Here is a 72089-nt window from a genome sequence, read left to right on the forward strand (position 1 = left end):
ACTCTTCAGCTGTAAGAACGATGTCCAAATTTTATTTCCATTCTATGTAATTTTGGCCCTCGAGTTTGTTTTCTTTGAGAATTGCAGAAAGAGGATTGAACGACATTGTGACGATTTGAATTGCACTGCAAAACAGAGTATTTTACTATTTGTCATAAACTTATGTAAGAAATTTGATTAGATTAACCATAAAACTTTTCAAAATCGTACAACTGTAAAATTAAAATTTTGTACCCTCCAGAGGAAGTCAATACGCATTAAAATCTTACAATATTATTGGTCACAACACCGGCGAATAGTCCAGAGACCACAGAGTGGCATGGCCGCCTAATGTTGCCTAAGCAAGACCACCGAATTTAGCATTACAGAATCTCTTTTCTACAACACACTCCCATAACAATGCTTATGTGCTGCTAACAAGATCAAGCTATCTCATAAATCCTGTGTGAACTTCTGAATCTCGTAGTTTCTTAGGATTATTGTCCCCACAGAGCAGGTGGCGATAATATTGGAAACCACATTCTAGTTCATTCCATTTATATTTGAGAAGTCCGCCATATGAACTTGCTATTTCTTAGGATTATTGTCCCCACAGTGCAGGTGACGATAATATTAGAAAAATGCTTCATAAATTGCAGACCAATTGGTGGAGACCATATACAAACGTTGAGTTCGTAATTATAGCTTAGATATTTGGGTTATGATTTTTCTTTAATTATCCTTAGCCTTAGGGCAGAGAAAGGCTTGATTAAATTTTGTTGGTATTTAATTTGCTGGATAATTAAATCTTTTATTAATTGGTATCTTCCTTTAGGAAATTATTGTTCTAGAATATAATTCTTATTCATGTCTACTATAAGATATGTCTAAAATAAATTATTTAATTCTTAATAAGACATGAAAAATTAAATTCAAATTCATTCCATTGTTCAAGATTAGGAAGAGATATTTTATTATTTAATGTATTCATACATATCTATCCTTTTTAGAATCTTAGATATATAAATATTAGGAAACTATAAATTATTCTCATCTATATCATCTAGGAATCAAAATAATATTATTTATTTCCATAGATATAGAAAATAATAAAAAATATTCCTAAAGTCTAGATAAATATTAGGAAACTATTAAATTATTCTCATCTGTATCATCTAGGAATAAAATAATATTATTTATTTCCATAGATATAGAAAATAATAAAAATATTTCTAAAATCTAGACAAATCTTCAAAAGAGATTTTATTTCTATTAAATAATAATATTTTAATGATATCTTTTAATAAAATAATTAAATAATTATTAAAATAATCCTTCATCGTTATCTCATCGTACGAGGTTCGCACGAACGATGAACGACGAAGATCCGACGAGTTCGTCGTCGAATCACGACGCACGCAGCGTCTCGACAACCGGCGCGCAGGTGGCGCGCTAGTGTCTCGGCCAGTGGCTCGTCTCGGCCAGCGGTGAGTCCCAGTCTCGGCCAGTGGCTCGTCTCGGCCAGCGGTGCGTCGGGTGCCGATGCTTCTTGGCCAGGTGTGCACGCTGCGGCGCGCACCTCTCGGCCAGCATCTCGACGTCCGTCTCGGATGTGTCGACCGTCAGGTGCCGACGCGTCTCGTCGGGGGGCTCGAGCTCTCGGCCAGCAGGGCGCACGGTGGCGCGCCTGCTCTCGGCCAGCTCGGACCCCCGTCTCGGCCTTTCCGATTATCTGGGCGGCGCGCGCTCCTGGACAGAAGCTCGCGCGATAGTGCGGCTACTCACGGCCAGCACCGCAATCCCTCTCGACCCTTCCGCCTAGGGTTCTCGGTCTGGCGGCTCGGTGCCTCGGCACGTTCTCATTCGAACTGTCGCGCCATGCCTTCCACCGTTCGTCTGGGTCATGCGGTCTCGGCCTGCGGCGCGCACGAGCCCTAGCTCTCCTGCGCGTCGTCCCGTGATCGCGAGTCCCCGGCTCCCACTGTCTCGACGTCCCTACCTCGATCGCATGTGGTACGTTGGAGTAATTCAAGTTCTTTGATTCGATAGTTCTTGAGTTCAACATGCATAAAAATTAAACAAAACACAAGAACATTCTTCGCAATCAAATTGGACATGCATACATGAATTTCGCAAAATTTAAATCCAAATAATCAGAGCCAAAGACTTGCTTTGATACCAATTGAAGGGGTTGGCAGCGGAAGCGTGCAACATTTAATGATCACATAAATTTGATCTATTTATCAGATTATTTAGACAAATTCTTTTCGTGTAATTATCACATGTATCATGCTCATAACTTGAATTAAAACATGCTTTAGCATATAAAATCCCTAAAACATGCTTACTACGGAATTAGCCAATTTACCTCGTTGATTCAATCAAGAATCGATGATGGCTTGCTCCGTCTCCACGTGAAGATCTTCAATACTCGACCTTGGATCTTCTGACTGGTGTCCCGGACTATACGCTTATATTTGTATGGGCAAATCTCACCAACGTACTAGGACTTGAATAACGAAGACAGAACTCAACTCACGGAGGAGGCAAAATTTCGAGCTCTCTCTTTCTTAGAGGGGGACATAAATTTGATAGAGTAATAATAATGTGTATTTTCTGTCTCATTTATTCTCCTATTTATATTAAGTCACATATTGGGCCCAGTCAGGGATCTAAGGAAGAATTTGGAACAGGCCTCACCCAATCAGCTTTTTACCAATTAAATTGAACCCACAATTTAATATAAGCTTATATTGGAATATTACAAGCAGTCACTACAGAAGTAATATTGCACTGCCTTCCAAATCCAAAATTACAAGTATTCCGGATTTCCTTTAATTGCATTTAATTTATTTCCCGTCCTTAAGATAGAAACATCCATTAATTAATTATTGTCTGCTATGGACTTAATTAATTAACATATTTTAATCTCCAAGAGTGGACTTAGCAAGAAACTCTTATTTATTATTCATGGAGTAATTAAACTCCAACTAGCTAGGTTCCGAATAATAAAACCTTGTTTCGAGCTCCTCTTGTGGATGTTATCAAACGAGACTCCCCTCGCGCACGATTCAACGTGATAGCAATCCTAGCACCGCTAGATAATGATCGCCACTACCCAATATACCTGGATCGTTGGGTGACGAAAAACCAGCACCTTTGGTAAGTCAAAGTAGTAGATACTCAATATCGTATGCTCAATGCTAACGTACATTGATTAAGAAAATAATTATCAAGACCTCGTCTTTCAGTAGATAGCATAAAGACTTGCCTTGCTGTTAGATCCATTCAGTGCTATACCACACCAACGTCATCTTATTTCAATAAGGCTTAGAAATAATCGGACTGACATTGCAACCTTTCATGATAGGTAGTCTAGGCCTATCTAGGTTGTGAAATTCTTATTTTTCTTTGTTTAGAACTGACCGTTTTACCTTAAATTGGACGACGCCCACAACCGGTCTACTAAAACAAAGACTTAGACTTTGTTACGTTTGCTTATACATTTAAATATGCAATAAACAACCATTAAATGTAAAACATAACAACATTATGACAAAAAATAATCTGTTGCATTTATTGGAAAATAACAATTAGAGTTTTCCAGTATCCAATCACTCGAAAGGTGATTTCTAGTATACAAAACCCTAACACGTATAATCACCGGCAGCAGTATTCTTCGTCCTCTTCGACGCAACCGATATCGGCATAATCCCTCCTTGGAACTTCTGCTTGTCCTTCACGATGAGCCAGGAGGAGTAGTGCTTGAACTCGCCGTACATCGGTCAAACTCTCGACACTACCCTACACCCTCAAGCACTTCATATACTCCACCGAGAACAAATTGGTCTGCTTCTTCACCTGATCCCAGTGCTTGCGGAGCTGCTCCCTGTGGATCTTGTACGCGGCCGCCGGCTTGGACTCGTTGTAGCGCTCAGTGATGCGCTCCCAGTACGCGATTTGCTTTTGGGGTATCGTCTGCGTCGCCCGCAATGGGGCAGACGATACCGCGGACGATGCGTGTTCTATGGCTCGTCCGCGGACGATGTACAGGGCGCGGACGATGGAGGAGTCATCGTCCGCCTTGCTATAGTGGCGGACGATAGCCCACCTGATGCATCGGGCAGACTATCGCCTGGCTTACTGTGGATGCTCTAACACCCATTAGAGCATTAGCAATGGTGACTTATCTCCAGAGCCTATCTTCATTTTTTCCGTGCCACGTCAGCAGGCCCATCTCAGAGCCTATCTCTCTGCAATGAGAGCTCATCCCAAAGCCTATCTCATAGCCCATTTTATTTCCAAATCATCACTATTTTTATATATTTCACTTTTAATTGTTGGCGTAAATTAAAAACAACGTAATATACACAAAAAACAAATTTTATTAAAAACAAAATAAAACATCCTACATTAAAAAAAGATAAAGATAGATAAAATGTGAATTGATGTAAAACTGCTGAAGTTCATATCACCGTGGAGAGTAGTAGAATTGAAATTGAAATTGAGATTAGAAAGGGACGAGTGTGAATTGATGGGGAATGAGGTATATATAGTGGATTAAAAATGAATTTAAGTAAAAAAAAAAAGAAAAATGAGATATCGACTGGGCCGATTGATCGGGAATGGGGGGGAGGAGTTGGAGAAGGGAGATCGGCCCTCCCTCTGCAGTGGAGGCCGACAGTGCCGATGAGGTGGCCGATCGCTCGGCTGTGACGATCGGCCACCATTGCCAATGCTCTTAGTCATTGTAGTGTGCTGGTAGCAAATACTCCCTCCGTCCCCGATTAATTGTCACTCTTTGAATGGGCACGGATTTTAAGAAATGTAAAAAAAGTTAGTTGAAAAAGTTAGTGGAATGTGTGACCCACTTTTTTATATTGGTTTTATAACAAAATGTGAGTGAAGTGAGTCAGTGGAATGTGAGACCTACTTACCATTTATGGTAAAAATGAAGTGTGACAATTATTGAGGGACGGACCGAAATGGAAAATAGTGACAATTAATCGGGGACGGAGGGAGTAATTGGAATGAATTTGTTAGTAACATGTGAAGTGCCAACTTCAAATATAACTAATCAATACGCAACGTTTTTCATTTACATAATTGTAGGAGTATAAGATAGTGATAATTTGCAAATTTTATTTTCATACAAACTCACAATTATGATTTGGACTATTAAATTTCAATATTTGATGTTAATAGGTGATAAATAACGTCAACAGAAAATGTCAACATAACGTTCGATTGACATTGTGTTGACATTTTCTGTTGACATCAAAGAATTTCAAAATAATATCTTGAAGACTTGACATATTTGAAAATTGTAAATTCTTCCAAGTTAATTCAAGAGGTAAACTACATTACACCCATAAAAAATCATACGTTACCAATTGTTAATATTGAGTTCATCAAAGAACCACAAAAATACTCTCTTCTTTCTTTGTTAAATGATCACTTCATTTTGATACGAAATTTAAGAAATAGATGTCTAGTATGTCAAAATGAATAAAATAGAATAGATTATAAAGAAAAAAATAAAAAAGAATTATTTTTTTATTAAAATAGAAATGAATCAATTTATTTAGTATTTTTTTGAATTAAAAAATTACTTAATTAACAAAAATTGAGGAGTATATTTGTTTAAAATTTTAATAATAATATTCTGAGTGTCATATATAATTAGTGCACTTCACGTTACTTGCATTATGCAGTACTCTACTATGGTGGGCATGGCCATTTGAAAAGTTCATTTATTTTCTTTACTCAATCATATATGGACCCCATCTTTTGACATGTTTATAATTATAATTATTTCTCTTTCCTTTTTCAAAAATTCCTATTCTTTTTTGTATTTTAGCAAGAAAAATTGTGTATTAAATATTATGAATGAAAAAATCGTTTTCTTTTTATTTTTAGAATGAAAATTTGTGTTTTTGAAAATTACGTCAGTCCTTTACCCTTTAAAATAGGAACTAAAAGAGTGTCCACAATAGTGGAACAGTCACACTTTAGCCATAAAAAAACTTGTTCGTCTAGTCATTACAGTTATGCCCCAGCCACATAAAAACTTGTCTAGCCACGTCACAGCCATGTCTCCCAATTCTTTTAATTGTTGGTACTTCCTCCGTTCCAACTAAGTTGATACAAAACTTTTGGACACAAATGTTAAGAAATTGTATTAAAAAGTACTCATTCCGTCCCATAATAGATGACACATTTGAGGAATGACACCGTATTTTAGGAGATGTTGTTTAATGTGTTAGGTGGAAAGAGAAAATAGTGTATTTATATTCATGTGAGAGAGAGCTTTTTCCATAAAAGGAAGTGTGACATCTTTTGTGGGACAACCTAAAAAGAAAAATGTGACATCTATTGTGGGACATAATGAATATGAGAGATGAATAAAGTAGGAAAGATAAAGAGAAAGTAGAGTAGGTGATGGAATAAAGTAAGAGTGATTGGATCTTTTGTTGGTCTATTGTTGTTACTCTAAGTACCGCTAAGTTCTATATCATAGAATAATTTTCTTATATCATTGTTTGCGTGTACTCCTCCGTTCAGTATCAATAAATAATTTTGAAAGTGGCCGACACAAATTTTATTATAAAATATAGTAATGGATCAGAAAAAAAATAATTGAAATATTATTATTCGAAAAAAAATAAAACAAAGTGTAAAAAGTGAGTGGCGAAGCATGTACCATTTGATGTCCAAAACACTGTTTAATAAAAGAACAATTGTGGGTTTTTTTTGTGTCGCCGTTATCGAAAAGCAGTGGTAACATTGGTAGTAGGGTTTATACGAGAGAAATAAGTAATAAGAGAAAATAAATTAGACGATATGCGATAAAAAAAAAATATGAGAGATAGATATAATGGTTGTTGAGTGAAATAACGTTAGTTTCTTTTTTAAAATTATTTTTGATGTAATGTTAGTGTCCATAAAATAAATGTGACAAAAAATATATTTTCTTTAGAATAAAGAACTTAGTAGTAGTAGATTTTAAAATATGTAAAATATTTAAAAAAGTGTGTACGATAAATATTGATGGATGGGTAAAAATGAAACTAGTGACTGATGAAGTATTTTTTTTATAATGACGTCTATTTTTGGAATTTAGATTGTTGACTTAAAGGTACATGCCTCATCAATGACCGTCGGAAAATTATTGGTAGAATAATTCGTTAAATAATTTAAATATATGATCAGAGTTAATGTAATGTTGAAATATTGGATTACTTCATTAAAACTTTAGAGATGGGGGTTTGGCAATTTGGTGAAAACTAACTTGTAACCATTCATACTGAATTGAATTATATCTTCAACAAATAGAAAACTGAGGAAACATTATATTTTAGCATGGCTAGAATTATCGGACCCATGCTAATATTGTCATGCTTAATTGGGAATTGAGTGATATCGTTGAATTTGAAACAAGTGACGAGATTGGAACTCCTCTTCAATTAGATGACAACGAAATGTTCTCTCAGTTTGTTTAAGTTTCATAAATGAACTAAAATACAAATTTGATATTATATGGAGTATGAAGTTGAACAAATTTCTCCCTAACCCTACTACCTATACAGATTTTCAAATCGGGATTTAGGACTAAATCTAATATTCCCCGTTCTATAAAAATCGAGTCTCTTTCCATTTTGATTCGTCCCATAAAAATAGTTCACTTCTAGTTTTATTAACTTATTTTATTAGGTGACTCTCATTCTCCATTAACATTACTGATACGATCCCCACTCAGCCACGTGACAACGTGTCGGCTGGTCCACGAATGGAGGCCGCAAAGGCCAGGAAGGAAGGTCAGGAAGCGTTGGAGCAGGGATCGATCGCAACGACAAAGCCGAAGAGGACAGTGAAGCCGCCGGAGAGGCTCGGCGACTATGTTAAGAAGTAAACGGGATTTAGCAGAGTCTTTATGTTTTTATTTGTTTTATTTCTTTTTATTAGTTCTTTAGAATATTCTTATTATTTTATTGTTTTATTTCCAATTGAGTTGAGCGTAATTATAGGCTCTGTTTCGGGTTTTCTTTGTTGATTCTTTCCCGAGATGCTTAGGAGGTCGAATCAACCCTAGGGTCCTTAGATTATAAATAGGGCTTTTACACTCATATCCGAGGGAGAAAAATTATTGATTTTTCCAACATCTCGTTGCTTTATTCACAAAACCTAGAACTCGCGCTGCCCGACGGGAGATCCCCGCGCACAGCTGATTCTTGACTCCGCTGACCCTGAGTTGGGGCGCCGGAGAGATCATTGATCGTCGAGAGAATTCGCCGATCGCAGTTAAGGGGAAAGGCTCTTAACATCTGGTGCTCTAATCCTGTGTGCTCATGAAACGATTTAACAATAACGGTAAGGCGGTCTGGGGTTCTTCACGCCCCGATTCATTCACGACGGGTGTGTCGCGCCGTCAACAGCCTTTTGATCGTCGCCACTTTGTGAATTCTCATCGGTCGCAGTTGGATGAGGGGGAGTTGGACGTTCATCAATCGGAGGAAGTACATCACGACGATTCGGTGAGTAGTAAGTTGGATCGTGTATTAGATCGACTCGACAAGTTTGACATGTGGAAGGACGAGACTGATCGACGATTCGATTATTTGGAGCTCGTGATTTCACGCGAGGCAGAGCCGCCATCGGGTGTCTACAACGGAGATGATTGGGGGGATGATGGTGTTAGGCGCGCACGATGCGGTGACAGGGGATATAACTCACGAAACCCTAGTGGAGGTTTTCGAGACGGCCTGCGGGCGGGTCGAGAACGTCGCGGAGGCAGGGGCCGACTGGGATCTTGCTGGGAACCACCAGGGAATATGCAGACCCGTACCCGTGGGATAGGGTTTGACCATTCGCAGGATAGGCCAGCGACGTGTTGGGATCCACCACAACGTTTCCAATCCAACATGTCGGGTTATGACCAACCCAGACGGGTTCAGATGGATGCATCGCGCTTTGACGGGTTACTTTAATCACTTGATGATGCCAATCCAACATGTCGGGTTACTTTAATCACTTGATGATGCCAGAGGCTCACCGTTTATACTATGCAGTGATGTTATTCGACCCACCAGCTTCATAAAGGGTCTTCGACTACAGCGCAAACAACGACTTCGTCACTTGGCCGGATTTTCTGGAAGATGTGAGACACTGGTTCGACAGAGAGAGTTTTAAGAATCATTACGGCCTCATCACCAAGTTGACACAGACCGGGACGGTCGCTGAATATCATGACACATTTGAGATATATCTGAATCGCGTTCAGGGGGTTTCGGAATCAGACTTATTCACTTTATTTGTGGCAGGCCTTAAACAAGATATTCAGGAGAGCTTACGCCTACTTCAGCCGTCGTCTTTGGCCGCGGCAATGGCTTTATCGCTGGAATTAGCTAGCACGCAGACGGACTCGGGTATCCAGAGGCACTCAACCTCTACCCAGCCTCGTCGCTAGTGGCAAAACAAGGACGGCCGAGGACAGAGGGGGCCATCCACCAGGTCACCAGCAGGTACAACAGCCTCCGGGGGTGACCGCGAAACATAGCAGCTCGGGACAGCCGCGTGTTGCTCCGGTCCGCGTCTCACAGGAGGAGAAGGCAGAGCATTCGCGCCTTGGTTTATGTTGGCATTGTCCGGAGAAATGGGTGGTGGGACATGTGTGTAAGCAACGACTCTTATGTTACGCAGACGAGGAGGATGTTTTGGAGGAGCTGGAGCCGGAAACTGGTGAGCACCCATATTCATTCCTTGAAGGGGGGCCGCCGTTCCAGACCCTTGCGGGTGGTGGGCCTAATACAAGGGCGGGAGGTTAGCATTCTCATCGACACGGGTAGTGATCGGGATTTGCTTCATCCCCGAGTTGCGGAGAAATTACATCTGCCGTTGTCCCCAATTCGGCCTTTTAAGGTGTTTGTGGGAAATGGCGAAGCTCTTCACTGTACACATGTTGCGAAGCAGACAAAGTTAGCAATCCAAGGTTCGATCTTCTAGGTGGATCTTCATATCCTACCAGTACACGGTCCCGATGTAGTACTAGGTATGGACTGGCTAGAATCTTTGGGAAAGGTCACCGCAGACTTCACAGGCAAAACCTTGGAGTTTCGTCACGAAGGGAAGGCTGTATCGTTGCAGGGAATTTTACCGCCACCACGCCAGATCAATCTCCACTCACTGGCCTCGTGGCTGCCATCGCATGATACATTGGAGTTTTACGAGGTGCTGATACTGCAGCCAAAGCAGGGTCCCTCGACTGCCGCTGCCCCGGATGACTTTCCGACTAACCTGCCGCCGGATATTTCGGGGGTTTTGGAGAGATTCAGGCATGTTTTTAACACACCAGTGGGCATGCCTCCTACGCGGCCGTTTGATCATCATGTGCACTTGCTTCCGGATACGCGTCCGGTGAATGTAAGACCATACCGCTATCCTTATTTTCAGAAAAATGAAATTGAGCGGCAGGTCAGTGACATGCTCGAGCAAGGCATCATTCAACGGAGCAGCAGTCCTTTTTCGTCCCCAGTCCTGCTTATTCGCAAGAAAGACGGGACGTTTCGCTTCTGCATTGATTACCGGGCTCTGAACAATGCAATGATGCCGGACCATTTCCCAATCCCGACTGCGGATAAGCTATTTGACGAGTTGGGAAAGGCGCGATTTTTTACTAAGTTGGATTTGCGCTCGGGTTACCATCAGATTAGAATGCATGAACAGGATGTTTTCAAGACGGCTTTCAGGACCCACGATGGCCATTTCGAATTTCTAGTCATGCCGTTCGGCCTGACGAATGCCCCATCTACGTTCCAGGCCGCAATGAACGCGATTTTTCAGCCTATGCTCAGGAAGTTTGTCATCATATTCTTCGACGATATTTTGGTGTACAGCCCTACCGTCGAGGCCCACGGACGGCATTTATTTGACGTATTGGTGGTATTACAACAACACAGTTTCTTTGTGAAGCTGTCCAAGTGTTCATTTTGTAGCACATCGGTGGAGTATCTGGGTCACTTGATTAGTGAGGGCTTGTTGAAGGCTGGCCCTAATAAAATCGAGGCTATGACAGCTTGGCCCTAACCCAAGAATGTAAAGCAGCTCAGGGGATTTCTGGGACTGACGGGCTACACCGTCGTTTTATTGATGGGTACGCGATGATCGCAGCTCCTTTGACGGAGCTACTTAAGAAGGACTCCTTTGTCTGGACCGCAGAAGCAACATCAAGTTTCCATGATTTAAAGGCGGCCATGATGACTGCCCCGGTTCTTCGACTACCAGATTTCGACGAGTCATTTTGCCTGGAAACGGACGCTTCAGACGTGGGCATTGGGGCGGTTTTGCTTCAGGATAACCACCCGTTAGCTTACTTTAGCAAGAAGCTTGGGCCACGTTGCCACGTCGCCTCCACTTACTACAAAGAATTGTATGCAATAGTCGATGCTGTACAGAAGTGGCGGCAATATTTGCTGGGAAGGGAGTTCACGATTAGAAGCGATCAGAAGAGTTTGAAGGAGTTGTTGCAACAGGTGGTGCAAACTCCGGATCAACAGTTGTATGTGAGGAAGCTCATGGGATATAAGTTTTCCATTGAATACAAAACGGAGAGCTCAAACAAAGCAGCCGATGCTCTTTCTCGTCGCGAAGAGTCGAAACATGTCCAGCTGATCGCCGACGACACAGGGCCGCCAGAGAGTGCCGTGAGCTGCTGTGCCCTCCTGGTGGCAGCCTCTCAACCTGTCCCGCTACTGATGGACCTATTGCGGCGGGAGACGGCATCTTCTCCATAATTGAGGGAGTTAACGGAGGATATACAGCAAGGGCGCGCGACGCCTCATCTCATGTGGGTAGACGGGCTGGTATATCACAAGCGCAGGATTTTTGTAGGTTAACGGTCGTCCGCTCGGACTCCTATTTTGTCTGAATACCATAGCTCGCAGGTGGCAGGCCATCCAGGTTTCGAAAGGACCCTTAGGCGCGTGGCTGCTGATTTTTATTAGCCTAACATGAAGAAGGAGGTCCGGCGGTTCGTTGAGGCTTGTTTGATCTGTCAGACGACCAAGTATTCCACGCAGAAGCCGGCAGGGCTGTTGCAACCTCTGCCGATTCCATCTCGGGTCTGGGAGGACGTGTCAATGGATTTTATCGTGGGTCTCCCACCTTCACGGGGTTACACGGCTATAATGGTCGTGGTGGATAGGTTGTCAAAGTATGCACATTTTGCTCACTTGCCTACACGCTTTGATGCTTTGCGGGTGGCACACTTGTTTGTGAATAATGTGGTTCGTCACCATGGTTTTCCCAAAACCTTGGTGTCTGATCGTGATCCGGTTTTTCTGAATAAAATATGGGAAGAATCATGCACCTCAGCGGGACGAAGTTGAACTTCTCTACTGCGTATCACCCCCAGTCAGACGGTCAGACAAAGGTGCGGAATCAAGGCCTCGAGCAATACTTGAGAGTGTTTACCGCGGATAGGCACTCCAAGTGGGCGAACTTCTTGCCTTGGGCAGAGCTGGCGCTCAATTGCTTCCACCACGCGGGCCTCGAGATGTCGCCGTTCAAGGCACTTTATAAGCGGGAGCCGCCTAGCTTGGTGTTCGCGCCGCTGTCAGCATCAACACCCCCTTCCGCGGTGGAATTGATAACACAGCGTGGGAAGCTGCTGGTAGAGCTGCGTCGTAACTTGGAACGCGCGCAGCAACGGATGCGTGAGTCGGCGAATAAGCACCGTCGCGATGTGGAGTTTATGGTAGGCGACAGGGTGACCTAAAGTTGCAGCCCTACAGACAACACTCAGTCGCCCGGCCGCTATCGACTAAGCTGGCTCGTCGGTATTACGGTCCTTTCGAGATAGTGGAGCGCATTGGGCAAGTGGCTTACAGGTTGCGTTTGCCCGAGGGGAGCAGAATTCATAACGTGTTTCACGTGGGGTTGCTACGACGGTTTGTAGACGGGGGCGAGCCAGTCAGGGAAATGAGGCTGCCTTCGGAGTTCTTGGGGGATAGACCAGTTGTGTACCCGGTTCGAATCTTGGAGAGGCGTACATTATGGCATGAGGAACAGCCGCGGGAACATGTGCTGGTTCGCTGGTCCGATGGGTCAGACTCACCGACATGGGAGCCGTTGGATTTGATTCATCGTCGCTTTCCAAATGTGCTCCTTGAGGACAAGGATGTTGCTATGGACGGGGGAGTTGATACGATCCCCACTCAGCCACGTGACAACGTGCCGGCTGGTCCACGAATGGAGGCCGCAAAGGCTAGGAAGGAAGGTCAGGAAGCGTTGGAGCAGGGATCGATCGCAACGACAAAGCCGAAGAGGACAGTGAAGCCGCCGGAGAGGCTCAGCGACTATGTTAAGAAGTAAACGGGATTTAGCAGAGTCTTTAGGTTTTTATTTGTTTTATTTCTTTTTATTGGTTCTTTAGAATATTCTTATTATTTTATTGTTTTTTTCTAGTTGAGTCGAGTTTAATTATAAGCTCCGTTTCGGGTTTGCTTTGTTGATTCTTTCCCGAGATGCTTAGGAGGTCGAATCAACCCTAGGGTCCTTAGATTATAAATAGGGCTTTTTTCACTCATATCAGAGGGAGAAAAATTATTGATTTGCCCAACATCTCGTTGCTTTATTCACAAAACCTAGAACTCGCGCTGCCCGACGGGAGATCCCCGCGCACAGCCGATTCTTGACTCCGCTGACCCTGAGTTAGGGCGCCGGAGAGATCATTGATCGTCGAGAGAATTCGCCGATCGCAGTTAAGGGGAAAGGCTCTTAACAATTACTCTAGTTACTTGGATAAAATAAGTAAATAATTGTGGCACACTGTGGTACACACTTTCTAAATGTACGTGAAGGTGTATACAATGAGAACGCACATACAATTACTACTATATTCTTCCACAAAAAAATAGATTAATTTTATTATTTTGTATTGTCCATCAAAATTAGATCAATTTTAAATATAGAAAGTTTTAAACAGATACTAACCTTACACATTATTCTAAATGTGGACCTCACATTTCACTAACACTACTTCCGTCACTTTTTCCCTCCCTTCCTCTTACCTTACCATTTATGTATTAAAACCCGGATCGTTTACAACTTTGTCTATTTTATGTGGACAGAGGTAGTATTATCTACATAATTTGTACACATATTTGTATATCATGGTATAGACTCATTACTTATTCTCACAATAAGAGCCATATTTTGCTATTTCAGTCTCTCACACAATAGAAGTCATATTTCACTTTTTACCATAAAGAGTAAGTAAGTCTCACATTCCACCAACTCACTTCACTCACATTTTATTATAAAATCAATATAAAAAAGTGGACCTCATATTCCATTAATTTTTTCAACCCAATATTCTTTACTTTTCTTAAAACTCGTGCCCACAACAAGAGTGACTCTCATTGTGGGACGGATGGAGTATATTAACATACACATATCTTCAGATCAACCTCGCTTATTATTACTCCCTCCGGTCCTAGATGTTTCATATTTAACCGATGCAGGTTTTAATAAATTGTTTTATTTTGTGAGAGAAAATATGTGGAAGAAGTTAATTATTGTGAATCCTACTTTTATATTAATTTTATACTCCATCCGTTGCATAGTAATGGAGGCGTTTCTTTTCAGCACGAAGATTAAGAAAATTTTGTTAGGTGAGTTAAGTAAAGGGAGGATAAAGTGAAAAATGAAAAAGGTAGAGAGATGAAGAGAGAATAAAGTAAGAGAGAGTAATGTAGGTGTCGAGAAATGTGTTGACTTTTATTGAAAATGAAATGACTCTATTACTATGGAACGTACTAAAATGACAAAATGACTTTATTATTTTGGAACGGAAGGAGTAATAATTATGAGTAGTAAAAATAAACTGGCATATATATTGGGTCCGTTCAAATAAGGAAATATAAGAAATTTATTAACAACTAGGGGGACATTAAATCTTTGGCTAATTGGGTGAACAATGAATCACAAAACAAAGATTAAAGCTAAAAATTAAAAGATTCACCAAAACTGTAGTTTCATTTTATTTAAATCAGTCAAGGCTCCAATGAATATCTATAGAAATTAAAATGGAGTACCTATATATATATATATATATACTATACATTAAAATGCAAACTCTAAATTATTATCTGAACCGTTAAAAAATGTCAACAGATGACAAAATAACATCAACAGAAAACGTCAACGCATTTTCAATACAACATCAACCTTTGACACTGTGTTGACATTTTTTGTTGCTATTATTTTATCATCTGTTGACATATTCTAATTATTCATATTATAATTTAGAGTTTGTACAATATTTAGAGTGTATATTTGATTTTATGCATTGCATGTCTTTTTTATGATGGTTGCGTAGATCCATACATATAGAATCCTACAAACAATTAGTTAAGTTAGGTCAACTCTTCAACCAAATTATGGAACCAACTGTTATATTTAATATTAAATTATTAATGGATAGAGCTCATTTAGGTCAATGGTTATATATATAATATTTACCATGTCACTGTCCCATTTTAGATACATCAAAACTAAAGCACTAAGTTTGCAATGTGCATGATATTAGGTAGTTATACATGTCATAAAAAATGATAGGGAAAAAAAGACTCCACTTTCATTCATTGCGAATTTAATATTGCCTGTTCAATTATATTTATTTAATTTAATTTTAAAATTTTTATAAAATCAAAGCTCGATTTTTTTTTATTTTAAATAAATAAATGTAAAATAATAAATTAAACTTTAATTTTAAAAAATATTAAAAATATTTTTGATGTATTAAAATTAAACTAAATACATATAACGTCAGATGATACGAAAGGTGAGTGGTGACCACTTCTTCTTAGATTTGTCGCGGGCTTCAATAATTGGGCCTTGTCCATTTTTATGTTATTAGCCCAAGGCTTCATCATCGGTCATTTTTTTTATTTATTTGTTCAACTGATATAGGGAGAATCATCCCGGAATTAAAAGGTTATTAGACTTCAACGGAGAATTGGTTAACAAAATTGAAAACTTAATCACAAAAATAAAACGATAAATTAATTTACGAGTCGCACGATTTTATGAAACAGTCATCAGAAAAAATTTGACAACATATTTTGGTATGCGAAAATATACTAATAGGGAGTAGGTCACGAGAAATTTGAGAATTAAAAATTATATCAGTTTGATGTTGATATCATAAAATATGTGTTTTATTGATATTAAGTTAGAAACTAATATTCATGAATCAGTAAAATATATGTGTTATTGCTATTGACTCGGAAGCTCATATTTGTGAATCAATAAAGTAAAAATTGATATTAATTTATTTATAAACTGATATAGTTATATGTTCAGACTTTAAGACAAATTCTGTCATGATCCCTCTAGTACGCAAATATTCTATAAATTGTATACAAAAACTGAATTTTATTCTATTTGCATTGACATGATAATCACCTTAATTATTTATTATTCATTTCATTGATTTTCTTAATGTTTATCTTGTCATTGTCTAGATTACAAAGTTCTTCTCCCCGTCCATCATTAAAGGTCTTATTTTTCTTTTCTTTTTGAAATTTGTTATTTTTTAAAATAATATATTTCCATTTTTAGGAAGGTAAATAGATACTATTTCTATATACTTTAGAGCATCTCCAATGGAAGAGTAAATGGAGAAGAGGTAAAGAAAAATAACTATCATATTTATTATTTTTACATACAATTTCATTCTTCAATGGAAAGAATATTTGAAAAGGTATTATACTTTCTTTAATTTTGAGAATGTATTTTTGCTTCTTCTAGGTACAAAAGGTAAAACGTGAAGTAGTTATCTTCGTTTATGTTTTTAACTTACCTTCTTCCCTTGGAGTCTACTTTTTAAGATGGTATAGCTACTTTTAGAGGGTAAATGGGAAATATACATTCTCAATTCATCTTTCCCCTTTTGTTGATGCATTTAGAAAGACTCAAAACCAGAAAAGACGAATAAATGCCCAATGTACAAAAGAGATTAAAAAAAAACACCGTAGCAACCAAGCTACAACATCTCAAGGACGCAGCCAAAGAAAGAAGAAGAGAGAAAAGTTTATCCACTAGCTTCACCAAACAACAGACCTACTACTTTTTAATCTTCATTCCAACCTATGAAGTGAGTGAGAGTGCAAAACTTGGGCACCAACTCTTAATCCATGATTGAAGACGCAAAATCAACATTTTCATTCTCGAAGTCTCAATTTAGTTCAAAACCTTATAATACAATTTTATTTCCAAATAAACCAAATTAAGAAACAACAATGGAACTTTGCATAATCCGGGAAATAAAGATAAAAGAAATGCACATTCTCTTGAAGTGAAAAATGGGCTTGAACAATTAAACTCTTAACACTAATTATATTGATTCACATACTATTCTTAATTTATTCAAGAGGTCTTGATAATTGTTGAAGAGGAGAATAGTGATGAAGATAAATGGTAAAGCTACAAGTGTAATCAGCCTCACACTTGGATTTAACATCAAAACATGTAACACCCGTACCTTAAGTAAGAAATTAATGTTATGTAACGAAATAAGTGATAAAATTATTCCGAGATGCTGTGCTTCTCGATAAATGTGATATGGAAAAAAAATATGGTTTATATGTTAAATGTGAAAAGGAACGTGCTTAATTGTTTAATTGTGAACGTTGGGAGACATGTTGGAGGTCTCGTTGAAAGAATGACGACGAAATTGCTATTTATAGCAAGACGAATGAAATATGTGGAAAGGAATATATTTTCTATCTATGGATAACGATGCACGTAAATCGAGGAATGGTCGAAGGGATATTATATTTGGGACAACACCAAATATAAATGATGCCGTTAAACGTACTTTAATTTTTGGTTGTGAAGAACGAGATAACAAAATTAAATAAGGACCCGTGAATTTTAATTAACGAAGGAAAATACGAAAAATATAAAGTATGAATTTATTTTGGACTTTTTCAAAATAAATTAGAGTCCAATTAACTACAAAATAATTTGGATTCTAATCACTCTTTTAATCCACCAAGTAAGAGTATTATTTCTAACTTGGGCATCCAATTAAATTGAGCCCAAACCAAAATAAATTATTGAAGCCCAAGCATGGATTTAAAGTAGACCAAGCCCAAACCCCATTTTTCTTCTTCTCTTCTCCTCCCCATGACCGACGGCTTTCTCTCTTCAAGGGGGGAGACCCTCCATTTTTCCACCCCTCTATCTTCCACCATTACTTCCACAACCCAAGAGACAACCACTACTTCTTTAATCTCCTCTCTAACACTTCACATTCACAACTTCACAAAAAAAAAGAGAGAGAGAGAGACGTGCGAGAGGAATAGCCGAGAGGAAGGAGGGAGAAGAAGAAATTTGCTTTCCACCATTCTTGTTCAACCACCATCAAGTTCAAGCTCTTGAGGTATACTATCTCTTCCATCCTCAAAGCATGAGTTTTCTATAGCCTTGCATGATGCATAGCCCTTATTCATCCTCCATAACCAATTAAGTAGAAATCAACTTAGAACCTTCCAAACGATCGCCGTACGTAACCGAAACTAAGAAAGAACGTAACTTTATAATCATAACGTGTGTCTCGGGGTCGTTCGGGGTAGTTTCGAACGAGAGGAAGTTACCGCCGGCGAAGGGCAGCGGCGGACATGCCGCGCTCGCCGGTGCTGACGGCGTGCAGAGACGGCACGGCTCGCGGCCTTCCCGGCGACGACCGCGACGCTCCCTCTCCGGCGAGACAGCAGCGGCTCCTTCCCTGCGGTCTGCGACGGCGACGATCAAATGGCAGCGACGACGGCAGCACCCTCGGCGACGGCGGCAGCTCCCGACGACAGCAGTATCTTCCGGCGGGCAGCAGCTCTACCGGCGACGAGCGGCGGCGGCCCTGCGGTGGGAGTGCAGCCGGCCGAGAAGAAGGAACGAGAGAGAGTCGGGGAGAGAGAAAGAAGGGAGAGAGCGAGAGAGGAGATAGAGAGTGGAATAGAATTTGGGCCAAGTGTTTTTTTGTTAGGCCTTATAATATTAATTGGAGGTTTAGGTTGAATTTTGGGCTCTCTTTGAATTGATGGGGCTCACCAATTAATTTGGAGGAATAAGGTGGGCTAAGTAATTTAATCTTTTAAGCCGGCAATTAAAATTTAATCGGAGAAAATTATTTAATTAATTCCCGGAATAATTTTTTGAAGAATGAATAATTTTATCCTACGTATGAAATAATACTTTTTCAACGGTAAATAATTACGAAAATTAAAGTATGCGCTTAAATAATTTTTAGAAATTATTTTCGACGTTATGTAAAATACGAGGAGCCAACGGAGGAAAAAAACGAGCGTAAGCGGCCGACCGGCGTCGCACGCGACGCCTTGGGCGGCCGCCGAATAACCAAAATGCACGGAAACCGAGAAAGAAGATTTAAGGAATTTAATTAGAGTGCATGCATTCTAATTTTCGTCGTTTCCGCGTTTTGATATGAATGTTATGTGTTTTCCGAAAAGGTGGTTCGCACGCACGCTAAAAGTCGGAACGAGGAATTTTACGGAAATCCTAAGCTTTTGAGGTGGGCTTTACTACTTAAATTCTTTTATTTTGAAATGATATGTTTATGGTGAAATTAGGGTGGTTTAAAATAGTATGTCACGCCGTTTTTATGTTTTGAATTGCCCATCTGATTGTCTACTGGGATAATATCCTACTAGACTTTGATAGTTAACGAATTCGGGTCTGACTAGGGAGTGAGTCCCTACTCGGACTAGTGCACTGATAGGGATCGTGAGCCGTCCCCTAGGTCGGCCGGTCCAGTGATCGAGATTGTGGCCACAGTCTCGTTTCACATGATGGTTCAAATATGGTATATGATGGAGGATGATGTTAGTCCGCGCGGACACTATTTTATGGAAATGAATTTTTGTGCTTCTCGGTTCTTTTTAAAGAAAAACCCGGGATTTATGCGATGATGGCTTGACATATCTTAACGATGAATGATTTCGGGCATGAGTTCACTGGGTGCATCAAGTACTCAGCCCCTGCATATGTTTTCCCTATGTGCAGGTTGAGCGAGGTCGGGAGGCGGAGGACGTTGAGTGATGATTTCAAGAATTTGTTCGGTTACTACTATGTCTTCATACGTAGTAGTAGCTACACTCTCAAATTGCTTCCGCTATTCAAGTCCTTAAAACTCTGTTATTTTCTTTATTGTCGAACTCTGTTATCCTTCATTATGCAACTTGGGTTTTGAAATGTTGGTTTAAATAAATGGAATTTCATCTTCGATCGATAAGTTGTATTGCCTTGAATTGTTTTCCCCTTCTTCCCCGCTTCTTAATTCCCCCACTAGTCACGATTTTCCCGGGCTTCCTATCCTTAGGAAGTGCGGTCGTGACAGAATGGTATCAGAGCAATGTTTCCTTCCGCTCTGGACCGAGAGTCATTTATTCAATCTAGTCTAGACTCGTTTCGCTAGACTAAAAGAGTATTCGCTTAACACTCAACACTCCGTCTCACCGCGCTCAACGCGAAAGAAGGCAAAAGTTTGAAACGAAGTATATTAGAAGTGATAGAACGAACGGGGCGCAGAAGGGCGCGATTTCCAAAGAATGATGAGGTGACGAGGCAAGGATAACCTTGTGAAACGCGATTGTGATAGATTGAAGGATAGACGAAGTTGCAAAAGTACCACGTTTATAAAAGACGAAACATCTATCCTTAGATGATAATCGAAAAAAAAGGAAAGAAAAGAATTGTTACGACTTTTCCTTTTGGAAATCGACAGATATGCATGGTAGTACGTATGACGTTCTTTACGTGTTTTATCTTTTCTACCTTGCTTTGTTTCTTGTTCTGCGACTGGTTGCTAAGGGGACTCACTTTTATGTAGATGGCGATCATGATCCACGCACCGTTAAGGGGAAGGTACGTCGAGAATGGATTGCGGGCGGTGGAAATGTATAGCGGGTTCGAGAGGGACGAGAGGGCCCCTTTGTGTCACGACCGCCCTTTAGGGTTAATAAATACGGGCGATCGTGATTAAAAGACCTTAATAAACAGGCGAAGGAAACTAGGGTTTCAATAAAGAGTTTGACCAATAATTAATATTTAATAAAAAGGGCCAAGCGGTTGACATTATCCAAATAGTTAGGTTCAAAGCTAAAAGGTTGATGAGTAAAAACAATGTCTCAACGGAAGCGTTCAAGAGAAAGAGTGACGTCATGTGTGGAGACACAACGATACTCGTAGTTCACAACTAACCAAACCATGCTTCAATTTTAAATTGCTCAACACCACCAACTGCTCGTCGCCGCTCAACCTGTACATAGGGAAAACACATGCAGGGCTGAGTACTTAATATACTCAGTGGGCTTATGCCGAAAACATTTGATGAAAGTTATGTCATCCATACCATAGTGAACTCGAGTTTTACATTTAGAAAAGAAATATCATCGAGTATCACAAAACAATTTCATAGACTGGCCAGTCAAAACAATCTCCCCACTTTCTCATCAATCATTCAATCACATCCTCTTTCCATCATTCAATCAAATCCTCTTTCCATGGTGCGACGAAAGTGTGGCCACACTATTCGCCCACGAGACCGGCCGACTAGCAAGGACGGCTCACGATCTCACCTGTGTACACTAGCCTGATAGGGTTTGCGGCCCTACTCAGACCCGAATTCGTTTAACATAGCCCTATAGCCTAATGGAGCGAACTCACAAACTAGGCATCAGACAACAATCTTAACATAGCCCTATAGCCTAATGGAGCGAACTCACAAACTAGGCATCAGGCAACAATCTCATCATCAAAACAAACATGGCATGACATAACAATTTAAACCACCCTTATTCCACCATAATCATACTTTTGAAAACGTAAAAGAGTTTGGTAAAAGAAAGCCCACCTCGAATGCTTAAAATCTCAAGTTCTCTCTTCCCTTTGGTATCACGATTCACATGCGATGATTCACCTTTAACATTTAGATAATATACATATCAACACACTTTTCAAATACATAATTAAAAATGCGTGCATCCTAAGTAAAGTCTTTTATCTCGTTTCTCAATTTTTGATTATTCGGCGGCCACTTACGCCCCTAATTCCTCCATTGGCTCCTCGTATTTTTTTACACGATGTCAAATAAATTCACAAAGTTATATAAGCGCTTAACTGAATTATCGCAAGTACTTACCCAAAATTACTCCCCATACCCCACGCCTCTCTCTATCTTCTTCTCCCTCTCCCTTCTTCTCTCTCTCGACAAATTGCAGACATTCTCAATCTGTCGTCGTCGTCTCCCATCTTACCAGCCACCGCTGCCTTTGTATAGTCGCCTCGCCGGAGCTGGCTACTGCTCCTTTGATTTCGCCGGAAGAGGACGCTGCTGTCGCGCTGCTGTTCCGTCGCCGCCGGGAAGAGCTTCTGCTGGCTGCGTCGTCTACACAGCCGTCCAGCCGAGCCGCCTTCACCGTCAGACGCCGGGAGATGCTGTTGTCGCCGCCTGGAGATGCCGCTGTAGCCGTTGCTCCGCCCCGGAACATCACCGCCACCGCTGCGGGATCGTTGCCGCCGGAAGAGCTGCTGTCGCGTCGGGAAGACGCGGCTCGCCGATGGTCGTGTAGCCCCGAACATCACCGCAGCCAACCCGAACAGCCCCGCACAACCCCGAAATTCTCGATTTAAATCTTGTAGGTAGGTTCTTACTTGATTTGGTGAAATAAGGTTCAATTCTTTAACACTATCTGTCGATATGGGTTATCTGCTTATGTTGAGTTCTTGATATTGCCCACCTTCTGCAAAATTTGATCTTGAAAGTGATTTATATTTTGCTAGATATATTTGCAACCTAGACATGGTTATGGTTTCTCTTTGGCATTCTGCCGAGATGAGGAAAGAATCAAAACGCCAAAGATAGGAGATAATAACCCCGAGAATTTTGAGATACATTTGCAGCATTGGTTGCCTTGGTTCGGTTTTACTTTATTTACTTCGATTTTGAGTTTCGATTGGTGCAACAAAGTGATATGTTCTAGCAGGTATTTGAGTTCCAAACTATGTGGTATGCTCTAGTATGATGTACACGATAGGAATTGAAATTGGGAGGAAGTATACCTTGAACAGAATTTGAGAAAACACGCGATAGCTCCGTCTTTCAAGTTTGGTTCACGGTTTCTGCTAGAAGAAGATTGAATGAGTTGGTTTGAATCATGAAAACTAGAATGAAATTTGTGAGATTACCTTGAGAAAATGAAGAGAACGATAGGAGAGAATCTGATTTGGAAATAAATTATATAATAGAGAGAAGGTGGCTAATGGTAGTTTAGGTTTGGGGAGAGATTTATGGGAGTGATGGGGAGGGGCGTTTTATTTTAATCGTGGGATTAGGAGTGGGATTTGAATTCCCTTTTTTATTTTATTTTATATGATTTTGGTTTAATTTGGATTTATTTGGTATTTTATTTGCAGATTACGGAGGAGGAAAAACTCATCGCGGAGGAGGAAAATCTCTACATAATATTTAATTAAACTAGTTAATTTACAGTCCATTGTATTTTATTTTAAATTGTGCAGTCCACGATTTATTCATCACGGACTAGATTTCTATATTATTTATCCAATTTATTCGATTCAGCTTGCGAATCGAGTCCAATATATTTATTCCTCATGGAAAGGAAATTATTTTAGATTCGCGCAGTAATTTATTTCACAAATCTCTAGTCCAGAAATTCCACTCAACAATTAATTCACCAACAATTAATTCACGGACTTCGCAATAAATATTTCATTAAACGCAAGTACTTTAGGGTTCAAAAATTAGGTTTAGAAAAACGGGGCGTTACATCCTACCAACCTTAACAGAAATTTCGTCCCGAAATTTGTTACCCTCAAGTAGAGACTTATGAGTACAAATCCATCATTTTATCCTCATTCTCCCACGTGGCTTCTTCATGCCCATGATTTTCCCAATGTACTTTCACACAAGCAATATGTTTATTTCTCACATTCTAGATCTTTCGGTCCAGAATGGATTGGGGTCTCTCCTCGTGGCTCAAATTCTGGATTCAAGGCGACTTCTTCGAAACGGATCACGTGCTTCGGGTCGAACACGTATTTTCGTAATTGTAACACATGAAAAACGTTGTGCACATTTCCAAGGCTTGGTGGTAGCGCCAACCGATATGCGACGAGACCCACTCCTTCAAGAAATTCATAAGGCCCAATAAATCGCGGCTTCAATTTGCCCTTGACGCCAAATCGTGTTATCCCTTTTGACGGAGATACTTTCAGGAAAAACTTTATCGCCAGCTTGGAATTGTAAGTCGGTTCGTCGGACATCCGCGTATGATTTCTATCTGTCTTGAGCTTCTTTTATCCTTTCTCGAATTTGCCGAACGATTCCCACCATTTCTTCAGCTGCATCGGGTCCAAGTATTATTCTCTCGCCAACTTCGTCCCATTAGAGCGGCGATTTACACCTTCTTCCGTATAATGCCTCATACGGCGCCATGTTTATCGTTGCCGAAAAACTGTTGTTGTAGGCGAACTCAGTCAGTGATAGTGCTGCCTCCCAGCCTCCTTCTCGGTCGAGTACCACGACTCTCAACATATCTTTGAGAGTATGGATCGTTCTTTCGGACTGTCCATCGGTTTGCAGGCGAAACGCTGTGCTGAAGTTCATTTTGGTTCCAAGCTCCTTCTGTAGACTTATCCAAAATCTTGAGGTGAATTCTGGGTCACGGTCGGACGTGATAGTCATTGGGACTCCATGCAATCGAACTATCCCCCTCATGTAAATTTGAGCTAGTTTGTTGGACCCATATCTTATGAGAATTGGTTATGAAGTGTGAAGCGTGCAATCTTGGTAAGTCGATCTATAATTATCCAAATAGAGGTGTTCCCTCTCAGAGTCCTCGGCAATCCCGTCACAAAATACATGGCGGTGTGCTCCCATTTCCACTGAGGAATCTCTAGTGGTTGTAATTTTCCATACGGGCGTTGATGTAGAGTCTTTACTTGCTGGCAGACTAAACATCTCTCGAAGAATGACGCTATGTCCCTCTTCATACCATTCCACCAAAAGGACTTCTTCAGATCTTGGTACATTTCCGTACTTCATGCGCTTCACTCATAATCTCTTTTTTTTGTCCCTCGTTATTCGGCATGCAGTCTTCCTTCGAATGTAAGGGCATTGTAACCTTCTTCACTAAAATTCCCAGGTTCGCCAGTTCGCACTTCTACGTGAATTTCCTCTAATTTCGCATACATCTGTCGTGCTTCAATAATTCTCGACCTTAGATCAGGCTCAATAGCTAAAGTGGCGATTCGTGCTCCACTGTTTCCGGTGCCCTCACCACTTCCAAACGCATCTTGCTGAACTCGCGAATCAAGCTTTCTTCTTTGGTGAGGAAAGTAGCCAGTTGTGAATGGTCCTTCCGGCTTAAAGCATCTGCCACTACATTTGCTTTGTCGGGGTGGTAATTGATGCCACAATCGTAGTCCTTCACCAACTCGAGCCATCTTCATTGTCACATGTTCAAATCTTTCTGCTCGAAGAAATACTTCAGGCTTTTGTGATCCATAAAGATCTCACATCGAACTCCGTAGAGGTGATGTCTCTAAATCTTTAAGGCGTGTACTACCGCTGCTAACTCCAAGTCGTGGGTTGGATAGTTCAACTCGTGTGGCCTCAATTGTCGTGATGCATAAGCAATCACTTTGTTGTTCTGTATCAACACACATCCAAGTCCCACCTTCGAAGCGTCAGTGTATACCACGTAGTTCACTCCAGGTTCTGGCATGGCTAGAATCGGTGCACTAGTTAGCTTTTCCTTCAACAGTCGAAAACTTACCTCACACTCTGGGGTCCAGTTGACTTTTATCCCCTTCTTGAGTTGTTGAGTCATTGGCCTTGCTATCTTAGAAAATCCTTCGATGAATCTCCAATAATATCCCGCCAGCCCTAGGAAACTCCGAATTTCATTAGGTGTGGTTGGTGTTTTCCATTTCTGTACAGCTTCCACCTTTGCTGGGTCTACTCGAATTCCATCTGCGCTCGCTATGTACCCAAGGAAATTCACTTCTTTGAGCCAAAACTCACACTTACTGAACTTGGCTTAGAGTTTCTTAGCCATTAACGTCTCCAAGGTAGTCCTCAAATGTTCTTTATGTTCCTCCTTGATCTTTGAGTAGATAAGGACATCGTCTATGAAGACTACGACGAACTTATCCAAGTATGGATAAAACACACGATTCATAAGGTCCATAAATACCACCGGGGCATTTGTCAATCCGAAGGGCATCAATATAACTCATAATGACCATATCTAGTTCGAAAAGCCGTCTTGGATACATCTTGTCAGACTCCAATTGATGGTATTCAGATGTCAATTTCGTTTTCACAAAGGCACCAACTCCTCGAAGTTGATCGAACCAATCATCTATTCCCGTTAATTGATACATGTTCTAAAGTGTCATCTCATTCTGCTCTCGAAAATTTATGCACAATCTCAGCATTCCGTCATTCTTCAACAATATCATTGGTGCACCTCGAGGTGGCACACTGAATTTGATGAAACCTAGGTTTTACAGTTCTTGCAGTTGCATCTTGAGTTCTTCCAACTCCTTAGTCATCATTTTGGATGTTGTCCTAGATATTTAGGGTTGATCATGGCTCCATGTCAATTGTAAACTACGATTGTCTATTTGTCAGGAAAGGTAGTCCAACATGACTTTTCTTAACGATCCTAATATCATGTCTATAATAGAGATAAACTTATTTCGCCATTTTCACTTTCGGTCTACTTCATCAGGATATGAGCATATCACTGAAAACTTCTTCCAACATTCCCATTTTCTTCCTATGTGAAGATTCTTATAATAATGTTCTTAATTCTCTACTTCGGTTGAGGAGGTGGTGGGGATACAACGCGTTCTTTCTTTCAATTCCTTTCCTACTCGACATATCTTGATTCGAACGTTTCTTTCTTTGTTGATGGTGTCACCTTGTTAACATGCTCTTATTTTCTCGGCAATTGTTGTATTGTAGCAGTGATCTTTAAATACTTCATTCCTCGTTGCTCACTTAGTTTTATTTATCATCATCGTATCGATCGATCAACTATTTTCACCTAGATCTCTACATCGTACAAGACGATCGGGCACATGTGCCTAAAATTTTCGTACCATTTTTTTTCTCCAATCGCATTATCTATGTACATAGCACGACATTCAATTTCTTGCTCGTTGCAAGCGGTTCGTAAGTGCGAAATATTCCTCGTCTCGTTCTATCGGTCATGTCCACATTTCTGGTTGGTATATCATTTCAGCGCGTGTCTGTCTATAAAACTTATTTCCCATGTGTATCTTAAAAGATCAAGCTTTTGCCTTTCCCTACCATGTTGCATCAAGAACTCCGAATGTGTATCAAGAACTCAAAATTTAATCAAACAGTCTTAACTTGGATATGGACTGATTTCAAATTATAGCAACACTGCTAAAACGTCTTTATATAGGAAGAGTTTAGAAATCACTCAAGGAAACAAGAATTACAATTTTAGCTCTTTTGCTTTGAATCTCCACACTAACTCACAGCAATTGGTTTGGATTATCCCAACAAAGCTTGAAAGGACATAAGATAGGTCATGAAAATAGGATGAGATTGAGATAGATCTCAATTTCCGTAGTAGGCTACCAAAAAAAAGATAATTCAGTTGTCCGATCAATTTTGAAAGGTCCATACCACAATGGATAATGTCCCAAACAATATCATGGCCAGAAATGATAAGTTGCATGAGGATTCAGAAATGTAGGCTGTTTCCATGAAGCAACACTAATCATGGTTTAACGAAGACCAAAATATGGAATAATGATATCACATCAATGGATTCACAGGTTTGCAACCAACGTGAAGTGAACTTTTAGGAGAATCAGCTAGATCAAACACGTTAAGGAAAAAGAGAACAAGATAGCCTTAACTTGGTGTTGCAGAAAGAAAAAAAAATCATTGAGCATGAAACAATGTATGTAGTGAAACTGAGCTAAAAAGAATTTCACTTCTACAAGAAAGAACTTGCCGCATGCATAGTTACGAAATAAAAAGGTGTATAAAAGTTCCAAGGAGAATATTCCACCCTTTGAAGATACATATATGGGAGATGTGATCATACTGAAGGTCATAACTGCAAACAACTTTAGGAGTGAAGTTCAATGACGGAAGCTCATAAGGTCAAAATATTATCCTTACGAAAGATGAATCAAAGAAGACTACTAATCAAGATGTCCAAAGTTACAAAGGTAAACACTAAAGCATGAGTCAACCAAGATGTTTAAATAGACAAGGGCTCAGGTTATTCAATATATATCGAAAGGAGTTTAGAATCCAAGTAAGTACTGTTAATTTAAAATCATTCATTCTAGCTACGAAGGCCGCACTCCCTAGTCCATTTTTCGTGAGCCTGAACATGGTAACATCGTTCTAAGAAACCTTGGACTCCAAATTGAGATTCATCGTGTCGTTACAACTAATAACAGTAGTCGAAAGCCATATCTTCATAATATTCTTTGCACGTGATAACAGTCATTCTCTTAAAACGTTGTAGTTATACTCGCGCTCTCAACATGTTATAACGGTCATTTTCGTCGCATCGCCACTTTTGACATATAATTGGATTTATCTTATTAGATCGCAGGTATGCTCTCTACCTCCGTTGTACGGTTACCTCATTTTGCATCTCTTCTTGCCTCGAACATTTTCTCGTTTGGAACATCTCTTCAATTTGCACTTCTTCTTTTCTTAAACTCGTTATCATATACTACGTCTTTTCGCATTCTCCTTGTTCTTGTTCAGGGAAAAACAATACTAAATTTGTAATCATTCAATAAAGTTCGAGTTCACACCACATATTTCCGTTTGTCCTATCACTCGGAAAAGTGATATTGCAGTTGTCAACAACTAAATTCGATATCGTTCAATCTAACATATTTCTTAGGCACTCTATGTTCGCATACAAAGTTCATAGCGTCATATTCCGCTCCCACCAACAATTTCATAATATACTTCATACTTCAACACCAATAGACCATAAATTAATACATGTTTCACACATTAAGCTTGCTCCAACAGTTCGCGTCATTCCAAGAAATAGAAAAAAAAATTTCTGGGGTCCACCGACCTCCATCCCCACTCTTGATCTACTTGTCTCTTATCTTGACAAAATAGGGGTTCACCCCAACTTTCAGATTCTCGTTCCTTTTTCATTGCTCAGAAAAGCAATAGGTAAGTTTTCAACTTGTAACTACAGTTCGCACAGTCAACTAGGCCTACATCTTAGGCGCTCTAAGTTCACAACACATTTCATCATTTCGTAGATAAAAACTATCACATTAAAAGTCGTGCATACTCTAGATAAACAAGTATTATAACACACAACATTTTCACATCTCAAAGCAAAACACTTTCACACTTTACATTAACATTCAAAATTTTTTTTTTTGAAATAAAATTTTCTTCAAACTCTCACACTTTCCTCAAACTTTCACGTCTCACTTTCAACTTTAGAGTAAAGGTTTTGATTCAAAACTCAAAATATACTTGAACATGCACTTTCATCTTTCATGTAAAACAAACAATCCATCGTTCCTCTTCACAACTTTCTTTTTTTTCAAACATCAGCAAATACTCTTCTCAACTTGAAATCGATCACTCATGGAAAGATTCTATTTCCTCGTTCTTTCTCAAAATTTTTCTCCTCCCTTTCTCAAAATTTTTCTCATCTTCTTTTCTCCAAAACTTTCTCATAAAAGCTTTCTCACAAAAAATATATTACCTCTTTCTTCGCGGTTGGGCGTGACGAGTTGTGGTGTTGGGTCATCGATGTTTATACCTTAGTCAATTAATACAAGAATAGATTTTGACTCAAAAGACTCTTGGGTCCAGAGCGGAAAGAAACTGAGGCTCTGATACCAAACTGTCACGACCGCCCTTTAGGGTTAATAAATACGGGCGATCGTGATTAAAAGACCTTAATAAACAGGCGAAGGAAACTAGGGTTTCAATAAAGAGTTTGACCAATAATTAATATTTAATAAAAAGGGCCAAGCGGTTGACATTATCCAAATAGTTAGGTTCAAAGCTAAAAGGTTGATGAGTAAAAACAATGTCTCAGCGGAAGCGTTCAAGAGAAAGAGTGACGACATGTGTGGAGACACAACGACACTCGTAGTTCACAACTAACCAAACCATGCTTCAATTTTAAATTGCTCAACACCACCAACTGCTCGTCGTCGCTCAACCTGCACATAGGAAAACACATGCAGGGCTGAGTACTTAATATACTCAGTGGGCTTATGCCGAAAACATTTGATGAAAGTTATGTCATCCATACCATAGTGAACTCGAGTTTTACATTTAGAAAAGAAATATCATCGAGTATCACAAAACAATTTCATAGACTGGCCAGTCAAAACAATCTCCCCACTTTCTCATCAATCATTCAATCACATCCTCTTTCCATCATTCAATCAAATCCTCTTTCCATGGTGCGACGAAAGTGTGGCCACACTATTCGCCCACGAGACCGGCCGACTAGCAAGGACGGCTCACGATCTCACCTGTGTACACTAGCCTGATAGGGTTTGCGGCCCTACTCAGACCCGAATTCGTTTAACATAGCCCTATAGCCTAATGGAGCGAACTCACAAACTAGGCATCAGGCAACAATCTTAACATAGCCCTATAGCCTAATGGAGCGAACTCACAAACTAGGCATCAGACAACAATCTCATCATCAAAACAAACATGGCATGACATAACAATTTAAACCACCCTTATTCCACCATAATCATACTTTTGAAAACGTAAAAGAGTTTGGTAAAAGAAAGCCCACCTCGAATGCTTAAAATCTCAAGTTCTCTCTTCCCTTTGGTATCACGATTCACATGCGATGATTCACCTTTAACATTTAGATAATATACATATCAACACACTTTTCAAATACATAATTAAAAATGCGTGCATCCTAAGTAAAGTCTTTTATCTCGTTTCTCAATTTTTGATTATTCGGCGGCCACTTACGCCCCTAATTCCTCCATTGGCTCCTCGTATTTTTTTACACGATGTCAAATAAATTCACAAAGTTATATAAGCGCTTAACTGAATTATCGCAAGTACTTCCCCTCGTAATTACATTTATTTCAAAACTTGGGGTAAATTAATTGTACATCGAATTATTCCAAGAATTAACTAAATAGTTCCCCACAATTAATTTAATTATTAACTCAAAGATTTATTTTATTATTGGCCCAAACTAAAATATCCCCATCCATCTTATTAATCCAATTCAAAATTTGTGAGGCCAAATTAAAGTTGCCCAACTAATATACTCCCATCCTTACTTCTCCTTAATCAAATAAAAAGGCCCAATTTTTTTTTAAAAACCAAGGCCCAATCTTTTTTTTAAAAAAAAACTAAAAAGGCCCAAAATTACTCCCCATACCCCACGCCTCTCTCTATCTTCTTCTCCCTCTCCCTTCTTCTCTCTCTCGACAAATTGCAGACATTCTCAATCTGTCGTCGTCGTCTCCCATCTTACCAGCCACCGCTGCCTTTGTATAGTCGCCTCGCCGGAGCTGGCTACTGCTCCATTGATTTCGCCGGAAGAGGACGCTGCTGTCGCGCTGCTGTTCCGTCGCCGCCGGGAAGAGCTTCTGCTGGCTGCGTCGTCTACACAGCCGTCCAGCCGAGCCGCCTTCGCCGTCAGACGCCGGGAGATGCTGTTGTCGCCGCCTGGAGATGCCGCTGTAGCCGTTGCTCCGCCCCGGAACATCACCGCCACCGCTGCTGGATCGTTGCCGCCGGAAGAGCTGCTGTCGCGTCGGGAAGACGCGGCTCGCCGATGGTCGTGCAGCCCCGAACATCACCGCAGCCAACCCGAACAGCCCCGCACAACCCCGAAATTCTCGATTTAAATCTTGTAGGTAGGTTCTTACTTGATTTGGTGAAATAAGGTTCAATTCTTTAACACTATCTGTCGATATGGGTTATCTGCTTATGTTGAGTTCTTGATATTGCCCACCTTCTGCAAAATTTGATCTTGAAAGTGATTTATATTTTGCTAGATATATTTGCAACCTAGACATGGTTATGGTTTCTCTTTGGCATTCTGCCGAGATGAGGAAAGAATCAAAACGCCAAAGATAGGAGATAATAACCCCGAGAATTTTGAGATACATTTGCAGCATTGGTTGCCTTGGTTCGGTTTTACTTTATTTACTTCGATTTTGAGTTTCGATTGGTGCAACAAAGTGATATGTTCTAGCAGGTATTTGAGTTCCAAACTAGGTGGTATGCTCTAGTATGATGTACACGATAGGAATTGAAATTGGGAGGAAGTATACCTTGAACAGAATTTGAGAAAACACGCGATAGCTCCGTCTTTCAAGTTTGGTTCACGGTTTCTGCTAGAAGAAGATTGAATGAGTTGGTTTGAATCATGAAAACTAGAATGAAATTTGTGAGATTACCTTGAGAAAATGAAGAGAACGATAGGAGAGAATCTGATTTGGAAATAAAATATATAATAGAGAGAAGGTGGCTAATGGTAGTTTAGGTTTGGGGAGAGATTTGTGGGAGTGATGGGGAGGGGCGTTTATTTTAATCGTGGGATTAGGAGTGGGATTTGAATTCCCTTTTTTATTTTATTTTATATGATTTTGGTTTAATTTGGATTTATTTGGTATTTTATTTGCAGATTACGGAGGAGGAAAAACTCATCGCGGAGGAGGAAAATCTCTACATAATATTTAATTAAACTAGTTAATTTACAGTCCATTGTATTTTATTTTAAATTGTGCAGTCCACGATTTATTCATCACGGACTGGATTTCTATATTATTTATCCAATTTATTCGATTCAGCTTGCGAATCGAGTCCAATATATTTATTCCTCATGGAAAGGAAATTATTTTAGATTCGCGCAGTAATTTATTTCACAAATCTCTAGTCCAGAAATTCCACTCAACAATTAATTCACCAACAATTAATTCACGGACTTCGCAATAAATATTTCATTAAACGCAAGTACTTTAGGGTTCAAAAATTAAGTTTAGAAAAACGGGGCGTTACACTTTGATATCTTATGTCGCCGATTACTTGACACTTTGGCGGGATGCTCATGGCTGTGGAGTGAGGCACTATGACGGAATTAAGAGGTTGATTGATGGACTACCGGCGCCTTGGAATAGGTGGGCCGACGAATCTTCACGGTCATACGTCTAGCATAAGCTTCCCGACTACAACATGCAAGGGGACATGCATGGTTTTGTGAAGCTTCTCTTGGAAGCACTGGTTGATGCTCGTGGTGGACCACCCCCCTATGCTCCTCCTAGGAAGGAGGCTCCCTCATCGAGTCGCAGCCCCTACAGCGGGGGTCGGCACGAGAGTGAGACTCCCAAACCAAACTGCCCTAAGAGGAGAAGGCTTGGGATGCGCACCTCCGCACCTCCCGCGACGGAAGTTCTTATGGTCGATAAGCATATCGACGTCGCTACATATGTGCGGGAGAATGATGAGGAAGAAGAGGAAGATCCTCTCGAGGATGAGGAAGACCCCGAATAAGAGCCCCTTGCGAGAGAGGTTGAGGTTGAAAGCGAGGAATGGGCGAATTACGAGAGAGCTCCCGAGGAGTAGTGTTTCTTTACCGTTTGTTAGCTTTTGAACGTTTTGTTTTGGCGAACTATGTAATAGTTTCTTTTGACGTTTGTTTTCTTTCCTTGTTTCGAAGACCTTGTGGAAACACGCACTTGCTTGGTTTTAAGTTAATAAAGTTTCCCATTGTTTTATCGTGGTGTTCGTTTACCTTGTTATGTTTGGGAAAGTTGGTGTTATCGCTTTTGGAAAAGTTGTGTGGTGTGGTGGGGTGATGGTAAAATTGGACTTTTGTACTAACGCATGTGTTGAACAGAATGCCTCCCCGACGTGCAGCCGTTCACCACGAGAATGAAGCAAGCAACGAGACCCAAAGCAGTGTGGGTCCTGAAGGACAACCACCACCACCACCTCCACCACCGCCACAGCCGGAACGGAACATCGAGAAGGAGTTCCGAAAGGAACGTCCTCCCGTGTTTGACGGAATGGGAGATCCAACCAAGGCCGAGACCTGGATTAGGGCCATAGAACGCATCTTTAAGTTCTTAAGATGTACCGACCAGGAGCGCCTCTCGTGCGTGACTTACCAGCTCACCGGGTCCGCAGAGTTTTGGTGGGAGACTAAGCAGCGGACAATGACACATGAACGGTTAGACACCCTGACGTGGGAAGACTTTAAGGAGGAACTGTATGACAAATACATTCCAAGGAGCTACCGCAAGGCGAAGGAGATCGAGTTCTACAACTTGAAACAGGGGCGGATGACTGTGACAGAATATGACCGTGCCCTATGTGACATGTCTCGGTATGCACCGGAGCAGGTAAACACAGATGAGAAGATGGCAGAAAAGTTTTGTGCCGGTCTGAGGCACGAAATCAGGATGGCTTTGGCATGCCGTGGAAGACTCTCGTATGCCGAGTCATTGTCCCGTGCACTGGATGTGGAGGAAGCGATGCCCCGGGAAAAGACAGCTACACCCACTACTCCGACACCGCCGACCCCACAACAGAATTTCCGGGACAAGAGGAAATGGGACGGGACCCGCACACCCTTTGACAACAAGAGGTTCCAGAGTACCCCAAGCTCTTCCCAGGGAAAAGGAAAGCAAGCGGCTCCATTCCAAAATGGAGATTTCCGCCAGAGAGCACCGCTTTGTGCCAAATGTCAGAGGAACCACATGGGAGAATGCAGAGTCAGGACCAGCGTGTGCTACAAGTGTGGGGGAGTTGGACATTTCGCCAAGGAGTTCCCAAGCAACAATAACACTGGAGGTGGGGGAACACCGAACGGACCTCGAGGGAATCCTACACCACCTCAGCAGCAGCAGCAACGTCGCCAACCATACCCAACTCAAGCTAGAGCCTATGCCTTGGGACGCAAGCAAGCTAAAGCCCCACAGGGGGAGCTAAAACAGGAAAATCTGGCAGGTATGGGAACACTACTTGACATGCCTGTTGCTGTTCTGTTTGATACGGGTGCGTCACACTCCTTTATATCGCACTCTTGCGTGACTGCTTTAAGACTGCCTGTTGTTGAACTTGAACATAAGATGAATGTGAACTCACCGGTAGGAGGTCTTGTAGAAATTTCACAATCTTGCTCGAACATAGAACTCATGGTGGGAGAACTTAGCTTAGTGGCTCACAACTTGCATGTTATGCCGATGGATAACGTCGACATTATTCTGGGGATGGACTGGCTAGCTGAAAGCTATGCCACTATCCGATGCCAAGAGAGACAAATCTAGTTACAAACCCCGGGGAAGGAGCCCTCTACCTTCCACGGAATTTCGATGAATCAGCGAACTTGTGTGATATCGGCACTTCAAGCAACTACGATGATTAGAAAGGGGCGTCCGGCCTATCTTGTGTATCTACAGGGACATGACAAGAAAGAGAGGGAAGTTGAAGATGTGGCAGTGGTACGTGAGTTTCCCGACGTATATCCCGATGCGTTGCCAGGCCCTCCGCCTGATCGACAGTTGGAGTTTACTATCGATCTGGAACCAGGAGCCGCACCAGTGTCGAAAGCACCCTATAGGATGGCGCCGAAGGAGTTGGAAGAACTCAAAATCCAGCTACAAGAATTACTGGACTTGGGTTTTATCCGACCGAGTGTGTCTCCGTGGGGAGCACCGGTGCTGTTTGTGAAGAAGAAAGACAGGACACTGAGGATGTGCATAGACTACCGGGAATTGAACAAGTTAACTCTCAAGAACAAGTATCCTCTGCCGAGAATAGACGACCTATTCGATCAACTCAGGGGAGCAGGAGTATTCTCGAAAATGGATTTAAGGTCGGGATATCAGCAGTTGAGGGTACGAAGGGAGGACATACCCAAGACGGCATTCCGAATGAGGTATGGGCATTATGAGTTTGTAGTAATGCCGTTTGGACTGACAAATGCACCGGCAGTATTTATGGATTTAATGAATCGAGTATTCCATCCATACTTGGACAAGTTCGTCCTGGTGTTCATAGATGATGTACTGGTTTACTCGAAGAATGAAAAAAAACATGAGGAGCACCTAAGGATCAAGTTGGAAACACTCGGAACGGAAAAGTAGTACGCCAAGTTCAGTAAGTGTGAATTCTGGCTAAAGGAAGTGAATTTTCTGGGGCATATTGTGACGGCCGAAGGGATTCGAGTTGACCCTGCAAAGGTGGAGGCCGTACAACAGTGGAAGGCACCGAAGACCCTAAACGAGATCCGGAGTTTCCTTGGACTGGCAGGATACTACCGGAGATTTATTGAAGGATTTTCTAAAATCGCAAGGCCAATGACTCAACAACTGAAGAAGGGGACCAAGGTCAATTGGACACCGGAGTGTGAGGCTAGTTTCCAGTTGCTGAAAGAGAAGTTGACCACCGCACCTATTCTAGCCGTGCCGGAACCGGGAGTAGACTATGTGGTTTACACCGATGCGTCGAAGGTTGGACTGGGATGTGTTTTGATGCAGAATGGTAAGGTGATTGCCTATGCTTCGCGGCAGTTGAGACCACACGAGTTGAACTACCCTACTCATGATTTAGAACTAGCGGCCGTTGTGCACGCATTGAAGATTTGGAGGCACCATCTCTATGGAGTTCGGTGTGAGATTTTTACCGACCACAAGAGTTTGAAATACTTCTTTGAACAGAAAGATTTGAACATGAGGCAACGCAGATGGCTCGAACTAGTCAAGGATTATGACTGTGGCATTAACTATCATCCGGGCAAAGCAAATGTAGTGGCAGATGCTTTGAGCCGAAAAGCCCAACCACAGTTGGCGACCTTTCTCACTCAGGAAGTGGAGTTGATTCGCGATTTTAGCAGGATGCGATTGGAGGTAGTGAGAGCCCCGAAGACTGTGAAGGGAAAGATTGCCACCTTGGTAATTGCACCCGATCTACGGACAACGATAATAGAAGGGCAGCGAAATGATAAAAATCTGGAGAAAGTTCGACTGAAGATGAGGAAGGGCGAACAAGGAAAGTTTAGAGAAGAAACTGATAATGCTCTCACCTACGAGGGGAGACTGTGTGTGCTAAGTGACGAAGGACTCCGAAATGAAATCTTGACCGAGGCACACGAGACTCCATACACCGCTCATCCTGGAAGTACAAAGATGTACCAGGACTTGAAGGGATCATTCTGGTGGGATGGAATGAAGAGTGACATAGCTTTGTTTGTGGAAAGATGTTTGGCATGTCAACAAGTAAAAGCTTTACATCAACGACCCTATGGGAAGTTGCAACCGTTGGAGATTCCGGAGTGGAAGTGGGAACATATCGCCATGGACTTTGTGACGGGATTACCAAAGACCCGACAAGGGAATACAGCCATTTGGGTAATCATAGATCGTCTCACCAAGAGTGCGCATTTTATACCCATTCCTATAACGCATGGATCCGACAAACTAGCTCGGATTTATGTGAAAGAAATCATTCGACTACATGGGGTGCCAGTAACAATCACGTCAGACCGAGATACAAGGTTCACTTCAAGGTTTTGGATGAGTCTGCAACGAGAGCTTTGTACACGACTGAATTTTAGTACTGCTTTCCACCCACAAACCGATGGACAGTCCGAGAGAACGATTCAAACTCTCGAGGACATGTTGAGAGCCGTGGTTCATGACAGAGGAGAAAATTGAGAAGTTGTACTACCGTTGCTCGAGTTCGCCTACAATAACAGTTTCCAGGCGACAATAAATATGGCCCCATATGAAGCGTTGTATGGAAGGAAGTGTAGATCACCCCTCTACTGGGATGAGGTTGGTGAAAAAAGAATACTCGGGCCAGATTCGTTCGAAGAAATGATAGAGATTGTGCGACAAATCCGACAAAGGATAAAAGAAGCTCAAGACCGACAGAAGTCGTATGCTGATGTCCGGCGTACAGATTTACAGTTCAATGCGGGAGATAAGGTGTTCTTGAAAGTATCTCCGTCGAAGGGGATAACGAGGTTCGGTGTAAAGGGGAAGTTAAAGCCACGATACGTAGGGCCTTATGAAATCCTTGAGAAGGTGGGACCCGTAGCGTATAGGTTGGCACTACCACCAAGTTTTGGGACTGTGCATAACGTTTTCCATGTGTCGCAATTACGAAAGTATATGTTCGATCCCAAACACGTGGTGCATCAAGAGGAAATGATTTTGAATCCCGACTTGAGTTATGAGGAAAAGCCCGAAGCTATTATGGACAGGAAAGTGCAGGAGTTGAGGAATAAGTCAATCGTGTCCGTGAAAGTACTCTGGAAACACCATGTCCGTGAAAGTACTTGGGAACTCGAGGATAAAATGAAAGAGAAATACCCGGAGCTTTTCGTTAGGAACGAGTAAATTTCGGGACGAAATTTCTGTTAAGGTGGGTAGAATGTAACACCCGTACCTTAAGTAAGAAATTAATGTTATGTAACGAAATAAGTGATAAAATTAGATGCTGTGCTTCTCGATAAATGTGATATGGAAAAAATTTATGGTTTATGTGTTAAATGTGAAAATGAACGTGCTTAATTGTTTAATTGTGAACGTTGGGAGACATGTTGGAGGTCTCGTTGAAAGAATGACGACGAAATTGCTATTTTTAGCAAGACGAATGAAATACGTGGAAAGGAATATATTTTCTAACTATGGATAATGATACACGTAAATCGAGGAATGGTCGAAGGGATATTATATTTGGGATAACACCAAATATAAATGATGCCGTTAAACGTACTTTAATTTTTGATTGTGAAGAACGAGATAACAAAATTAAATAAGGACCCGTGAATTTTAATTAACGAAGGAAAATACGAAAAATATAAAGTATGAATTTATTTTGGACTTTTTCAAAATAAATTAGAGTCCAATTAACTACAAAATAATTTGGATTCTAATCACTCTTTTAATCCACCAAGTAAGAGTATTATTTCTAACTTGGGCATCCAATTAAATTGAGCCCAAACCAAAATAAATTATTGAAGCCCAAGCATGGATTTAAAGTAGACCAAGCCCAAACCACATTTTTCTTCTTCTCTTCTCCTCCCCATGACCGACGGCTTTCTCTCTTCAAGGGGGGAGACCCTCCATTTTTCCACCCCTCTATCTTCCACCATTACTTCCACAACCCAAGAGACAACCACTACTTCTTTAATCTCCTCTCTAACACTTCACATTCACAACTTCACAAAAAAAAAAAAGAGAGAGAGAGACGTGCGAGAGGAATAGCCGAGAGGAAGGAGGGAGAAGAAGAAATTTGCTTTCCACCATTCTTGTTCAACCACCATCAAGTTCAAGCTCTTGAGGTATACTATCTCTTCCATCCTCAAAGCATGAGTTTTCTATAGCCTTGCATGATGCATAGCCCTTATTCATCCTCCATAACCAATTAAGTAGAAATCAACTTAGAACCTTCCAAACGATCGCCGAACGTAACCGAAACTAAGAAAGAATGTAACTTTATAATCATAACGTGTGTCTCGGGGTCGTTCGGGGTAGTTTCGAACGAGAGGAAGTTACCGCCGGCGAAGGGCAGCGGCGGACATGCCGCGCTCGCCGGTGCTGACGGCGTGCAGAGACGGCACGCCTCGCGGCCTTCCCGGCGACGACCGCGACGATCCCTCCCCGGCGAGACAGCAGCGGCTCCTTCCCTGCGGTCTGCGACGGCGACGATCAAATGGCAGCGACGACGGCAGCACCCTCGGCGACGGCGGCAGCTCCCGACGACAGCAGTATCTTCCGGCGGGCAGCAGCTCTCCCGGCGACGAGCGGCGGCGGCCCTGCGGTGGGAGTGCAGCCGGCCGAGAAGAAGGAACGAGAGAGAGTCGGGGAGAGAGAAAGAAGGGAGAGAGCGAGAGAGGAGATAGAGAGTGGAATAGAATTTGGGCCAAGTGTTTTTTTGTTGGGCCTTATAATATTAATTGGAGGTTTAGGTCGAATTTTGGGCTCTCTTTGAATTGATGGGGCTCACCAATTAATTTGGAGGAATAAGGTGGGCTAAGTAATTTAATCTTTTAAGCCGGCAATTAAAATTTAATCGGAGAAAATTATTTAATTAATTCCCGGAATAATAATCGGTAAATAATTACGAAAATTAAAGTATGCGCTTAAATAATTTTTAGAAATTATTTTCGACGTTATGGAAAATACGAGGAGCCAACGGAGGAAAAAAACGAGCGTAAGCGGCCGACCGGCGTCGCACGCGACGCCTTGGGCGGCCGCCGAATAACCAAAAATGCACGGAAACCGAGAAAGAAGATTTAAGGAATTTAATTAGAGTGCATGCATTCTAATTTTCGTCGTTTCCGCGTTTTGATATGAATGTTATGTGTTTTCCGAAAAAGTGGTTTGCACGCACGCTAAAAGTCGGAACGAGGAATTTTACGGAAATCCTAAGCTTTTGAGGTGGGCTTTACTACTTAAATTCTTTTATTTTGAAATTATATGTTTATGGTGAAATAAGGGTGGTTTAAAATAGTATGTCATGCCGTTTTTATGTTTTGAATTGACCATCTGATTGTCTACTGGGATAATATCCTACTAGACTTTGATAGTTAACGAATTCGGGTCTGACTAGGGAGTGAGTCACTACTCGGACTAGTGCACTAATAGGGATCGTGAGCCGTCCCCTAGGTCGGCCGGTCCAGTGATCGAGATTGTGGCCACAGTCTCGTTTCACATGATGGTTCAGATATGGTATATGATAGAGGATGATGTTAGTCCGCGCGGACACTATTTTATGGAAATGAATTTTTGTGCTTCTCGGTTCTTTTTAAAGAAAAACCCGGGATTTACGCGATGATGGCTTGACATATCTTAACGATGAATGATTTCGGGCATGAGTTCACTGGGTGCATCAAGTACTCAGCCCCTGCATATGTTTTCCCTATGTGCAGGTTGAGCGAGGTCGGGAGGCGGAGGACGTTGAGTGATGATTTCGTGAATTTGTTCGGTTACTACTATGTCTTCATACGTAGTAGTAGCTACACTCTCAAATTGCTTCCGCTATTCAAGTCCTTAGAACTCTGTTATTTTCTTTATTGTCGAACTTTGTTATCCTTCATTATGCAACTTGGGTTTTGAAACGTTGGTTTAAATAAATGGAATTTCATCTTCGATCGATAAGTTGTATTGCCTTGAATTGTTTCCCCCTTCTTCCCCGCTTCTTAATTCCCCCACTAGTCACGATTTTCTCGGGCTTCCTATCCTTAGGAAGTGCGGTTGTGACAAAACATGGCTTACCAAAATGGATCTAGGAAGATGAAATGCAGTTATTGCTGGGGTTTGGTGCCCCTTGTATAGCGGAAGACTTGTACGTAACAAATAAATTAGATAATGATCTATTTGATTGATTATGCGATTAATCAATTCACATGTTAAACAGATAATTTCATGCTAGAACGTAAATAATTCATGCTTAAAGAAAGTGAATCCTAAAATTGAATTCTACGGTTTAGCCATTTTACCTTAATGATTCTCCAAATAATCGAAGATAGCTCGCACCTTCTCCACGTGAAGATCTTGAGTACTAGACCACGCCCCACGGATCTTCTGACTTGTTCCCGAACTGTATTCCGATATCAGGATGGGCTGATCTTATCAAAATACTAGGCCTCGAATAAAGAAGACAGAAAATTCTTCACGGAGGAGGAGCTAAAAATCTCACGGACGAGAGCTGAAAATTTCGACTCCTTCTTTATCAAACCAGACTCACCAAGCGCGCGATTCAACATAATAGCAATCCTAACACCGCTAGATATTAATTACCACTACCCAATATATCAGGATTATTGGGTTGCGAAAAACTCGCACCATTTGACAAATCAAACTAGTGCATAATCAATAACGCATGCTCAATGCTAACATATGTTGATTAAGAAATAGTTGTTTATCAAGACCTAGTCTTCCAGTAGATAGCATGAAGTCTAAGCTAAGCCTATCTGAGTTGTGAAATTCTTCCTTTTATTTTGTAAAGCATTGCATAGAATCGACCGTATTGCCTTAAAGTGGACGACGCCCACAACCGGTCTACTATGCAAAAGACTTAGACTTTGTTTAATTCTTATGCATTTAAATGTTTATAAAACATCTTATAAATGCACAAGCAACCACAATGTAATAATATTAGTGATTCTATTCGTGCGAAACTGCTCGAATAATACTGAATTGGGTTAAAAGTGGATTGTAGAGTTTTTCGTATACAAGCAAGAATCTATTCATGCTCGAAACATGTTTTTCAGTATACCAAACCTAACCGTTATCACATTGATTGAAATTTTAACTAGTTTTTGCACCTTTGCTAATCAGTAACTCTCTAGGATCACAGTTCACCCTCTCAAATTAGTTAATACTACTAGTATGACTTACAAATTTGGATTTTCGTATTCACACCGAAATACACGTTGGATGTCAACTATTGATTCTAAATTTGTCCTATACTGAGTCATGTAAGAAAATCACTATTCTCTCACTCCTGAAAAAATGAAGTTAATCTTGATACTATAATGCAATTTTAGACCGAGAACAAAGCTCAAGTAACAAAATGTGACTTCTCCAAGTGGGATCACATGTTCCGGAAGAAGTAATCTTCAAATTTTTTAATGCACCTCTCTATCTTCTCTTGATAAACTGTCGCGACGTGTATTTTGTCCTAATTGATAGTAAAACATAGACCTACTTAATGCATTATAAAAAGGACATCATATACTACTCCTTCTATCCCATAAAAATAAAAAAATTTAAAATAACACGAAAAATAACACATACTTCATAAAGTAAAGAGAAAAGAGAATGATAGTTAACATAGTTTTAATGAATATTGTTACTCACATTATTGTTATGTTTAATGGTGGACTTTAATAGTATAAGTTGTTACTCTCTCCGTTTCTATGTAGTAGAGACGTAAGATTTAAGAATAGTTGTGTTGAGTGAGTTATGTAATGAATAATAAAGTAGAAACGGAAAAAAGGTAGAGAGGTGAAGAGACAATAAAGTAAGAGAGAGTAAAGAAGAAGAGAAGAAAAGTTGTTGTTTTTTGCTAAAAAAAATAAATGACTCAGCTACAGTGGGACAACCCAAAAATAAATACGATTCAGTTATAAAGGGGCGGAAGGAGTAATATATTGATATATATAGATAATGAGTTGAGGAGGACTTTTAATAAATGGAAATGAGGTATTTTATTAGACATATAGAAAAAGAAAGTATCTATATGGTCGAAGAAAATATAATATTACTAAACTTATACTGCTAATTGTCTTGATTAGTGGAGCTTCCTTAATGCTGGTGGTACTGACAAAGAAGCTTCTTAATCCGTAAAATTAGATCTGAAACGTTGGTCATATTAATAATTTTAAATTAATTGAATGATCCCACCCACCCAGATCATCATACCCTACTGTCATGTCAGCTGCCTCTGTTAATCCTTAGGAGTAGTATTTTAAGCTAACACACCTCCCAATTAATCCATATTCCTTCTACAACGGTCCCTAACCCAAAACCCTCCACCTAATTTAAAAGTGCCCAAGCTTTATGGTTTCAGTGGCACTTACATATCTAAACTGCAACCGTGAGAATTTACACGAATTGAAACTATCGATTTTAGAACCGTGGCTCGGTTGAGGTTCAATAATTTCCGAACAGAAAACTGTTCCAGAGCCGCTAAAACCCTCTAAAAATCGTGAAATCGAGCCAAAACTGCAAAAAACAGCCAAAAACCGATGGTTCAGAACCGTGAAAAACTGCTGGTTCCAAAATCGAAACCATAACCGCGAAACATCCACACGGTTCGATTCCGATTCAGCAATTTTCAAAACCGGAACCGCCGATTCCGAACCGCCTAATAAACTTATAAACATCCATTTATGTTATCCCACTAAATATTTTCAATTAATCCAGAAATCATGAGTGATGTGGGCCCTACAACCCTTCACATGTGGAATTTATATAGAGACGCTCACTTCCTCACTCCAAAAAAGCTCACACTTAAAACTTGTTCTTAAAATGTCAGCAGGAGGCAAGAAGAGGCACACTCTGAGCTCAATCGGAGTGCGGCTCGGGTGCAGCAGCAGCTGCCGCCGCCCCAAGATCTCCGCCGTGTTCCAGCCGAAGCAGCGCCGGCACAGCCACAGGCACTCATGGGACGCCACCACCACCACATTCTCCACATCCTCCGTCGACGCAGAGGAGGCGGACATAAAGAGCCTCCGCGCCGTGCAGGGGTTCGGGCGCATCGGCGGGTCCAGCGTGGCGGTGGAGAAGGACTCCGACGACCCGTACCTGGATTTCCGCCACTCGATGCTGCAGATGATTCTAGAAAAGGAGATATACTCCGAAGACGACCTCAAACACCTCCTCAACTGCTTCCTGCAGCTCAACTCGCCCTACTACCACCGCATCATCGTCCGCGCCTTCACCGAGATCTGGAACGCCGTTTATTCCCACTCTCCTTCCTTCTAGCTCAGCTCTTCTCCTCACACTATTCGGTTTTCACAGCCTTTTTGTCATCACTTTGTCAAAAATTTTGTGAAAATTGTAATCCTTGTGTAATGTACTTTAATAGACTTGCTTTCTTTTATTTCTCTCTTCTTCAATTCATGCTGTATTTTTTAGCAAATTAATTCGTGAATTTGAAGATCACAGGAAGAGGCAAATATCAATTTAGAGATGATGTTTTGACAAGTATTTTCTTTGGTCCCAAAATGCCATATATAGACTATAGTGTAGGAATGAAAGAGATATTTTTTTTGCCAATATTAATCAGGGCAAGGAAAGAGTACTAAAAGATCAATTTAAAAGTACGTAGTTATGTGGAGTTTTCTCTAACTTTGAGGAATTCAGGAAAGTAGTACTGAGCTGGGTCCCATTTTTATTAGGCATTGAGATAAAGAAGTTGACGTAAGGGGGACGTTAGTGACACTATAGTTAAAATGACAACTTGATAACTTTAGAAAGCGATTCGCGATACATAAGCAAGCAATATGCAATACATAGGCAAGCAACTCACCATATGGTTCCAAGCAATCTGTGATACGAAATCAGAGCACTATGATAGCACCATGGTTAAAATGACAATCTAAGCAAACAAGGTGCGATACATAACCAAGCAATCTGCGTTACATAGACAAACAACTGGATATATTGTTCCAAGCAATCTGTGATACGAAATCAAAGATAATCAAGCGATATGTGATTCATATGCAAGCAAACCTGCCACGTGACAGACTAAGGTTGAATCTGATCCTAAATCTAAAAGTCCTCATTGGTAGTAGGTAATTTGGGTTGTCATTTTAGTACAATCCGTTGTGTTAATAAATTAAATGATACTTCCTCCGTCCCAAAATAAGAGTCACATTGTCATTTCGATTCGTCCCATAATAAGAGTCACATTTCTCTTTTACCATAAATGATAAGTAGATCTCACATTCCACTAACTCTCTTCACTCACTATCTATAAAACTAATATTAAAAAGTGGACGTCGGACCCTATATTCCACTAACTTTTTCAACTTCGTATTTTTAACATTTCTTAAAATCTGTGTCACACCAAATATGACTCCTATTATGTTGGGGTTTGGTGCCCCTTGCACAGCGGAAGACCTGTACAAAACAAATAAATCAGATAAGGATCTATTTGACCGATTATGCGATTAATCAATTCACATGTTAAACATATAATTGCATGCTACAACGCAAATAATTCATGCTTAAAGAAAGTAAATCCTAAACATGAATACTACGGTTTAGAGTTACCGATTTGATTCTCCAAAAAATCATCGATTGCTTGCGCCTTCTCCACGATGATGATCTTCAATACTAGACCACAGATCTTCTTACTGGTTCCCGAACTGTATCTCGATATCAGGGTCGGCTGATCTTATCAAAATACTAGGACTTGCATAAAGAACACAGAAAAATTCCTCACAGATGAGGAGCTAGAAAAATTGTCCTAATCTAATTAGAGAGGGGGACGAAAATAATGTAGAGAAATTAATGAATAATTTTGTCTCCTTTATTCTCCTATTTATACTAAGTTACATATTGGGCCTAGTCATAGATCTATGGAAGGTTTTGGATATGACCTCCCCCAATTAGCCTTTTACTAATTAAATTGAACTCACAATTTAATACAAGCTTATATTGGAATATTACGAGCAGCCACTACAGAAGCTATATTGCACTGCTCATCCAAATCTGAAATTATAAGTAATCCGGGCTTCCTCATTTAAATGATTATTTCCCGCGCTTAAGATATAAATGTTCATTAATTAATTGAAGTCTTCTATGGACTTAATTAATTAACATCTTATTAATTCCAAGAGTGGACTTAGCAAGAAATATTTATTTAATATTATTGGAATAATTAAATTCCAACTGGCCAGTTTTCGAATAATAAAACCTTGTTCGAGCTCCTCTTGAGGACATTATCAAACCAGACTCACCAGGCGTGATTCAACATAATAGAAATCCTAGCACCGCTAGATATTAATTACCACTACCCAATATATCAGGATTATTGGGTTGCGAAAAACCCGCACCATTTGATGAGTCAAAGTAATGCTTAATCAATAACGTATGTTCAATGCTAACGTATGTTGATTAAGAAATAGTTGTTTATCAAGACCTAGTCTTCCAGTAGATAGCATGAAGACATGTCTTGTGTTAGATCTATTTAGTGCTATACCACACCAATGTCATCTTATTTCAGTAAGGCTTAGAAATATGCGGACTGACATTGCAACCTTTCACTATAGGTAGTCTAAGCCTATCTGGGTTGTGAAATTCTTATTTTTCTTTGTTCAGAACTGATCGTGTTACATTAAAGTGGATGACGCCCACAACCGGTCTACTAAAACAAAGACTTAGGCTTTGTTTGCTTCTTATACATTTAAAATGTTTGTAAAACATCTTATAAATGCACAAGCAAACACAATGTAATAATATTAGTGATTCTATTCGTGCAAAACTGCTCGAATAATACTGAATCGGGTTAAAAGTGGATTGTAGAGTTTTTCGTATACAAACAGATTCTATTCGTGCTCGAAACTTGTTTTTCAGTATATCAAACCTAACAATAGGATGGATGGAGTATTTTAATAAAATAAATAGGAGGGAGGAAAAAAGTATGAGAGATAAAAGAGAGTAAAGTAGTGGAATTGACACGGGTTTTAATGTGCAATTCGTAAAGAGAGAGAGAGAGAAAGGTAGTGGAATGCATGTTAGTGGATTGTGGGGTCCACATTATAAAGGGTGTATAGGATTATTATTTGTTGAAAAAATTTTCATATTTAGTCTATGCCAAATTTCGGGGGATGACCCAAAATAGTAAAATAGTCTATTTTTTGGGGACATATGGAGTATTACCTTCGTCCTACCATAAGCCAATCACTTTCCATTTTTGGCAGTGGCGGATCCAGACCCCGAAAATGGTGTGGCGGAATTTATATTTAAATATTAAATATTATTTTTAATAATAAAATAAATAATATTATATTAATATTTAAGTGGCACTAGCTTCATTAATAAAATATAAACATGCTTTAGCTAGCAAATATGTATTATTCATTTAAAAATATAAAATTATTGCAAATATTATATATATTCAAAATCATTGCAAATATTATATACAAAAGTATGTTCTTGTTGAGGGTTGAACCCTAGACCTCTTAGTTAAAAACTCAACAACCAAATCATTGGACTACTATATTTTATATGACATTCATTGAAAACAAATACATTTTTACACTCTACGGAGTATTTAATTTTGGCAATGTTCTTAATATACCACCTCTGTCTTAGTCTAAGTGAACCATTTCTTTTTTTGCATATAAATTTATTAGTGGTGTTCAGTGAATTTAAATACAGTAGTAATTAATAAAGTATGACAGATTATAAAGTCCGAAAGAAAAAAAGAGAAAATAAAATACTCCATGTGTCCTATGGCAAGTGGTTGATTTTTCTTTTTTTGTTCCAATTCAAGTGATTGATTTCCATTTTTAGCTAAAAACAAAACATCATTTATCTCTTATTTTATCCTCTTATACTTTACTCTCTATTTATCTTTCATACTTTATTCTTTCTACTTAACTTAATAAATACTCCCTCTGTCACATAAAAATAGAAACCTTTTTCAAATTTCGCCAGTCTAATAAAAATAGCACACTTTCTATTTTTGGTAACTTCTTTCTCTTTAATAAGGTGGACTTCATTCTCCACTAACAATACTTCATATACCTTTCTTTCTACTTCTCATTTTACTATTTTATCAAAATTTTCTATTTTTATAGGATAGATGGAGTATTATTTTTTCTTAAATATTGTATTGAAAAGAATCATATATACGGTAAAGATGAGGCACTACAAAAAATTTACTCTATCCTTTAAGGACACAAAATTGAAACGCAATTACTTGCGTTGGAAAATTTTAAAATAACAAAAATTAAGAACACAAAAGAAAGCGTTCATAAATTAAAGACAACTTAACTGATATCTTTTGATTTTTTTGGACGATTCTATTTACATTATCTAATTTTAGTTTGAAAACTAACTATAAGAACATTTTTTTGAACGTTAATGACTTATTTAGAAAGATAAATCAACGACATTAATATTTTTTTAAAAAAATTAATGATTTTTTGTAAGTGTACAAAGAAAAAGTATTACGAGAGATAATATAATAAAGTAATAGAAAAAAAATATTAATTATCACTAAAAAGAACAAAATCTTATTTAAATTGGGATATCAATACATAATCAGGGAAGAGTAGTCCATACCATATGTATATCGGTACAAATAATTATTTCTTCTTGGGATGGTGCTACAATATATCAATATGAATTATAAATAAATACAATTAGTTTATGTGGTCAAAATCTTTTACCGAGTCTGCAGTAGGGTTGGAAAAGATAGGCCTTGGGATTTGAAAAATAAATTAATGAGAAAATAAAATATGATACAAGTGCAGCAGCTGTTTAATGCAATTCAATGTAGCAATTAATATTTGTGTGGGTACTCCACTCTACACACATATTTACAAATCCCCATCACCTCTTCCTATTGTGTCTGTCATTCATACAATAATTATATTTTGCTTTTCTTTTTGTAGGACACGTGGCCGATTGTGAGTCCTTTGCTCTCATTGATTGTTCTTAAATTTACTCCTGATTTGCAATTTGGGATTTGGATCCCATTTTGTTTTGGTAAAACAATAATAAGGTACTCTCTTCCATTCTTAATAATTCGTCATCATTTGATTCGTTACGAGTTTTAAAAAATATAATAGATAGTAGTTTGAAAAAGTTTGTGACATATATGTCCTATTTTTATATATTAATTTTATAGTAAATGTGAGTATAAATGGGTTAGTGGAATGTATAGTCCACTACCAAAAATGGTAAATGTGAAAGGTGACAAATTTTTAGTGATAGACGAAAAATAGAAATAAATGACAAATTTTCAGGGACGAAGGAAGTAGTTAAAATAAAGAGATTGTAAAGTAAGTGACTGAATAAGTTAGATAAGAGTCTTATCTACATTATTCTCTTGTTTATTTTACTTTTTCTCCACTTTACCAATTTATTACTAATATTATTTTTCTAAAATGAGTTTAAAAAATGTAATGACTAATACGGAACAAAGAAAGAGAGTACTATTTTGGTATATATGATTTCTCACAATCAATTTTGTGTTACACAGCTAAATTTTGAATTGCAATAAATACTAGTCCCATCCGCTACAAAAAAATTAGAAGTAAAGATATCAATTCCACTTCCATTGTTAGAAGTTGAATATTTTTTTATTCTAACTATTTGACATTTTTCATGATTTTTATGGTTATTAACCTAAGGTATACTTGAAGTGGTAGAGAACTATTCATGGTTATTAAAGATGTAAATAATAAGAGCGAATCAAGTAACGTAAATTGAAATGTTTGGCATGTATTTGGTACTAGGATAAATTTTAAAGAAGGTCTAGAAGCCTAGAACAATGGTAGAAAATTTAAATTTGTAACAGAATTCTATACATGTGTCCCAGAAAAAATAATGCTAGCGCATCCACTCCAATTTCCACCGTTCAATTAAGTGTATTTAAGAAAATGAGGTTTCTTAAGTAAAGTGGAGAGTGATAAAGGAGATATAGTGAGTAAAAGTAAGAGAGAAAATATTAAAATAGAAAATGACTCATTTATTTTGAGATGTTTCAAAAATGAATACTTACTTAGCAAGGGACAAAAGGAGAAGTATAAAAAAATAAGTGTGACAAATAATGGGGGACGAATGAAATATTTAGTTTTTTATACCAAATTTTCATAGTGTTATTTTCTGAGTTTAATGGAGAGAGGATAAAAAAATAAAATAGTACTACTATTTTTATTATTTTATAAAATATTTCATTTTTAGTAGAATAATTCAATTAAGAAAATGTTTCATACATACAAACATAAAAAATTGTGAGGTCAATAGTGTATAAAAGTTAAATTAGTTATAGATATATTAGATCAAAACAGTGTAAATCAACCTGTAACAAAATATAATATTATCACTTAAATTGAATGCTTAATTCAGAGATAATTGGGATTATACTGTATATACATTTAAATGCATCGCAATATTTGGTTGGCATTTCAGTAAATTTGATTCTATTAATAGCATGCATTATCGTGATCTCCACGGAGAACATGTTCTTCACTATTCATGGACTTGATCCCATTTTTATTCATAATTTATTTTCTGCTCTTAGTTAAGGCACAATACTCACAATCATACTCTTTTCCAAGAGCATGCCCATTTTTCATAGGTTTCACTATTTTATTATTCAATTTAAAAACTACGATTACTAAAAACATTTCATTAATTATAAAAATTCATTATAAAATATGATATTACAAATTCCTAAAAAATAAAAAATTACATAATTTAAATCTTAAAAATTAAATGGATGCAAAGAAACAAAAGAAGGAGTTCTCTAATGACGATGATGTGCGTCTACCAGAATCGGTAACACTGGCTATTAATAAAACATCAGAGTTAGACGCACATCATCGTCATTAGAGAACTCCTTCTTTAGCTTCTTTGCCTCCATTTTTTATGTTTTGAGTTTTGAGAATTTGAATTTAGAGAGAGCGAGACAGGAAGATAAAGGTGAGCAGCAAATTATACACTTTAGTTGATAGGACTTCATCTTATGTCGATTGTTCATGTCTTCTTTTTCTCAATCACCAACATCACTACTATAATAAATTTGGTTTGATTAAAATTTAAAAATTCATGGGTAGCACTATTCTATTATTCAATTTAAAAACCAGAGTTACTTTCAACATTTCATTAATAATAATACTTCACTAAAAAATCTGAAATATCATTCCAAATTCCTTAAAAATCAATAAGTAAAATTATAAAAATTAAAGAGTACATAATTAAATCCTAAAAATTTAAACTCCCATTAAAATTTATACTACATCTGTCCCATTAGAAATGAAACGTTTTTCTTTTTGGCTTGTCCCACAAAAAATGAAACGTTTCCTTAAATGGAAACAACACTCTCTCTACTTTTCCCTCTATCTTACTTTACTCTCTCTACATTAACTCACAAAATACAACTGCATTAAAATCTCGTGCCGGAAACCAAATGTTTCATATTTATTGGGACGGATGGAGATAATTTAAAATCACCATTAAAAAATTACTCTTTCAGAGACAACAACATGTTCAAACGAAACATGAGGAGTGCAATTGTTTGTTGATGTATCGCTCGTTCTGACAACGACATACGAGAAGTGTCGGCCGCTATAGTCCTTAACAACAATCCCATTAAAAGAGTTGTAGAAGGTTGGGGGGTCGCTTGATTTGGACCGTCTCGTCCCCTTCCTCTATACATACTTGAATTGAAAAAAACGAGTGAGATATAGTTTGGTTTGATGTAAAAAAATGGGTAATGAATCGGGTATTTATAGATAATTTTGATGAATTGAGGATAAAAAATAAAAAAAATGAAAAAAATCGGTCATAAGCTGGGCGCGTGAATCCATCCCAGCGAGCGGCGCTCACCTGCAAAAGCGAGCTTGTGCCAACGGCGAGCCTGTCGCATGCCATGCCAACGGCACGAGCCTAGCTCTTAGGTAAGGCAGCCTTGCTGATGCTCTAACACGCAACTATTCATTTGAATGCAAATCCATTGAAAATTGAGTACAACTCCTTTTTGGTCCAAAACATATTACGAATTTTGTCCGTAACATTCATTTTCAGGTTTTCGGGTCCATAACATACGAAAATCGCTCTCAGTTATGTCCTTTTTGGACGACCCCGTTAAAATACGCCAGTCAACCGTTAATTAGCAAAAAATTGACTAAATTAAACAAAAAACTAGATTATTAGTGACTAAATAATTCGCTAATTATTTTCTTAAAAAATACCAATTATCTTTTTTTTTTCTTAAAAAACACGTATCTGCCTTCAACTCTCATTTTCAAAAGAAGAAGGCAAAGCGTCGTCGTCGTTCTCACTATCAGGGCGATACATTCCAAATCTTAGGCGATCTTCCGGCGATTCGAGGCGATATACTAGTGTTCCAGCCATGAGTTTGGAATCGCCGTCACGAAACCCACCTGAACCTGAGAATGAAGGCGAGAAGGGTCATGGTTCGTCTGTAGCTAACCCTAGTCCCGAAGGTGGGTTGGCCTCGTCGAACCTTAGCCCCGTCGCGGAAGTCGAAGTGGAGCTACATTCCGGTAACGACGGGTCTATGTCAAACCCTAATTCTTCGAAGGCTGACTGACGACCTCCGAATGACGCCGATGACCCCAAAGTAGAGAGGAGGACGAAGATGAGACTCGACCGCTCTGTTTCTCTTAAGCCACCACTTTTTCCGAAGGAGAAGGCTGCTGCTTCTTCTTCGAAATCCAATTTGAGTTCGCAAGTTGAAATCCTCAGAGATAAGCCACCATTTGAAATTCCAGTTCCAAGCCCTCGAAATCCACTTCGAGAAGGTTAGTTTCGAACTGAGCATATGAGTTATTCATTGCATGTAAAAAACTAGGGTTTGCAATAATTAGAATATATTGAATTGTGGTCCCATAGAATATATATGTAAGTGTGGTTCCACCGAATATAGATTGAATTGGTGGTGGGGAAAACAAGTGGATGGTCTGGTTGTAGGGAAACCAGACGACAGGGATGAATTTTTTTGTCTTGATATGTGTTGGACTAATAGGGTTTGTTCTGTATAAATGTTGGACCACTTTATGTTTTTATTGTTTACTTATGGTTGACACCTTTGCTTACAGATGATACATTCACTACAAGGATCCACTACAATGGTGCTATGGAGACATTGGAAGGGGGTGGAAAGCGGTATGTAAATGGTGAGTGTGATTACATTCATAAATGTGATATGGACAAGTGGTCAAAACTAGAGGTTGATGATGCTCTGGAGAAACGGGGGGTAGATGTCAGTGGTTTGGAGTACTTCTACTTGTGGCCAAGGATGACCTTGGAGAATGGATTGGTGCGGCTGTTTGATAACCAGTCCGCAATTGACATGGCAAATTTAGGAGTCAAATATGGAGTCGTGGATGTTTATGCAGTTCAGGTTGGGGGTATGGTGATTGATGCTCCTGAGGGGCCAGAGATGCCTATGAGTCAGCTAACACAAGAGGAAGTGCAAAATGAAATGGAAGAGGAGAGATGGGACTACAACGAGAATTTGAGTCCGGTTAGGGTTACATGAACATGAGCAAGAATGGAAGACGACGAGTTTGATACAGAGGTTGTGGCCACAAAGAAGGGAAAAAGAAAGGTTGATGATGTTGAACAGTCTAAGAGAAGGTCTAAGGGAAAGGAAAAGGAAAAGGAAACGGAAACGGTTGATGATGATGTTCCTACATTTTTCGACAGTAACTATGACTTAAGCGACAAGGGGGAGGACGAAATCATGGCGGCACAAGTTCAGGGATGGAAGAATGTGGTGGCATCAATGCGAGTCATTGAGGATCGGGATGAGGAAGCTTCAAGTGACAACCTACCAACCGATACACCTAGTGAGGGTGAGAGTGAGGATGATTTGGGTGGTAAAGGTGACCCAGATATGCCCCAAGTTGTGAGCCGAAGATTCAAGCCTGCTACAGACTTTAATGATCCAAGATGGGAAATAGGTCTGCGCTTCAACTCAAAGAATGATTTCAAAGAAGTTATCCGGCATGAAGAAGTGAAGGAGGGTAAAAAGTTGAGGCTGTTGAAGAACGATAAAATACGCTGCATTGCCGTTTGTCCTGGGTTGGAAAGGATTAAGAAGCGTAAAGCGGGTTGTCCTTGGAAGATTACCCTAGCCCATAGACCTACTATTGGTTGCTGGCAGATTTCAAGGTTGAAGCTAACACACACGTGTAGAGGTTCTTCTTACAACCACGGCTGCGCTAACGCCCGGTACTTAGTCCAATAATTTATTGATTTATTTCACTTAGTTAATTCTCAGTTCATTAATGTCATTATTTGTATAAATTTCAGGTTCTTATCCAAGTACTTTAAAGAGGATATGCGAATCTTCCCGGGAATGACAGTTCTTCAATTTATTAAAAAAGTCAAATGCGAGTTGAAGATTAACATATCCTTTGGAAAGGCACAACGTGCAATGGCACAAGCGAGGAATGTGATCGAGGGTGATGTAATCAGGCAATACAAGAGGTTGCATGATTACATGGCGGAGATTATTAGGTCTAATCCAGGGAGCACCGTTAAGCTAGCTACGAGGCGGCTGTCAGATGGGACTGAGAAGTTCTCTGGCATTTATGTTTGCTATGAAACGTGCAAAACGTTATTAAAGCAACACTGTAGACGTATTGTGGGTCTGGATGGATGCCACCTGAGGGGCAAGGGAAGGGCATACCGTTGACTGCCATTGGATTAGACCCGAACGATCTGATATTTCCCATTGCATTTGCCGTTGTAGCCGTCGAGAGTACAGAGACGTGGATCTGGTTCCTGGATTTTTTAGTGAGGGATTTGGAAATCAATGACTCAAGCAAGTGGACATTTATATCGGATAGACAAAAGGTATATATACTCTGAAAGTTATCGTAATCACAGTTGCTAATTATGGACTTATGCATAATTTACTATGTTGGCAGGGGTTGATCAATGCGGTATGGAGTTGCTGCCATATGGCCGAGCACCTCTTCTGTGTTTGGCATATGCATAATAACTTTCGGAAGGTGTTCAGCTCGACAACGTTGAAGGACAAGATTTGGGAAGCCGCTCGTGCGACGACTGAATATGCCTTCGACAGGGTCATGGATGAAATCAAGCAACTAAACTCTGGAGCACACACGTGGCTGACCACACATACTTCGAAGGAGCACTGGAGCCGAGCATTCTTCAGTTTTTAGGCCAAATGTGATATACTCGTGAATAATATTTCGGAGTGCTATAACCGGGTTTTACTTTTTGCACGTGATAAGCCATTATATGGTATGCTGGAATGCATCCGTATGTATCTGATGGACAGATTCACAACCCGGCGAAAGATGGCTCAAAGGCTCGAGGACTGTGTCGGCCCCAAGATACGGAAGAAGATCGAGAAGTTGAAGAGCAAAGTTGGAGACTGTTTGGTGAGGGAGGCAGGTGAATGGCTGTATCAAGTGAATACAAAATTCAATGAACAATTCGTGGTCAATCTAAGGGAACGGACGTGCAGCTGTAGGCATTGGATGCTGACGGGGCTGTCATGCCCACATGCATGTGCTGCCATCCAGTCATCATCAGAGACCGTAGAGTCTTTCATACCTACTTGCTACTCAACGGAGACGTTCCGACAGGTCTATGTAGGTGTGATATACCCGCTACATGGACCGGATATGTGGTCGAAGACTCCACACCCAGATATTGTTCCACCGGACCTTATAAGACTACCAGGACGGCCTAAGGGATCAATGATGAAGTCGGTTCAAGAGCAGGCCGAGATACGCAAAGCCAAAGCAAAGACAACACGATTAGCCCGTCGCCTTGTTGAATTCCGAGAGGAGGATGATGGAGGGAAGAAAATGTCTAAGAAGGGCCTGATGACAGATTACAGTTGTCGTCTTTGTGGTGAAAAAGGACACAACAAGAGGAGATGTCCCCAAGCCACTGATGCTGCCGATGCGCCTAATGGTATTTCACTAACATTGACTCTTCTTGAATTCTGAGTTTTTATTTGTTGTGCTATAATCTGTTCACAAAATTATTTGATTCATTGATTATTGTTTTGTAGAGCCAACTGTGAGAAAGAAGCGGAATCGTGCCGAGGAACAACCAAAGTGCAGTTTGTACCGCCAGCCGGGACACAATAGGGCACGTTGTCAAAGTACGATCGCGAACATGCTTCCCGAAGGCGGTGCCTCGTCCTCTAACCCTCTCAACAAGAAACGTGGTTCATCCTCACTCACTCGGAAGAAGAAAGGAGGGAAGAAAACAGACTGATTTAGTGTGATCGGTTTTTTATCATGTAACATATACAATGAATACTTGCTGGTTTTCTTCACTGTTGCTGGATTGTTGGTTTTTGGATTTGTGTGATGTTTTGTTTTGGTATGTGAAGATGCAACCAGCTGCAAGTAACGTAACGTTTGTTTAGGACCAATTTGAAGTACTTTATGAATATGAAGGATGGCTTTCGCATGTAAATTTTTTGCATATTTATGCCCCAAATTCCAAACCCACTTTCGAACAAGAACAGGTTCGAATGCCTAAGAAGAAGAAGCAAGCAAGCTAGCTCAAAAATGCATCGAACTCAAAATACAAAATTCAGACAAAACAGTATGTAAAGATGCAACTAGCTGCAAGTAACGTAACGTTTGTTTAGGACCAATTTGAAGTACTTTATGAATATGAAGGATGGCTTTCACATGTATATTTTTTGCATATTTATGCCCCAAAATTCAAAACCTAATTTCGAACAAGAACATGTTCGAATGCCAAAGAAGAAGAAGCAAGCAAGCTAGCTCGCAAATGCATCGAACTCAAAGTACAAAATTAAGACAAAACTAGGATTGTCAGACAAAACGGTTTATCGCCGGATTTCCACAAAATCCGGCGCAGGGTCCTAAATCGAAGGTCGCGCCAACCGCCGTTGTCGCCGGAATTGCCGCTGGAAGTCGACCGATGCATTTCAAATGGTTTGTCGGTGTGTTGCAGGGATAGGGGAAACCAGACGAAGAATTAGGGTTCTTCGATGATTGTGTGGGGAAGAAAGAGAGTGGCATTAAAGTTTGTATTTTTTTATTTCTTAATACAATTAATAAATGTTAGTGTTTTTAAGAAAAAAGATAATTGGTAATTTTTGGTAATTTTTGTTTAATTTAGTCAATTTTTTGCTAATTAACGGTTGACTGACGTATTTTAACGGAGCCGTCCAAAAAGGACCTAACCGAGAGCGATTTTCGTATGTTATGGACCCGAAAACCTGAAAATGAATGTTACGGACAAAATTCGTAATTTGACCATATGTTTTGGACCAAAAAGGAGTTGTACTCTTGAAAATTTCCCTTATTTTCATGTTCAGATTTGTAGAACATATAAAGTCAATGAGTAATTATTTGGTTGTAAGACAGTTATGTGAGTGAGATTTTATTTTTGGTTTTCACAATTAATGTGAGGATTTTTTGTTTAGATTGTCCAATAATTTCTTGAATTGAATAAAACTTATGTTATCTTCTCAACGTAATATATAAACTCAATGTTAATATAAGTAGTTATAAAGTTCGCACTTGACGAAATAGCAATAATATGTGGACCAATTAATCCAAAGAGTGTAAAATATGATCTAATTATGTCTCCAGTATTCTAGTTAGGATATTCATAATTAAGAGTAGAAATTTATTTTTATCTTTTAATATAGTCATAGGTTATTTACTAGACAATAAAGAATAAATATATACTAGTAGAATATATAGTCTCTCATAGCTAGGCTATACAACAAAGATGGCATACCCTCCAAAAATTTCTTGAAAAAATACAGATATGCTTCTGTCCAATGATTGAATCTTTTTTGGTGTTTTTGAACATATTGTATTTTTCTACTATCTTTTTCTTGAAACTCCACACGCAATAATCATTATATTTTGTGTACATTTGAGGAGTCATAATTAACACGTAGTTTGTTCTCTTTTATGAGCAATATATATTGGATTTGAGGATAAATTTGTAGGTTGATTTATAAGTTAAAACTTGACTCTAGTAATTCTACTTGAAAGCTAATTTCAATGTATTGTTGAATTTGTAGTCAATATTAAAATAACAACATCCTTATATTCAAAATCTCAAAAAATTTCTTGGCAAATTAAGAAGGACAGGAAAAGGGAATTGCATGTGAGGAGCAGTGTGTTAGTGGGAGGAGACATCTTTTGTTGCCACCTGAGAAAACATGTTGCTAGTGAGTTAACAGAATTAACAGCAAAAATCTTTGTGGGAGAGAAACACATGAGTGTATACATATATTGAAAGAGAGAGAGAGACAAGAATTTTATGGATGTTGAAATGACGTGGAGAAAATACAATGGCAAAGGTAACATCACGATCATATTTGTGGCTTTCGTTGAAAACAATTGTAAAGTCACATTTTTGGTTAAGATAAAGACCCTTATAAATCTCTTGTCAATGGTAGCCTTTAGACAAGAGGGGACTCGAGTCTCGCATATGCATATGCATATATCACTCCGTCCTAAAAAAAATTTCTTATTTGGGACGGCACGAGTTTTAATGAAAAATTAGTAAAGTAAGAGAGAAGAAGAAAATATAGATAAAGTAAGACAGATAGGGAGAAAAACATATGAAATATAGGAGAGAGGAGAAGTATGAGGAATTTTCCATTTTTATAAATGAAACTATTTTTTGTGGATATCCCAAAATAGCAAAATGAAACTATTTTTCGTGGACGGAGAGAGGATCTGATTTCTGATTTAGACAGCAATCAAACAACTGTAACTCTATACTATCATTTTTCATATCCTATAAAATGGAGTATCATTATTTCATTGTATTTCATGCAATTATGATTTGATTGGAATTGTTATAAATTTATCTATAAACAGCAATCAGACAACAATGTAACTCCATATAATTTTTTATATCCAATAATATCATTTTGTCTAGCCTTTGATATAATACCATACGGTTAAGATTTCATTGGAATCGTCATAAAAATATCATTAATTTGATACTCCTTCTGTCCCATAAAAATATGTGCACTTTTTTATCTCCGTATGCCCTATGAAAATATGTGTACTTTCTATTTTCGCTCGTTCCATAAAAATATGAGAATTTTTATTTATGAAAAGTTGTCTCCAACGGATTACCCATATATATCAATTTATTTATAATTTATACCACTACGGCCAACTATTACAACTCATAATACACTAATAATAATATGAGTCACACTATTCCACTAACATAACTTTAACAACCTTTTTCTTCTTCTCTTTTACTTTAACAATTGTGCATTAATTCCTATATCATTTCAAATGATCATATTTCCTAAATACTACTCCCTCCGTCCTACAAGAATATGCACTATTTCCTTTTTAGACCGTCCTACAAAAATATGCACTTTCTAATTTTGAAAAAAAATTCTCTCTATAGAGGTGAGACCCATTCTGCAATAACAATACTTTAATTACTTTTTCTCTCTACCTCTCTCTTATTTTATCAATTTTACATTAAAATTTGTGCTGAACCCAAAGTGCATATTCTTTGGAACGGAGGGAGTACTAAAATACTTCCCTAACAAATTTCTATAAGGGAATAAATCTCAATCATCACAAAATTCGATAAATAGTGTTGAATAGGATATGATTAATTAATATCTACAGTAGTATAAGCCATGACCTATGATATCGAATAAGGTTCCACCATTATTTCTACTTAGGGCTGGCAATTTTCGTCACGACACGATAATCTGACATGAATCCGCATGAAATTATTGGGTTGGGGTCAAGTCTTATTGGATCCGTGTCCTTATCGGGTTGACCCATTAAGAACCCGATAATTTCATGTTGGGTTCGGGTTGGATGCGGGTCGGATACGGGTAACCCATTAAGAAATAATATTATTATTTTTATTATTATTTAAAAATATAAATATTACTTTAATTTTTTAATTTCTTATAAATTAGGTTTAAATAGTATAAAACGAATTTTAATTGTGTAATTAGGTTAAAAATTAAGGTTTAATCGTGTAATATTAGGTTTTAATCGTGTAATATCAGGTTCGGGTTGTTATCGTGTCGTGTCAACCCATATTATATCGTGTCGATAACGGGTTCGTGTCGGAAGCGGGTCGTGTTCGGATTTGAAGGTAGCAGGTCGGGTTCGTGTTCGGATTTACAGTTTCCTTAACAGGTCGGGTTCAGGTTAGGCCTTATTGGGTTGGGTCATTATCAGGTTGACCCGATAACGACCCAATCCGCACGATTTGCCAGTCCTATTTCTACTTCATCCATTCCATAATAAATGACACACTTGAATAATGATACGAGATTTTAGGAGATATTGTTTTGTATATTGAGTGAAGACAGAAAATAATATATTTATAATAATGTGATAGATAATTTTTTTTTTAAAATGAAATGTGACATCTTTTATGGGATAAACTAAAAAAAATGTGACATCTATTACGGCACGGTGGGAGTACTAATTTAGACCACAAGCACAAACACATTATACATGCTCCATGCGAAAGCCATTTTCAACTGATATGTCACTTTTCCACTGATCAATTTGCTCACTTCTCCCCCAACATTTTAGCCTGGAAATTTACTTATTTATTATTATTATTATTATTATTTGTTTCAAACTAGAGAGAAAATGGGCTAAAAAAAGAAAAATAGTGACAAATTTGCTAACTCTATGATAGTTCATTTCTTCATATCTCTTTTATGGCCTAGTAAATTAGTTGAGAACTCATCTTGTTGGCTAAAAACTAGACAAAACACAAGAACTCTTTTTATCTTAATCAAAGGAGATAGAGATTGGTCAAGCAGATTATAGCAATATGGGACCATATAAAGTTGATTTTTTCTAATTTTAGTGAAATGAAATCTTGTTGTGGCTTACAACAACATAGCATGAGTGTAGTCTTCAAATAAGTTGTAACAATTTATTTGTCACAACAACTATTGATTACTCGCTCCATCCAGATAGTTTGTCTCATATTTTCATTTCGGTTTGTCCCACATAGTTTATCTCATTTCACTTTTTACCATTTTTTGTAGTGGATCTCATATTACACTAACTCATTCCTAGTCATCTTTTATTATAAAACTAATATATAAAAGTAGGACTCACATTCCACTAAATTTTTCGAACTCACTTTTTATTACATTTTTTAAAACTCGTGCTCAGTCAAAGTGAGACAAACTATCTGAGACGGGTGGAGTATAAGTCAATTTAAAAAGGAGTGATTAACAACAAGATAATCCAAATAGATTTCAGTAATGGGGAACAAGCAAAACCCATTTGCTTCGACTTCAAGTCTTTTTCATCAACAATAAGATGAGCTTGTAGTTTTTGTTCAATTGAGTTGGTATAGATTTATCGTGAGTAATGTTATTAGAATATTTTTAAATTATTATTATTAGAGAGAACATTTTTTAGGTTCATAAACTTTGTCAAAGTATCATTTTAGGTCCGTGAATTTTGAAAATATCATTTTAGGTTCGTTAACTACAAGTTAATTTGGACAATTTGGACAATTCTTTCGCCACTCATCTTGCGTCAAACACCTAGAGTCCAACAAATTTTTTTTACTACTATTTAATTCAATTACCATCCAAATTGAATTTAAATATAATTAATACTGGCCGTAAAAAATAGTATTATGTGTTAATTTTTCAATTATTAGATGACCAATTATATATGGATAGTGAATTGAGACTTGATACTTTATTTTATTTTTTCAATCTAAACTGCATTTTAAGAACTTACTATAGGTGATTTGGGAATTATATTTAGTTTATTTGTCTTGATATTAGCTAGCTATTAATTTGAATGGTCATTCGGAGTATTATTTATATGAATTTCAGAGTGGAGATCAATTACCATCCAAATTGAATTTAATTATAAAAATTTGCCGTTAAAAATTGTTGGACTATGGGCTTCTGGCGCAAGATGAGTGGCGAAAGAATTGTCCAAATTGCCATTTGAAGACATTAAGGGCATTTTTGTCCAGAAAATTTTCAAAATACCTCAAATGATATTAACTTGTAATTGACGGACCTAAAATGATATTTTCAAAGTTCACGGACCTAAAATGATACTTTGGCAAAGTTCGTGGACCTAAAAAATGTTCCTTCTTATTATTATTATTATTATTATTATTATTATTTTATTTTATTTTTAAATTTTTTTAAATTTTTTTTTTTGAAACTAGAATACGTCAAAGACTTGGTGGTCTAGTCAATTCAAATTACAGTTTAAAACTTGTAATAAATGTTTGCTGAAATAAATAATAATTGAGCACACTATGTGTGGTCAGTTTTATCATTTAAATCCTTCACCGTTGAGGCAAACTTGGCAGTGCGAGTTCAGTGATGCAATTGAAAATATTAAAGCTAAATCAATTAAATAAATTTCATGATTAACATCTGCAGAAATATAATGATATTAGTTTTCACTGTCCAACTTTGGCTCGTGAATACTGAAATCCATGATGGTCGAGACATTTTTTTTTGTGATTTTTCATTTTCAATCAGTATAGCTCTGAGCTCTCTATCAACAACATTCTTGTATTTATGCATTTTGTTTTGTTAGGTCTTGTACTAATGTATTTTGTTTCATTAGATCCTTTAACAATGTTTATTAGAACATTATACTAATGTATTTTTATTTATGAGGTTCTTTGATTGAAAATTTATTAAATATATTTTATAATTTAAATAATTTTTTGTGTTATTTATTTATTTATAATTTTCTTATTTTCTCATTTTGTTTTAAAATAATTCAGATGCAATAACGTCTCAAAAATCATAAAAAAAATGATAAATTTATAAATTGACAACAAGCAATATTAATATTTTTCATTTTTTCAATGATAGTCGATGTTGCAATTGAATTAATTTTACTCCCTTTGTCCCCTAATATGTGTCCCATTTTACGGGTTTTAAGAAATGTAATAGAAATTGAGTTTGAAAAAATTAGTGAAATGTGAATTCTACTTTTATATATTAGTTTTATAATAAAATGTGAGTGATGATGAATTATAGTAGAATGTAAGGTCCCTACCAAATATGTTAAAAATGAAGTGGGGCAATTAATATAAGACAAACCAAAATGAAAAACCGGGGCACATAATGGAAAATAGAGAGAGTTAAAGTACAATATTTTTTAAAAATAAATACAAGAAAAGTGAATTAAATTTTGAAGTCCATTTAATAAAAACCTCCTAAATTAAAATGCATTAATATAGGGACTTAATGAGACAAAAAAAAAATTGTAAAATGATCAAATGAAACAAAATACAACGATACAAGGTTTAATGAACCAAAAATTTAGTATAAGGATACAAGGTCGTCAATTTTCTGTGTCATTGATGCGCTCTGTCACTGCCATTAAGAATTTTATTTTCTACTATTGATTACCAAAATTCTTCAAGTTATGCGAAAAATAGGCTCTCTAAGTTTACGAGATAATTGAATTTTTGATAACATTATGACAATTGACATGTGCACTCACAATATAATTAAATGAAAGCTATCAATATATTTACTACATACTATAAAGGATACTATAAAGGATACGAAAAATACAATTAGCTGTAGTTCGATTGTCATGACTAATATCCTGAGACTATCCATATAGGATTAAGTTGTGAGATTATTTTAGTCGGAGGGGAGGCTATGACTAATTATCATGAGACTACCATGTTGAAATAATTGAGTGAACAATTACATAAAGCTCTCTATGATGATTAACCGAGAACGACGGAGAAGGAGCACAAACGGTAGGGCGGAAGCGTACCTTGATCCATAATGGATTGAAAGGGGGAATTGCTTTGCAGCTGCTATGGATCTTCCAGATGATCAGAGACGTTCTTCACAATAGTCTGCCGATAGAATACAGATATATCAAATCGTTCTTCTGACGTATGAGGACCATAACCCTAACTTATATTTATACATAATATAAGTCCTTTTATTTTCTATTCGGTCCCTCATCAAATAGAAAATCTCATATGGTATCTACACTTATTTCCATAAAAAATGAATACACTTTAGCCCAAACTTTAATCTTTAATAGATCATCTTAGTTGGGGAATTGAAAGAAAACTATACACATTAAATTAGTGCCCAAATTTCTAACATATTCCTCTAGAATTAAGTTGTTTGATTCAATCTTATGTTTGATTCAATCTTATGAACCAAAAATAATACTCCCTCCGTCCGCGAATAAAAGTCCCGTTTTTCCATTATAGTCCTTCCGCGAATAGGAGTCTCGGTTCACTTTTACCATAAATGGTAATAGAGTCTCACATTCCACTAACTCATTTCAATCATATTTTATTTAAAATTAATATATACAAGTGAGACTCATATTGCACTAACTCTCTTTCACCCACTTTTCTTTACATTTCTTAAAATCCGTGCCACTAAAGAATGAGACTCCTAATAACGAACGGAGGAAGTATATATTTAATCATAAACTTTAATGTAGCCAACCGAACAACCCATTAAGATAGGTTGGCAATAAACCCCAATTCCGGTGGTTTGCGGAGAGTGAGTGAACAATAATCGTATGTTAACTAAAAGAAACGAAATTAGAAAATGGTCTACTAAGATGAAGGACCACTGTAATTGATGCAGAATGTGTCATCGTAAAATCGTGAAATAATATAAATACCATAATAAGTGGGCCTAATAATAATTATTACTATTACTATATTGGTTATTATTAATATTATTATCATTAGATCAATAGTCACTCTTTATTCGAACAAATATTTCTTTCGTGGCTTGTTGAATTTGTATTGAACAATTACACCATCTGTTCTATAGTAGAAGTCTTATTTGGTAAAATAAGACTCTTATAGTGGCATGGAGAGAGTAACATATTTACTCCATTCGTCCCATAATAAATGATAAACTAAAAATGAAAGTGTAATATCTATTATGGGAAGGAGGGAGTATTAAATAGTACTTCATCCGTCCCACAAGAATATGCACTATTTCCCTTTTCAGTCCGTCCCACAAGAATATGCACTTCTTAATTTTGGAAACTCGTTTATCTCTAATGATGTGGGACTCATTCTCCACTAACAATACTTTTATTACTTTTTATCTCTACCTCTCTCTTACTTTGCTCATTTAGCATTAAAATCCGTGTCGAACTTAAAGTGCATATTCTTTGGGAACGGAATGAATACTTTTTATAGTGGGTTGTGTATAAATGTACGAATTTACTTAAATTGTTTTTCACGCAATTCTTATACTAGCATGCAACGCTTTATTTTCGTTAGATTTCAATGTATTATTTGCTTTGAGACCCATCTCACTTGGGCGTAAGAGCATCCACAACGGCAGCTTGCGGGAGTGAGCAGCTCGTGCCGTTAGCACGGCCCCACATTTGCTCGCCATCGGATACACGCGCCCAACCCACATGGAGCGACGTGGGCTGGGCGTGACGCCCACTCGCGGGGGCGAGTGGGCGTACATTTTTTCATCTATGAATACCTCCAATTCCATTCCAAAAAATCACCACAAACAACTCTTCTCTACTCTCGTTTTCTCTCTCCAATTTTACTAACATGTCCGGCCAACAATCTCCAAACACCCCCAGTTGTTGGAAACAATGGTTCGGCAGTCTGACGTCTACTCCGTATAATTGGGAGGAGGTTTTGAGGGCGCATCGTCACCATCTACAATGCCAAATGACCGGATGGAACTAGAGCGTGCAACGCAAGTATGTTGCGCAATGCGTTTGGAAGAGCAATCGAATGAATCCAAAAGTTTCAGGGTATTTATCTCCAGGAAATGAGGATGGCTGGAAGAGCCACGAGTTAAGCCAACATCATGACGAGGTCCATGTTGCCTTACCAAAAGATGATGCAAAAACCATTCAAACATATCATGACGTGGAAGCTTGTTCGTCATATGCCTAAGTGGTCGGGAGGCACCAAATCCTCAACGGACTCCTCCGAAAATAGTCGAGGTCGTAATCCGATGTCGGCAAGGATGATGAGGCTCGTTTCATGCATTGGTTATTGGGTAAATTTATATGCTTTCGGGGAGATAATGCGTAAGATTTGAGTTTAGGTGTGCAAGCAGCTGCTTAGTCCAGTAGATCATGCTAGCTGGCCAAGTAGATACATAATGAGCAGAATTGGAGTAGAAAGAGCTTAAAGCCGCCAGATCGACCAAGGAGAATTTTAGCAGAAGAAGGCTGAAGCAGTGAGTAGGACAAAGGGAAGGATCTCGAAGACACCCTTACTTTAAGGGCACAAATGTCAAATCATGGGAGACATACCTTAGGGGTTTGGGCCTCAAGTCTCCCTATATAAAGGGACCAATATTAAGGAATGAAGCAGCCTCGTTTGGAGCTCACAAGCTCTTTTTAGCTCATTTTCAACTTCTTCAAGTTCTCTCAGCTCACACCGAGAGTTCGTAGCCAAGATCCACTCCACTCCAGCTAAAGCTCTCTGCCTCCACACTTGGAAAGAGGGGAGATCTGTAGTTCCGGTGTTTCATTTGTAACCGTGGTTCAACCTTTAGGAGGGAAGATACAATTCTTAATTTCTGTTTTGCTAAGTTTTAGTTTCATTTCTTAAGTATTCTCAGTGGTAAACATCTTAGCTCAAAGATCTGTTGGTATTCTGTTGTTTGGTTTGAATCTTGACGTTGAATTTTGGTGAATCTGTTCGAATCTGAAGCTATGAAAGTTTTTATTGGTATTTTTGTTGGATCTCGTGATGTTGAGTTTCATTTCATTTTTTGATAGATGCTTTTCGCAATTGGTAGTTTGTAGGATGTCATAGATCCAGCTTAGTAACGTCCGATTTTGTAGATCCATGCTCATTCGTGTTTTGATTCCGTAGATCTGGTGTTCTTTGTTTTGGATATGCATGATCATGGTCTGTTTCTGTTTGTTTGTCGTCTGATTGACCAAGTAGCGTAGATCTGCCAGTTCTTAGTTTAAATTTCTCATTCGCGACTCATTTTGAAGTATGGTCTGTTTTATTTCGTCAATGGTGTTTGATGCTCTATTTTACTTGATTACATGAAGAAGATGAAGTAGGAGGTAGTTAGAGTTCAGATCTACAACTTTGCTTTATGCTTTTTGCTTTAACAGCTTTTCCTACTAGCTTAGACAGTTTAGGAAATATGGTCCCCACTTTACTTTTGAACTTTGTCGCCTATTTTAGGAAGTTTCCAATATGATCTTGTAGTTGTAGGTGTTCCCAGTTGTTTAATTTCAAATTAAGATGTTCGGTTTGAGTTCAGTCGTTCATGCATGTTTTCTTACTTTTCCCGTCTATTTGACCAGTTAGGTAGAGTCCTCTGTTTATTTCGCCAAGTCCAGTAGATAAAACTTAACCCACTTTAATTGCATGGCAACAACCAAAATCCTTCTGAAATGTCTCAAACACACACGCACACACCTCCATCTCCGTGGGATTCGATCCTTACTTCCCTATACTAGTTAATAGTATTTGTGGATTAAGGTTTTGAAGCTAGTTTTAGGGTCGTGCGTCCAATGACACGACGATAGATCTAGTGGGTTCCACATTCCACTAACTTTAGGTCTCACATTCCACTAACTTACTTCACTCACATTTTATTATAAAACCAATATAAAAAAGTGGGTTTCACATTCCACTAACTTTTTCAACCAACTTTTCTTTACATTTCTTAAAACCCGTGCCCGATCATAGAGTGACAATTAATCGGGGACGAAGGGAGTAATTGATTAATAGAATACTGGGACCCATAAATAGTAAAGAACATGCTTTTGGGAAAGAATACTATTGGAGTGTTGTGCCTTAGCTAAGATCACGGAATAAAAATGTATAAAAGTAGGACTTGGCTCACAATCGTACTATTAGCTAAGAACACAATTGTGAATGCTCTATTGTTAATTGAACAATAATACTCCATCCATCCAATGAGGATATGCCTCACTTTGTTATTTGTTTATTCTAATCAAAATGATTAATTGTTAATAGCGAAAAGGTTTTTTATTTCTAATTTATTTTTTATCTTTCACTTTATTATCTTCATATTACACACTAAATAAAATTAAATAAAATCACATGTGATCCACAAGAATAGGTCACTCCTTAACGAAGGAGGAGTACTATTTACAATACCCACGTTAAAATTCCGCACTGGTAATACGATCTATGATTATTCATTAACCAAGGCAGCATTGAATATTTATTTATTTTTCAAATCAAATAGTGTACTGGGCCTCGGCCCATTTATGGTTGCATTAATTGCTCTGATAAAATTAATTGTATTGGCAAAGCTACTGCTCTTTCACATATTGGCGTCCAGTTATAAATATTTAAATATCGGTTCAGTCATTAATATCTACGTTATGCAATTAATGATTATTTTAAACTCGGTCAAAAATCAAAGTAAATCTTAGTCCTTGAATCATTATATTAGATGATTGTGATAAACTATATTATTAGACTAAGATGTTACATTATTAGTCAAACTACATTATTAGATAAAAATGCTACTCCCTCTGTCCACGAAATATTATCAAAGTTTGACTTGACACGAGTTTTAAGAAATGTAAAAAAAGTGAGTAAAAAAAGTTAGTGGAATGTAAGTCCCACATTTATATATTATTTTTATAATAGAATGTGAGTGTACTGAGTTAGTTGAAAGTGAGGTTCATTTATCAAGAATGGTAAAAAAATAAAGTGGACAACATTTCGCGGACAGACCAAAATGGCAAAACTGGACAACATTTCACGAATGGAGGGAGTACATTATTTTACTAAAAAGTACATTATTATCTAAGTTACATTATTAGACTAATAATTTACATTATTAGATGACACGTGACATTAATCTAGTAGTTCAATCGCAAGATCCAATAATTAAAATTTGATCTAATCACGTCCCTTATATATAATACTATATAACAATTACAATTAATGAAATCCTTTGTTTACTTGAATGATCACGTCCCTTATATATAATACTATATAACAGTTACAATTAATGAAATCCTTGAATGAGGGCTTTTAAATGAACACAATTCGGCAAATTTTGTCACGACCCATATGACATGAATTCAAATGCATATACCCTTTCGAGTGTATGAGTTTTTATAATAGAACAGTGGTAAAATACATCATGATGATATGGCCTTTAAATTTTGTATTCATTATCCAAAAAAAATGCAAAAACCCCTTCTCCATGAATCTTAAGTCTTGTTCCATGAATAAAAGAATTAATTGCCAAATTTAACAAGACTTTTGGGACGTGGCAAAGTAGACGGAGTTTTCTTTGTATTCCTTTATGTTTTTTCCTCAACATTTCACCAAACCCGTTGCGTTAAACAACTTCTTCTAACTAGGACTGTCATTTTTTGATCCGACACGATAATACGACACGAATTCGCACGAAAATAATGGGTTTGGGCCACACCTTAATGAGTTCGTGTCCTTATTGAGTTGACTCGTTAAGAACCCGAACATTCCAGGTTGGGTTCGAGTTGGATGCGGGTTGGATACGGATAACACATTAAGAAATCATATTATTATTTTTATTATTTATATTATTTTTTTAAGAATATATTTTTTAGTTTAGTTATTTAATATGTTGTAAATCGGGTTTAAATTTTAAAAAATTGATTTTTATCATGTAAATAAAGTTTAAAATTAGGTTTAATCGTGTAATATTGGGTTCAGGTCGTTATCGTGTCTTGTCAACCCATATTATATCGTGTCGTTAACAGGTTCGGGTCGGGTTCAGGTTTCTGGGTAGCAGGTTGGGTTCATGTTCAGATTTGCAGTTTCCTTAACAGGTTGGATTCAGGTTAGGCCTTATTGGATTGAGTCATTATCAGGTTGACCCAATAACGATCCAATTCGCACGATTTGCCACCCATAACACTATAAAATGACAACTAATGTGATCATGATGCTGACGCATTTGCAAATCTTTCTCATTGTAAATAAATGGATATTTGTTTGAAACAAAATGCAAAGATTGTGGTGTATTTGCAAATTCAGTGAAAAATTGAATAAAATTTTCGTTAGACTTATAATTAAATAATAATCTGACACACACAAATATCTTGAATGGCATATATATAAGTAAATAACATGATTTTATGCTTGAAGATGGACATGTCTTGCCAATATTGTTAATGAAGGTGAGACTACATACCCAAAAGGGTTAAAAAGGACATTTGGTTTGGTTTCACTCTGGAGTCTGGGAAGAGAGAATTTGATCGGGAATTATCAATACTACAACACACGTGTCTACAGTTCAAAACACTGATTCTCATCATTTTCAATAAAGAAAAATAAATAAACAAATAATACTCCCTCCGTCCCCGAAGAATCAGTGACGTCCCCGAAGAATTTTATACTAAAATCATGTTTTGAAAAAATGCCCACCACCTCAAAGCTATTTCCTTAGCTGAAGAGTTTTCTTGATTTGGTCTTAAACGACGTGCGAAGACGCCCCTTTAGGAACATAAAAATAATACTTAATTAGGCTTAAGAAGCCGAATAACTTAACGTGAATGCATCTGTTACGAGCCTATTATTATTATTATTATTTAGTTTAGATATATTAGGGATTTGCATATCTTCTTTTCATATATTTGTTTCTTGTTCCCTAAGCTAGTATTCTAGTATTATAAATAGGGCTAGGTTGTTATCTTTTCAATGAAAGCACCAATTTGATAGGATAATGCCCCTATCGGGTTGATCGGCGTCCGTAGATCGGCGATCGATAAATGTCTGTCGCGGGCAAGTGCCCGTCGAGCAAGACGGGTTTCTCACTTTGGAGAAGAGAATGAACGATAATATTGATATTCTTGATTGATTTCTCAAATGATTACAATAACTCCTATTTATAATGCTAATAATAACTTAATGAACAAGAAAACAAAAATATGGAATAGATATGCAAATCCTAATTTATCTAATTAATAAGGCTCGTATCAACTCCCCCACGGTTGAAATCCACCTTGTTCTCAAGGTGGGAACTCGGCAACCAAATCTGGTGTTGTGCGCGGAACGTCTTCCGTCGGGCAGCGGCGCAACTTTGGTTCGAGATGGTGGAATGCATAACTAGTTGCTGTGCGCGGGTTGATTCCCGTCGGGCAGCGCCGTAGCTATGGTTCGATCGGTGTGGCTAGTTGTTGTGCGCGGTGGATTTCCGTCGGGCAGCGACATAGCTATGATTCGATCGGTGTTTTTGGAGGGTGAGATCGTGATGAAAGCACCAATTTGATAGGATAATGCCCCTATCGGGTTGATCGGCGTCCGTAGATCGGCGATCGATAAATGTCTGTCGCGGGCAAGTGCCCGTCGAGCAAGACGGGTTTCTCACTTTGGAGAAGAGAATGAACGATAATATTGATATTCTTGATTGATTTCTCAAATGATTACAATAACTCCTATTTATAATGCTAATAATAACTTAATGAACAAGAAAACAAATATATGAAAAGAAGATATGCAAATCCCTAATATATCTAAACTAAATAATTATAATAATAATAGGCTCGTAACAGCATCCTAAATGCATGATCATTGATTGCTCGTATTTGTTGCACTTTATTTTGGATCATTTTGAGCTTAAATTGGATTTAATATACAATTTTTTGTATGTTTTGGTGTAGAAAATGAGAAAAATAGAAGTGGAGGCATGGGAGAGCAATGATAGCTAAATGTGGAGCATAAAAGCATGAAAAGGACAAATCTAGAGGCTAATTTGCAATTACTAAAAGATGGAGGGTAGAAGAGTATATTGGAGAAAAATAATT

The 72089-nt window shown here is 38.5% G+C and overlaps 3 protein-coding genes and 1 long non-coding RNA gene across 4 annotated transcripts; all 4 read left to right on the plus strand.

The window, feature by feature from the left end:
• Positions 1–22627: 22627 nt before the first annotated feature.
• On the plus strand, positions 22628–23590 carry LOC121799987. Its single transcript, XR_006050405.1, has 3 exons — positions 22628–22698; positions 22840–23042; positions 23473–23590. It is a non-coding gene; the product is annotated as an uncharacterized LOC121799987 (long non-coding RNA).
• Positions 23591–31119: 7529 nt separating this feature from the next.
• Positions 31120–32971, plus strand: LOC121800836. Its single transcript, XM_042200334.1, has 3 exons — positions 31120–31170; positions 31479–31976; positions 32754–32971. Exons 1-3 carry the CDS (start codon positions 31120–31122, stop codon positions 32811–32813), a joined length of 609 nt encoding a protein of 202 aa, XP_042056268.1. The 3' UTR covers positions 32814–32971.
• An 11131-nt stretch (positions 32972–44102) lies between these two features.
• On the plus strand, positions 44103–44693 carry LOC121800284 (transcription repressor OFP6-like). Its single transcript, XM_042199858.1, has one exon. It carries the CDS (start codon positions 44116–44118, stop codon positions 44569–44571), a length of 456 nt encoding a protein of 151 aa, XP_042055792.1. The 5' UTR covers positions 44103–44115; the 3' UTR covers positions 44572–44693.
• Positions 44694–53848: 9155 nt separating this feature from the next.
• LOC121800837 lies at positions 53849–55490 on the plus strand. Its single transcript, XM_042200335.1, has 4 exons — positions 53849–54531; positions 54613–54895; positions 54940–55158; positions 55233–55490. The coding sequence occupies exons 1-4, from the start codon at positions 53849–53851 to the stop codon at positions 55488–55490; spliced, it is 1443 nt and encodes a 480-aa protein (XP_042056269.1).
• The last annotated feature ends 16599 nt before the right edge of the window (positions 55491–72089 follow it).

The sequence above is a fragment of the Salvia splendens genome, chromosome 4, assembly GCF_004379255.2.
Source record: "Salvia splendens isolate huo1 chromosome 4, SspV2, whole genome shotgun sequence".
Lineage (NCBI taxonomy): Eukaryota > Viridiplantae > Streptophyta > Magnoliopsida > Lamiales > Lamiaceae > Salvia > Salvia splendens.

What these genes read in the sequence shown, in the direction of transcription:
- LOC121800836 (XM_042200334.1), top strand. Translation starts at nt 31,120, where the DNA reads ATGTCAAATAAATTCACAAAGTTATATAAGCGCTTAACTGAATTATCG. An exon ending in GCTTAACTGAATTATCGCAA is followed by an intron (nt 31,171 to 31,478) that starts GTACTTCCCCTC and finishes AAAACTAAAAAG; the next exon opens with GCCCAAAATTACTCCCCATA. An exon ending in AAATTCTCGATTTAAATCTT is followed by an intron (nt 31,977 to 32,753) that starts GTAGGTAGGTTC and finishes TTTTATTTGCAG; the next exon opens with ATTACGGAGGAGGAAAAACT.
- LOC121800284 (XM_042199858.1), top strand. Translation starts at nt 44,116, where the DNA reads ATGTCAGCAGGAGGCAAGAAGAGGCACACTCTGAGCTCAATCGGAGTG.
- LOC121800837 (XM_042200335.1), top strand. Translation starts at nt 53,849, where the DNA reads ATGGAAGACGACGAGTTTGATACAGAGGTTGTGGCCACAAAGAAGGGA. An exon ending in AGAAGTTCTCTGGCATTTAT is followed by an intron (nt 54,896 to 54,939) that starts GTTTGCTATGAA and finishes GCAACACTGTAG; the next exon opens with ACGTATTGTGGGTCTGGATG. An exon ending in TTATATCGGATAGACAAAAG is followed by an intron (nt 55,159 to 55,232) that starts GTATATATACTC and finishes CTATGTTGGCAG; the next exon opens with GGGTTGATCAATGCGGTATG.